The sequence below is a fragment of the Salvelinus fontinalis genome, chromosome 14 (genome assembly GCF_029448725.1).
Source record: "Salvelinus fontinalis isolate EN_2023a chromosome 14, ASM2944872v1, whole genome shotgun sequence".
NCBI lineage: Eukaryota > Metazoa > Chordata > Actinopteri > Salmoniformes > Salmonidae > Salvelinus > Salvelinus fontinalis.
The window spans coordinates 11,225,064-11,297,152 of NC_074678.1; positions in this window are offsets into that span (position 1 = coordinate 11,225,064).

The following is a 72,089-nucleotide window of genomic DNA, read 5'->3' on the forward strand; positions in this document are numbered from 1 at the left end:
CTATACAGACCAGGGACTGACCATCCATTATAACTCTAACCTATACAGACCAGGGCCTGATCATCCATTTAAACTCTAACCTATACAGACCAGGGTCTGATCATCTATTATAACTCTAACCTATACAGACCATGGCCTGATCATTCATTATAACTCTAACGTATACAGACCAGGGACTGATCATCCATTATAACTCTAACCTATACAGACCAGGGACTGACCATCCATTATACCTCCAACCTATACAGACCAGGGACTGATCCTCCATTATAACTCTAACCTATACAGACCAGGGCCTGATCATCCATTATAACTCTAACCTATACAAACATGGGTCTTATCATCCATTATAACTCTAACCTATACAGACCAGGGACTGACAATCCATTATAACTCTAACCTATACAGACCAGGGACTGATCATCCATCATAACTCTAACCTATACAGACCAGGGACTGATCATCCATTATAACTCTAACCTATACAGACCAGGGTCCGATCATCCAATATAACCCAAACCTGTACAGACCAGGGACTGACCATCCACTATAAAACTAACCTATACAGACCAGGGACTGACCATCCATTATAACTCTAACCTATACAGACCAGGGCCTGATCATCAGTCATAACTCTAACCTATACAGACCAGGGCATGATCATCCATTATAACTCTAACCTATACAGACCAGGGACTGACCATCCAGTTTAACTCAAACCTATAAAGACCAGGGACTCATAATGTATTATAACTCTAACCTATACATACCAGGGACTGATCATCCATTATAACTCTAAACTATACAGACCAGGGACTGACCATCCATTACAACTCTAACCTATACAGACCAGGGCCTGATCTTCCATTATAACTCTAACCTATACAGACCAGGGCCTGATAATCCATTGTAGCTCTAACCTATACAGACCAGGGACTGACCATCCATTATAACTCTAACCTATACAGACCAGGGACTGACCATCCATTATAACTCTAACCTATACAGACCAGGGCCGATTCATCCATTATAACTCTAACCTATACAGACCAGGGACTGACCATCCATTATAACTCTAACCTATACAGACCAGGGCCTGATCATCCATTTAAACTCTAACCTATACAGACCAGGGTCTGATCATCTATTATAACTCTAACCTATACAGACCATGGCCTGATCATTCATTATAACTCTAACGTATACAGACCAGGGACTGATCATCCATTATAACTGTAACCTATAGAGACCAGGGACTGATCATCCATTATAACTCTAACATATACAGACCAGGGCCTGATCATCCATTATAACTCAAACCTGTACAGACCAGGGACTGATCATCCACTATAACTCTAACCTATAAAGACCAAGGACTGATCATCCATTATAACTCTAACCTATACAGAACAGAGACTGACCATCCATATATAACTCTAACCTATACAGACCAGGGCCTGATCATCCATTATAACTCTAACCTATACAAACATGGGTCTGATCATCCATTATACCTCTAACCTATACAGACCAGGGACTGACAATCCATTATAACTCTAACGTATACAGACCAGGGCCTGATGATCCATTATAACTCTAACCTGTACAGACCAGGGCCTGATCATCCATTATAACTCTAACCTATACAGATCAGGGACTGACCATCCATTATAACTCTAACCTATATAGACCAGGGACTGATCATCCATTATAACTCTAACCTATACAGACCAGGGACTGATCATCCATTATAACTCTAACCTATACAGACCAGGGTCCGATCATCCAATATAACAAAAACCTATACAGACCAGGGACTGACCATCCATTATAAAAATAACCTATACAGACCAGGGACTGATCATCCATTATAACTCTAAGCTATACAGACCATTATAACTCTAACCTATACAGACCAGGGACTGACCATCCATTATAACTCTAACCTATACAGACCAGGGCCTGATCATCAGTTATAACTCTAACCTATACAGACCAGGGCATGATCATCCATTATAACTCTAACCTATACAGACCAGGGACTGACCATCCATTTTAACTCTAACCTATAAAGACCAGGGACTCATAATGTATTATAACTCTAACCTATACAGACCAGGGACTGACCATCCATTATAACTCTAACCTATACAGACCAGGGACTGACCATCCATTATAACTCTAACCTATACAGACCAGGGACTGACCATCCATTACAACTCTAATCTATACAGACCAGGGCCTGATCATCCATTATAACTCTAACCTATACAGACCAGGGCCTGATCATCCATTATAGCTCTAACCTATACAGACCAGGGACTGACCATCCATTATAACTCGAAACTATACAGACCAGGGACTGACCATCCATTATAACTCTAACCTATACAGACCAGGGACTGATCATCCATTATAACTCTAACCTTTACAGAACAGAGACTGACCATCCATATATAACTCTAACCTATACAGACCAGGGCCTGATCATCCATTATAAGTCTAACCTATACAGACCAGGATCTGATCATCCATTATAACTCTAACCTATACAGACCAGGGCCTGATCATCCATTATAGCTCTAACCTATACAGACCAGGGACTGATCATCCATTATAACTCTAACCTATACAGACCATTATAACTCTAACCTATACAGACCAGGAACTCATCATCAATTTTAACTCTAACCTATACAGACCAGGGACTGACCATCCATTATAACTCTAACCTATACAGACCAGGGACTGATCATCCATTATAACTCTAACCTATACAGACCAGGGATTGACCATCCATTATAACTCTAACCTATACAGACCAGGGACTGACCATCCATTATAACTCTAAACTATACAGACCAGGGCCTGATCATCCATTATAACTCTAACCTATACAGACCAGGGACTGACCATCCATTATAACTCGAACCTATACAGACTAGGGACTGACCATCCATTATAACTCTAACCTATACAGACCAGGGCCTGATCATTCATTATAACTCTAACGTATACAGACCAGGGACTGATCATCCATTATAACTCTAACCTATACAGACCAGGGACTGACCATCCATTATAACTCTAACCTATACAGACCAGGGACTGATCATCCATTATAACTCTAACCTATACAGACCAGGGTCTGATCATCCATTATAACTCTAACCTATACAGACCAGGGCCTGATCATCCATTATAACTCTAACCTATACAGACCAGGGACTGACCATCCATTTTACCTCCAACCTATACAGACCAGGGACTGATCATCCATTATAACTCTAACCTATACAGACCAGGGACTGATCATCCATTATAACTGTAACCTATACAGACCAGGGACTAATCATCCATTATAACTCTAACCTATACAGACCAGTGCCTGATCATCCATTATAACTCTAACCTATACAGAACAGGGCCTGATCTTCCATTATAACTCTAACCTATACAGACCAGGGCCTGATCATCCATTATAGCTCTAACCTATACAGACCAGGGACTGACCATCCATTATAACTCTAACCTATACAGACCAGGGACTGACCATCCATTATAACTCTAACCTATACAGACCAGGGCCTGATCATCAGTTATAACTCTAACCTATACAGACCAGGGCATGATCATCCATTATAACTCTAACCTATACAGACCAGGGACTCACCATCCATTATAACTCTAACCTATACAGACCAGGGACTGATCATCCATTATAACTCTTACCTATACAGACCAGGGACTGACCATCCATTATAACTCTAACCTGTACAGACCAGGGACTGACCATCCATTGTAACTCTAACCTATACAGACCAGGGACAGATCATCCATTATAACTCTAACCTATACAGACCAGGAACTGACCATCCATTATAACTCTAACCAATACAGCCTGATCATTCATTAGAACTCTAACGTATACAGACCAGGGACTGATCATCCATTATAACTCTAACCTATACAGACCAGGGACTGAACATCCATTATAATTCTAACCTATACAGACCAGGGCCTGATCATCCATTATAACTCTAACCTATACAGACCAGGGTCTGATCATCCATTATAACTCTAACCTATACAGACCAGGGCCTGATCATCCATTATAACTCTAACCTATATAGACCAGTGTCTGTTCATCCATTATAACTCTAACCTATACAGACCAGGGACTGACCATCGATTATAACTCTAACCTATACAGACCATTATAACTCTAGCCTATACAGACCAGGGACTGACCATCCATTATAACTCTAACCTATACAGACCAGGAACTGACGATCCATTATAACTCTAACCTATACAGACCAGGGACTGACCAACCATTATAACTCTAACCTATACAGACCAGGAACTGACCATCCATTATAACTCTAACCTATACAGACAAGGGCCTGATCATCCATTATAACTCTAACCTATACAGACCAGGGACTGACCATCCATTATAACTCTAACCTATACAGACCAGGGACTGACCATCCATTACAACTCTAATCTATACAGACCAGGGCCTGATCATCCATTATAACTCTAACCTATACAGACCAGGGCCTGACCATCCATTATAACTCTAACCTATACAGACCAGGGCCTGATAATCCATTATAACTCTAACCTATACAGACCAGGGACTCACCATCCATTATAACTCTAACCTATACAGACCAGTGCCTGATCATCCATTATAACTCTAACCTATACAGAACAGGGCCTGATCTTCCATTATAACTCTAACCTATACAGACCAGGGCCTGATCATCCATTATAGCTCTAACCTATACAGACCAGGGACTGACCATCCATTATAACTCTAACCTATACAGACCAGGGACTGACCATCCATTATAACTCTAACCTATACAGACCAGGGCCTGATCATCAGTTATAACTCTAACCTATACAGACCAGGGCATGATCATCCATTATAACTCTAACCTATACAGACCAGGGACTCACCATCCATTATAACTCTAACCTATACAGACCAGGGACTGATCATCCATTATAACTCTTACCTATACAGACCAGGGACTGACCATCCATTATAACTCTAACCTGTACAGACCAGGGACTGACCATCCATTGTAACTCTAACCTATACAGACCAGGGACAGATCATCCATTATAACTCTAACCTATACAGACCAGGAACTGACCATCCATTATAACTCTAACCAATACAGCCTGATCATTCATTAGAACTCTAACGTATACAGACCAGGGACTGATCATCCATTATAACTCTAACCTATACAGACCAGGGACTGAACATCCATTATAATTCTAACCTATACAGACCAGGGCCTGATCATCCATTATAACTCTAACCTATACAGACCAGGGTCTGATCATCCATTATAACTCTAACCTATACAGACCAGGGCCTGATCATCCATTATAACTCTAACCTATATAGACCAGTGTCTGTTCATCCATTATAACTCTAACCTATACAGACCAGGGACTGACCATCGATTATAACTCTAACCTATACAGACCATTATAACTCTAGCCTATACAGACCAGGGACTGACCATCCATTATAACTCTAACCTATACAGACCAGGAACTGACGATCCATTATAACTCTAACCTATACAGACCAGGGACTGACCAACCATTATAACTCTAACCTATACAGACCAGGAACTGACCATCCATTATAACTCTAACCTATACAGACCAGGGCCTGATCATCCATTATAACTCTAACCTATACAGACCAGGGACTGACCATCCATTATAACTCTAACCTATACAGACCAGGGACTGACCATCCTTTACAACTCTAATCTATACAGACCAGGGCCTGATCATCCATTATAACTCTAACCTATACAGACCAGGGCCTGACCATCCATTATAACTCTAACCTATACAGACCAGGGCCTGATAATCCATTATAACTCTAACCTATACAGACCAGGGACTCACCATCCATTATAACTCTAACCTATACAGACCAGGGCCTGATCATCCATTATAACTCTAACCTATACAGACCAGGGACTGACCATCCATTATAACTCGAAACTATACAGACCAGGGACTGACCATCCATTATAACTCTAACCTATACAGACCAGGGACTGATCATCCATTATAACTCTAACCTATACAGAACAGAGACTGACCATCCATATATAACTCTAACCTATACAGAACAGAGACTGACCATCCATATATAACTCTAACCTATACAGACCAGGGCCTGATCATCCATTATAACTCTAACCTATACAGACCAGGGCCTGATCATCCATTTTAGCTCTAACCTATACAGACCAGGGACTGATCATCCATTATAACTCTAACCTATACAGACCATTATAACTCTAACCTATACAGACCAGGAACTCATCATCAATTTTAACTCTAACCTATACAGACCAGGGACTGACCATCCATTATAACTCTAACCTATACAGACCAGGGACTGATCATCCATTATAACTCTAACCTATACAGACCAGGGACTGACCATCCATTATAACTCGAACCTATACAGACCAGGGACTGACCATCCATTATAACTCTAACCTATACAGACCAGGGCCTGATCATACATTATAACTCTAACGTATACAGACCAGGGACTGATCATCCATTATAACTCTAACCTATACAGACCAGGGACTGACCATCCATTATAACTCTAACCTATACAGACCAGGGCCAGATCATCCATTATAACTCTAAACTATACAGACCAGGGTCTGATCATCCATTATAACTCTAACCTATACAGACCAGGGCCTGATCATCCATTATAACTCTAACCTATACAGACCAGGGACTGACCATCCATTATACCTCCAACCTATACAGACCAGGGACTGATCATCCATTATAACTCTAACCTATACAGACCAGGGACTGATCATCCATTATAACTGTAACCTATACAGACCAGGGACTGATCATCCATTATAACTAACCTATACAGACCAGGGCCTGATCATCCATTATAACTCTAACCTGTACAAACCAGGGACTGATCATCCACTATAACTCTAACCTATAAAGACCAGGGACTGATCATCCATTATAACTCTAACCTATACAGAACAGAGACTGACCATCCATATATAACTCTAACCTATACAGACCAGGGACTGACCATCCATTATAACTCTAACCTATACAGACCAGGGACTGACCATCCATTACAACTCTAACCTATACAGACCAGGGCCTGATCTTCCATTATAACTCTAACCTATACAGACCAGGGCCTGATCATCCATTATAGCTCTAACCTATACAGACCAGGGACTGACCATCCATTATAACTCTAACCTATACAGACCAGGGACTGACCGTCCATTATAACTCTAACCTATACAGACCAGGGCCTGATCATCAGTTATAACTCTAACCTATACAGACCAGGGCATGATCATCCATTATAACTCTAACCTATACAGACCAGGGACTGACCATCCATTATACCTCCAACCTATACAGACCAGGAACTCATCATCAATTTTAACTCTAACCTATACAGACCAGGGACTGACCATCCATTATAACTCTAACCTATAAAGACCAGGGACTGATCATCCATTATAACTCTAACCTATACAGACCAGGGACTGACCATCCATTATAACTCTAACCTATACAGACCAGGGACTGACCATCCATTATAACTCTAACCTATACAGACCAGGGCCTGATCATCCATTATAACTCTAACCTATACAGACCAGGGACTGACCATCCATTATAACTCGAACCTATACAGACCAGGGACTGACCATCCATTATAACTCTAACCTATACAGACCAGGGACTGACCATCCATTATACCTCCAACCTATACAGACCAGGGACTGATCATCCATTATAACTCTAACCTATACAGACCCGGGACTGATCATCCATTATAACTGTAACCTATACAGACCAGGGACTGATCATCCATTATAATTCTAACCTATACAGACCAGGGCCTGATCATCCATTATAACTCTAACCTGTACAAACCAGGGACTGATCATCCACTATAACTCTAACCTATAAAGACCAGGGACTGATCATCCATTATAACTCTAACCTATACAGAACAGAGACTGACAATCCATATATAACTCTAACCTATACAGACCAGGGACTGACCATCCATTATAACTCTAACCTATACAGACCAGGGACTGACCATCCATTACAACTCTAACCTATACAGACCAGGGCCTGATCTTCCATTATAACTCTAACCTATACAGACCAGGGCCTGATCATCCATTATAGCTCTAACCTATACAGACCAGGGACTGACCATCCATTATAACTCTAACCTATACAGACCAGGGACTGACCATCCATTATAACTCTAACCTATACAGACCAGGGCCTGATCATCAGTTATAACTCTAACCTATACAGACCAGGGCATGATCATCCATTATAACTCTAACCTATACAGACCAGGGACTCACCATCCATTATAATTCTAACCTATACAGACCAGGGACTGACCATCCATTATAACTCTAACCTGTACAGACCAGGGACTGACCATCCATTGTAACTCTAACCTATACAGACCAGGGACAGATCATCCATTATAACTCTAACCTATACAGACCAGGAACTGACCATCCATTATAATTCTAACCTATACAGACCAGGGCCTGATCATCCATTATAACTCTAACGTATACAGACCAGGGACTGATCATCCATTATAACTCTAACCTATACAGACCAGGGACTGAACATCCATTATAATTCTAACCTATACAGACCAGGGCCTGATCATCCATTATAACTCTAACCTATACAGACCAGGGTCTGATCATCCATTATAACTCTAACCTATACAGACCAGGGCCTGATCATCCATTATAACTCTAACCTATATAGACCAGTGTCTGTTCATCCATTATAACTCTAACCTATACAGACCAGGGACTGACCATCGATTATAACTCTAACCTATACAGACCATTATAACTCTAACCTATACAGACCAGGGACTGATCATCCATTATAACTCTAACCTATACAGACCAGGGACTGATGATCCATTATAACTGTAACCTATACAGACCAGGGACTGATCATCCATTATAACTCTAACCTATACAGACCAGGGCCTGATCATCCATTATAACTCTAACCTGTACAAACCAGGGACTGATCATCCACTATAACTCTAACCTATAAAGACCAGGGACTGATCATCCATTATAACTCTAACCTATACAGACCAGGGACTGACCATCCATTATAACTCTAACCTATACAGACCAGGGCCTGATCATCCATTATAACTCTAACCTATACAGACCAGGGTCTGATCATCCATTATAACTCTAACCTATACAGACCAGGGCCTGATCATCCATTATAACTCTAACCTATACAGACCAGGGACTGACCATCCATTATACCTCCAACCTAGACAGACCAGGGACTGATCATCCATTATAACTATAACCTATACAGACCAGGGACTGATCATCCATTATAACTGTAACCTATACAGACCAGGGACTGATCATCCATTATAACTCTAACCTATACAGACCAGGGCCTGATCATCCATTATAACTCTAACCTGTACAAACCAGGGACTGATCATCCACTATAACTCTAACCTATAAAGACCAGGGACTGATCATTCATTAAAACTCTAACCTATACAGAACAGAGACTGACCATCCATATATAACTCTAACCTATACAGACCAGGGACTGACCATCCATTATAACTCTAACCTATACAGACCAGGGACTGACCATCCATTACAACTCTAACCTATACAGACCAGGGCCTGATCTTCCATTATAACTCTAACCTATACAGACCAGGGCCTGATCATCCATTATAGCTTAACCTATACAGACCAGGGACTGACCATCCATTATAACTCTAACCTATACAGACCAGGGACTGACCATCCATTATAACTCTAACCTATACAGACCAGGGCCTGATCATCAGTTATAACTCTAACCTATACAGACCAGGGCATGATCATCCATTATAACTCTAACCTATACAGACCAGGGACTCACCATCCATTATAACTCTAACCTATACAGACCAGGGACTGACCATCCATTATAACTCTAACCTGTACAGACCAGGGACTGACCATCCATTGTAACTCTAACCTATACAGACCAGGGCCTGATCATCAGTTATAAATCTAACCTATACAGACCAGGGCATGATCATCCATTATAACTCTAACCTATACAGACCAGGGACTCACCATCCATTATAACTCTAACCTATACAGACCAGGGACTGACCATCCATTATAACTCTAACCTGTACAGACCAGGGACTGACCATCCATTGTAACTCTAACCTATACAGACCAGGGACAGATCATCCATTATAACGCTAACCTATACAGACCAGGAACTGACCATCCATTATAATTCTAACCTATACAGACCAGGGTCTGATCATCCATTATAACTCTAACCTATACAGACCAGGGCCTGATCATCCATTATAACTCTAACCTATATAGACCAGTGTCTGTTCATCCATTATAACTCTAACCTATACAGACCAGGGACTGACCATCCATTATAACTCTAACCTATACAGACCATTATAACTCTAACCTATACAGACCAGGGACTGATCATCCATTATAACTCTAACCTATACAGACCAGGGACTGATCATCCATTATAACTGTAACCTATACAGACCAGGGACTGATCATCCATTATAACTCTAACCTATACAGACCAGGGCCTGATCATCCATTATAACTCTAACCAGTACAAACCAGGGACTGATCATCCACTATAACTCTAACCTATAAAGACCAGGGACTGATCATCCATTATAACTCTAACCTATACAGACCAGGGACTGACCATCCATTATAACTCTAACCTATACAGACCAGGGACTGATCATCCATTATAACTCTAACCTATACAGACCAGGGTCTGATCATCCATTATAACTCTAACCTATACAGACCAGGGCCTGATCATCCATTATAACTCTAACCTATACAGACCAGGGACTGACCATCCATTATACCTCCAACCTATACAGACCAGGGACTGATCATCCATTATAACTCTAACCTATACAGACCAGGGACTGATCATCCATTATAACTGTAACCTATACAGCCCAGGGACTGATCATCCATTATAACTCTAACCTGTACAGACCAGGGACTGACCATCCATTGTAACTCTAACCTATACAGACCAGGGACAGATCATCCATTATAACTCTAACCTATACAGACCAGGAACTGACCATCCATTATAATTCTAACCTATACAGACCAGGGCCTGATCATCCATTATAACTCTAACGTATACAGACCAGGGACTGATCATCCATTATAACTCTAACCTATACAGACCAGGGACTGAACATCCATTATAATTCTAACCTATACAGACCAGGGCCTGATCATCCATTATAACTCTAACCTATACAGACCAGGGTCTGATCATCCATTATAACTCTAACCTATACAGACCAGGGCCTGATCATCCATTATAACTCTAACCTATATAGACCAGTGTCTGTTCATCCATTATAACTCTAACCTATACAGACCAGGGACTGACCATCCATTATAACTCTAACCTATACAGACCATTATAACTCTAACCTATACAGACCAGGGACTGATCATCCATTATAACTCTAACCTATACAGACCAGGGACTGATCATCCATTATAACTGTAACCTATACAGACCAGGGACTGATCATCCATTATAACTCTAACCTATACAGACCAGGGCCTGATCATCCATTATAACTCTAACCAGTACAAACCAGGGACTGATCATCCACTATAACTCTAACCTATAAAGACCAGGGACTGATCATCCATTATAACTCTAACCTATACAGACCAGGGACTGACCATCCATTATAACTCTAACCTATACAGACCAGGGACTGATCATCCATTATAACTCTAACCTATACAGACCAGGGTCTGATCATCCATTATAACTCTAACCTATACAGACCAGGGCCTGATCATCCATTATAACTCTAACCTATACAGACCAGGGACTGACCATCCATTATACCTCCAACCTATACAGACCAGGGACTGATCATCCATTATAACTCTAACCTATACAGACCAGGGACTGATCATCCATTATAACTGTAACCTATACAGCCCAGGGACTGATCATCCATTATAACTCTAACCTATACAGACCAGGGCCTGATCATCCATTATAACTCTAACCTGTACAAATCAGGGACTGATCATCCACTATAACTGTAACCTATAAAGACCAGGGACTGATCATCCATTATAACTCTAACCTATACAGAACAGAGACTGACCATCCATATATAACTCTAACCTATACAGACCAGGGACTGACCATCCATTATAACTCTAACCTATACAGACCAGGGACTGACCATCCATTACAACTCTAACCTATACAGACCAGGGCCTGATCTTCCATTATAACTCTAACCTATACAGACCAGGGCCTGATCATCCATTATAGCTCTAACCTATACAGACCAGGGACTGACCATCCATTATACCTCTAACCTATACAGACCAGGGACTGACCATCCATTATAACTCTAACCTATACAGACCAGGGCCTGATCATCAGTTATAACTCTAACCTATACAGACCAGGGCATGATCATCCATTATAACTCTAACCTATACAGACCAGGGACTCACCATCCATTATAACTCTAACCTATACAGACCAGGGACTGACCATCCATTATAACTCTAACCTGTACAGACCAGGGACTGACCATCCATTGTAACTCTAACCTATACAGACCAGGGACAGATCATCCATTATAACTCTAACCTATACAGACCAGGAACTGACCATCCATTATAACTCTAACCTATACAGCCTGATCATTCTTTAGAACTCTAACGATACAGACCAGGGACTGATCATCCATTATAACTCTAACCTATACAGACCAGGGACTGAACATCCATTATAATTCTAACCTATACAGACCAGGGCCTGATCATCCATTATAACTCTAACCTATACAGACCAGTGTCTGATCATCCATCATAACTCTAACCTATACAGACCAGGGCCTGATCATCCATTATAACTCTAACCTATATAGACCAGTGTCTGTTCATCCATTTTAACTCTAACCGATACAGACCAGGGACTGACCATCCATTATAACTCTAACCTATACAGACCATTATAACTCTAACCTATACAGATCAGGGACTGATCATCCATTATAACTCTAACTTATACAGACCAGGGACTGATCATCCATTATAACTGTAACCTATACAGACCAGGGACTGATCATCCATTATAACTCTAACCTATACAGACCAGGGCCTGATCATCCATTATAACTCTAACCTGTACAAACTAGGGACTGATCATCCACTATAACTCTAACCTATAAAGACCAGGGACTGATCATCCATTATAACTCTAACCTATACAGACCAGGGACTGACCATCCATTATAACTCTAACCTATACAGACCAGGGACTGACCATCCATTATAACTCTACCTATACAGACCAGGGCCTGATAATCCATTATAACTCTAACCTATACAGACCAGGGACTCACCATCCATTATAACTCTAACCTATACAGACCAGTGACTGATCATCCATTATAACTCTTACCTATACAGACCAGGGACTGACCATCCATTATAACTCTAACCTGTACAGACCAGGGACTGACCATCCATTGTAACTCTAACCTATACAGACCAGGGACAGATCATCCATTATAACTCTAACCTATACAGACCAGGAACTGACCATCCATTATAACTCTAACCTATACAGCCTGATCATTCATTAGAACTCTAACGTATACAGACCAGGGACTGATCATCCATTATAACTCTAACCTATACAGACCATTATAACTCTAACCTATACAGACCAGGGACTGACCATCCATTATAACTCTAACCTATACGGACCAGGGACTGATCATCCATTATAACTCTAACCTATACAGACCAGGGACTGACCATCCATTATAACTCTAACCTATACAGACCAGGGACTGACCGTCCCTTATAACTCTAACCTATACAGACCAGGGCCTGATCATCCATTATAACTTTAACCTATCAAGACCAGGGACTGACCATCCATTATAACTCTAACCTATAAAGACCAGGAACTGACCATCCATTATAAATCTACCCTATACAGACCAGGGCCTGATCATTCATTAGAAATCTAACGTATACAGACCAGGGTCTGATCATCCATTATAACTCTAACCTATACAGACCAGGGCCTGATCATCCATTATAACTCTAACCTATACAGACCAGGGACTGACCATCCATTATACCTCCAACCTATACAGACCAGGGACTGATCATCCATTATAACTCTAACCTATACAGACCAGGGACTGATCATCCATTATAACTGTAACCTATACAGACCAGGGACTGATCATCCATTATAACTCTAACCTATACAGACCAGGGCCTGATCATCCATTATAACTCCAACCTGTACAAACCAGGGACTGATCATCCACTATAACTCTAACCTATAAAGACCAGGGACTGATCATCCATTATAACTCTAACCTATACAGAACAGAGACTGACCATCCATATATAACTCTAACCTATACAGACCAGTGACTGATCATCCATTATAACTCTTACCTATACAGACCAGGGACTGACCATCCATTATAACTCTAACCTGTACAGACCAGGGACTGACCATCCATTGTAACTCTAACCTATACAGACCAGGGACAGATCATCCATTATAACTCTAACCTATACAGACCAGGAACTGACCATCCATTATAACTCTAACCTATACAGCCTGATCATTCATTAGAACTCTAACGTATACAGACCAGGGACTGATCATCCATTATAACTCTAACCTATACAGACCATTATAACTCTAACCTATACAGACCAGGGACTCATCATCAATTATAACTCTAACCTATACAGACCAGGGACTGACCATCCATTATAACTCTAACCTATACGGACCAGGGACTGATCATCCATTATAACTCTAACCTATACAGACCAGGGACTGACCATCCATTATAACTCTAACCTATACAGACCAGGGACTGACCGTCCCTTATAACTCTAACCTATACAGACCAGGGCCTGATCATCCATTATAACTTTAACCTATCAAGACCAGGGACTGACCATCCATTATAACTCTAACCTATAAAGACCAGGAACTGACCATCCATTATAAATCTACCCTATACAGACCAGGGCCTGATCATTCATTAGAAATCTAACGTATACAGACCAGGGTCTGATCATCCATTATAACTCTAACCTATACAGACCAGGGCCTGATCATCCATTATAACTCTAACCTATACAGACCAGGGACTGACCATCCATTATACCTCCAACCTATACAGACCAGGGACTGATCATCCATTATAACTCTAACCTATACAGACCAGGGACTGATCATCCATTATAACTGTAACCTATACAGACCAGGGACTGATCATCCATTATAACTCTAACCTATACAGACCAGGGCCTGATCATCCATTATAACTCCAACCTGTACAAACCAGGGACTGATCATCCACTATAACTCTAACCTATAAAGACCAGGGACTGATCATCCATTATAACTCTAACCTATACAGAACAGAGACTGACCATCCATATATAACTCTAACCTATACAGACCAGGGACTGACCATCCATTATAACTCTAACCTATACAGACCTGGGACTGACCATCCATTACAACTCTAACCTATACAGACCAGGGCCTGATCTTCCATTATAACTCTAACCTATACAGACCAGGGCCTGATCATCCATTATAGCTCTAACCTATACAGACCAGGGACTGACCATCCATTATAACTCTAACCTATACAGACCAGGGACTGACCATCCATTATAACTCTAACCTATACAGACCAGGGCCTGATCATCAGTTATAACTCTAACCTATACAGACCAGGGCATGATCATCCATTATAACTCTAACCTATACAGACCAGGGACTCACCATCCATTATAACTCTAACCTATACAGACCAGGGACTGACCATCCATTATAACTCTAACCTGTACAGACCAGGGACTGACCATCCATTGTAACTCTAACCTATACAGACCAGGGACAGATCATTCATTATAACTCTAACCTATACAGACCAGGAACTGACCATCCATTATAACTCTAACCTATACAGCCTGATCATTCATTAGAAATATAACGTATACAGACCAGGGACTGATCATCCATTATAACTCTAACCTATACAGACCATTATAACTCTAACCTATACAGACCAGGGACTCATCATCAATTATAACTCTAACCTATACAGACCAGGGACTGACCATCCATTATAACTCTAACCTATACAGACCAGGGACTGACCATCCATTATAACTCTAACCTGTACAGACCAGGGACTGATCATCCATTATAACTCTAACCTATACAGACCAGGGACTGACCATCCATTATAACTCTAACCTATACAGACCAGGGACTGACCGTCCATTATAACTCTAACCTATACAGACCAGGGCCTGATCATCCATTATAACTCTAACCTATACAGACCAGGGACTGACCATCCATTATAACTCTAACCTATAAAGACCAGGAACTGACCATCCATTATAACTCTAACCTATACAGACCAGGGCCTGATCATTCATTAGAACTCTAACGTATACAGACCAGGGACTCATCATCCATTATAACTCTAACCTATACAGACCAGGGCCTGATCATCCATTATAACTCTAACCTATACAGACCAGGGTCTGATCATCCATTATAACTCTAACCTATACAGACCAGGGCCTGATCATCCATTATAACTCTAACCTATACAGACCAGGGTCTGTTCATCCATTATAACTCTAACATATACAGACCAGGGACTGACCATCCATTATAACTTTAACCTATACAGACCATTATAACTCTAACCTATACAGACCAGGGACTCATCATCAATTATAACTCTAACCTATACAGACCAGGGACTGATCATCCATTATAACTCTAACCTATACAGACCAGGGCCTGATCATCCATTATAACTCTAACCTGTACAAACCAGGGACTGATCATCCACTATAACTCTAACCTATAAAGACCAGGGACTGATCATCCATTATAACTCTAACCTATACAGAACAGAGACTGACCATCCATATATAACTCTAACCTATACAGACCAGGGACTGACCATCCATTATAACTCTAACCTATACAGACCTGGGACTGACCATCCATTACAACTCTAACCTATACAGACCAGGGCCTGATCTTCCATTATAACTCTAACCTATACAGACCAGGGCCTGATCATCCATTATAGCTCTAACCTATACAGACCAGGGACTGACCATCCATTATAACTCTAACCTATACAGACCAGGGACTGACCATCCATTATATCTCTAACCTATACAGACCAGGGCCTGATCATCAGTTATAACTCTAACCTATACAGACCAGGGCATGATCATCCATTATAACTCTAAAATATACAGACCAGGGACTCACCATCCATTATAACTCTAACCTATACAGACCAGGGACTGACCATCCATTATAACTCTAACCTGTACAGACCAGGGACTGACCATCCATTGTAACTCTAACCTATACAGACCAGGGACAGATCATTCATTATAACTCTAACCTATACAGACCAGGAACTGACCATCCATTATAACTCTAACCTATACAGCCTGATCATTCATTAGAAATATAACGTATACAGACCAGGGACTGATCATCCATTATAACTCTAACCTATACAGACCAGGGACTGACCATCCATTATAACTCTAACCTATACAGACCAGGGACTGACCATCCATTATAACTCTAACCTATACAGACCAGGGACTGATCATCCATTATAACTCTAACCTATACAGACCAGGGACTGACCATCCATTATAACTCTAACCTATACAGACCAGGGACTGACCGTCCATTATAACTCTAACCTATACAGACCAGGGCCTGATCATCCATTATAACTCTAACCTATACAGACCAGGGACTGACCATCCATTATAACTCTAACCTATAAAGACCAGGAACTGACCATCCATTATAACTCTAACCTATACAGACCAGGGCCTGATCATTCATTAGAACTCTAACGTATACAGACCAGGGACTGATCATCCATTATAACTCTAACCTATACAGACCAGGGCCTGATCATCCATTATAACTCTAACCTATACAGACCAGGGTCTGATCATCCATTATAACTCTAACCTATACAGACCAGGGCCTGATCATCCATTATAACTCTAACCTATACAGACCAGGGTCTGTTCATCCATTATAACTCTAACATATACAGACCAGGGACTGACCATCCATTATAACTTTAACCTATACAGACCATTATAACTCTAACCTATACAGACCAGGGACTCATCATCAATTATAACTCTAACCTATACAGACCAGGGACTGACCATCCATTATAACTCGAAACTATACAGACCAGGGACTGACCATCCATTATAACTCTAACCTATACAGACCAGGGCCTGATCATTCATTATAACTGTAACGTATACAGACCAGGGACTGATCATCCATTATAACTCTATCCTTATACAGACCAGGGACTGACCATCCATTATAACTCTAACCTATACAGACCAGGGCCTGATCATCCATTATAACTCTAACCTATACAGACCAGGTTCTGTTCATCCATTATAACTCTAACCTATACAGACCAGGGCCTGATCATCCATTATAACTCTATCCTATACAGACCAGGGACTGACCATCCATTATAACTCGAACCTATACAGACCAGGGACTGACCATCCATTATAACTCTAACCTATACAGACCAGGGCCTGATCATTCATTATAACTCTAACGTATACAGACCAGGGACTGATCATCCATTATAACTCTAACCTATACAGACCAGGGACTGACCATCCATTATAACTCTAACCTATACAGACCAGGGCCTGATCATCCATTATAACTCTAACCTATACAGACCAGGGTCTGATCATCCATATATAACTCTAACCTATACAGACCAGGGCCTGATCATCCATTATAACTCTAACCTATACAGACCAGGGACTGACCATCCATTATACCTCCAACCTATACAGACCAGGGACTGATCATCCATTATAACTCTAAACTATACACACCAGGGACTGATCATCCATTATAACTGTAACCTATACAGACCAGGGACTGATCATCCATTATAACTCTAACCTATACAGACCAGGGCCTGATCATCCATTATAACTCTAACCTGTACAAACCAGGGACTGATCATCCACTATAACTAACCTATAAAGACCAGGACTGATCATCCATTATAACTGTAATCTATACAGAACAGATACTGACCATCCATATATAACTCTAACCTATACAGACCAGGGACTGACCATCCATTATAACTCTAACCTATACAGACCAGGGACTGACCATCCATTATAACTCTAACCTATACAGACCATTATAACTCTAACCTATACAGACCAGGGACTCATCATCAATTATAACTCTAACCTATACAGACCAGGGACTGACCATCAATTATAACTCTAACCTATACAGACCAGGGACTGACCATCCATTATAACTCTAACCTATACAGACCAGGGACTGATCATCCATTATAACTCTAACCTATACAGGCATGGATCTGATCATCCATTATAACTCTAACCTATACAGACCAGGGACTGATCATCCATTATAGCCCTAACCTATAAAGACCAGGGCCTGATCATCCATTATAACTCTAAACTATACAGACCAGGGACTGACCATCCATTATAACTCTAACCTATACAGACCAGGGCCTGATCATCCATTATAGCTCTAACCTATACAGACCAGGGACTGATCATCCATTATAACTCTAACCTATACAGACCATTATAACTCCAACCTATACAGACCAGGGACTCATCATCAATTTTAACTCTAACCTATACAGAACAGGGCCTGATCATCCATTATAACTCTAACCTATACAGACCAGGGACTGACCATCCATTATAACTCGAACCTATACAGACCAGGGACTGACCATCCATTATAACTCTAACCTATACAGACCATTATAACTCTAACCTATACAGACCAGGGACTCATCATCAATTATAACTCTAACCTATACAGACCAGGGACTGACCATCAATTATAACTCTAACCTATACAGACCAGGGACTGACCATCCATTATAACTCTAACCTATACAGACCAGGGACTGATCATCCATTATAACTCTAACCTATACAGGCATGGATCTGATCATCCATTATAACTCTAACCTATACAGACCAGGGCCTGATCACCCATTATAGCCCTAACCTATACAGACCAGGGCCTGATCATCCATTATAACTCCAAACTATACAGACCAGGGCCTGACCATCCATTATAACTCTAACCTATACAGACCAGGGACTGACCATCCATTATAACTCTAACCTATACAGACCAGGGACTGATCATCCATTATAACTCTAACCTATACAGGCTTGGATCTAATCATCCATTATAACTCTAACCTATACAGACCAGGGCCTGATCATCCATTATAGCCCTAACCTATACAGACCAGGGCCTGATCATCCATTATAACTCTAACCTATACAGACAAGGGCCTGACCATCCATTATAACTCTAATCTATACAGACCAGGGCCTGATCATCCATTATAGCTCTAACCTATACAGACCAGGGACTGATCATCCATTATAACTCTAACCTATACAGACCATTATAACTCTAACCTATACAGACCAGGGACTCATCATCAATTTTAACTCTAACCTATACAGAACAGGGCCTGATCATTCATTAGAACTCTAACGTTTACAGACCAGGGACTGAACATCCATTATAATTCTAACCTATACAGACCAGGGCCTGATCATCCATTATAACTCTAACCTATACAGGCCAGGGTCTGATCATCCATTATAACTCTAACCTATACAGACCAGGGCCTGATCATCCATTATAACTCTAACCTATATAGACCAGTGTCTGTTCATCCATTATAACTCTAACGTATACAGACCAGGGACTGACCATCCATTATAACTCTAACCTATACAGACCATTATAACTCTAACCTATACAGAACAGGGACTGATCATCCATTATAACTCTAACCTATACAGACCAGGGACTGATCATCCATTATAACTGTAACCTATACAGACCAGGGACTGATCATCCATTATAACTCTAACCTATACAGACCAGGGCCTGATCATCCATTATAACTCTAACCTGTACAAACCAGGGACTGATCATCCACTATAACTCTAACCTATAAAGACCAGGGACTGATCATCCATTATAACTCTAACCTATACAGACCAGGGACTGACCATCCATTATAACTCTAACCTATACAGACCAGGGACTGACCATCCATTATAACTCTAACCTATACAGACCGGGGCCTGATAATCCATTATAACTCTAACCTATACAGACCAGGTACTCACCATCCATTATAACTCTAACCTATACAGACCAGGGACTGATCATCCATTATAACTCTTACCTATACAGACCAGGGACTGACCATCCATTATAACTCTAACCTGTACAGACCAGGGACTGACCATCCATTGTAACTCTAACCTATTCAGACCAGGGACAGATCATCCATTATAACTCTAACCTATACAGACCAGGAACTGACCATCCATTATAACTCTAACCTATACAGCCTGATCATTCATTAGAACTCTAACGTATACAGACCAGGGACTGATCATCCATTATAACTCTAACCTATACAGACCATTATAACTCTAACCTATACAGACCAGAGACTCATCATCAATTATAACTCTAACCTATACAGACCAGGGACTGACCATCCATTATAACTCTAACCTATACAGACCAGGGACTGACCATCCATTATAACTCTAACCTATACAGACCAGGGACTGATCATCCATTATAACTCTAACCTATACAGACCAGGGACTGACCATCCATTATAACTCTAACCTATACAGACCAGGGACTGACCGTCCATTATAACTCTAACCTATACAGACCAGGGCCTGATCATCCATTATAACTCTAACCTATACAGACCAGGGACTGACCATCCATTATAACTCTAACCTATACAGACCAGGAACTGACCATCCATTATAACTCTAACCTATACAGACCAGGGCCTGATCATTCATTAGAACTCTAACGTATACAGACCAGGGACTGATCATCCATTATAACTCTAACCTATACAGACCAGGGACTGACTATCCATTATAATTCTAACCTATACAGACCAGGGCCTGATCATCCATTATAACTCTAACCTATACAGACCAGGGTCTGATCATCCATTATAACTCTAACCTATACAGACCAGGGCCTGATCATCCATTATAACTCTAACCTATACAGACCAGGGTCTGTTCATCCATTATAACTCTAACATATACAGACCAGGGACTGACCATCCATTATAACTTTAACCTATACAGACCATTATAACTCTAACCTATACAGACCAGGGACTCATCATCAATTATAACTCTAACCTATACAGACCAGGGACTGACCATCCATTATAACTCTAACCTATACAGACCAGGGACTGATCATCCATAACAACTCTAACCTATACAGACCAGGCACTGACCATCCATTATAACTCGAAACTATACAGACCAGGGACTGACCATCCATTATAACTCTAACCTATACAGACCAGGGACTGACCATCCATTATAACTCTAACCTATACAGACCAGGGACTGATCATCCATTATAACTCTAAACTATACAGACCAGGGACTGACCATCCATTATAACTCTAACCTATACAGACCAGGGACTGACCGTCCATTATAACTCTAACCTATACAGACCAGGGCCTGATCATCCATTATAACTCTAACCTATACAGACCAGGGACTGACCATCCATTATAACTCTAACCTATACAGACCAGGAACTGACCATCCATTATAACTCTAACCTATACAGACCAGGGCCTGATCATTCATTAGAACTCTAACGTATACAGACCAGGGACTGATCATCCATTATAACTCTAACCTATACAGACCAGGGACTGACTATCCATTATAATTCTAACCTATACAGACCAGGGCCTGATCATCCATTATAACTCTAACCTATACAGACCAGGGTCTGATCATCCATTATAACTCTAACCTATACAGACCAGGGCCTGATCATCCATTATAACTCTAACCTATACAGACCAGGGTCTGTTCATCCATTATAACTCTAACATATACAGACCAGGGACTGACCATCCATTATAACTTTAACCTATACAGACCATTATAACTCTAACCTATACAGACCAGGGACTCATCATCAATTATAACTCTAACCTATACAGACCAGGGACTGACCATCCATTATAACTCTAACCTATACAGACCAGGGACTGATCATCCATTATAACTCGAAACTATACAGACCAGGGACTGACCATCCATTATAACTCTAACCTATACAGACCAGGGCCTGATCATTCATTATAAGTGTAACGTATACAGACCAGGGACTGATCATCCATTATAACTCTATTCTATACAGACCAGGGACTGACCATCCATTATAACTCTAACCTATACAGACCAGGGCCTGATCATCCATTATAACTCTAACCTATACAGACCAGGTTCTGATCATCCATTATAACTCTAACCTATACAGACCAGGGCCTGATCATCCATTTACATTTACATTTACATTACATTACATTTAAGTCATTTAGCAGACGCTCTTATCCAGAGCGACTTACAAATTGGAAAGTTCATACATATTCATCCTGGTCCCCACGTGGGAATTGAACCCTGGTCCCCCGTGGGAATTGAACCCACAACCCTGGCGTTGCAAGCGCCATGCTCTACCAACTGAGCCACACGGGACCACATCCATTATAACTCTAACCTATACAGACCAGGGACTGACCATCCATTATAACTCGAACCTATACAGACCAGGGACTGACCATCCATTATAACTCTAACCTATACAGACCAGGGCCTGATCATTCATTATAACTCTAACATATATAGACCAGGGACTGATCATCCATTATAACTCTAACCTATACAGACCAGGGACTGACCATCCATTATAACTCTAACCTATACAGACCAGGGCCTGATCATCCATTATAACTCTAACCTATACAGACCAGGGTCTGATCATCCATTATAACTCTAAACTATACAGACCAGGGCCTGATCATCCATTATAACTCTAACCTATACAGACCAGGGACTGACCATCCATTATACCTCCAACCTATACAGACCAGGGACTGATTATCCATTATAACTCTAACCTATACAGACCAGGGACTGATCATCCATTATAATTGTAACCTATACAGACCAGGGACTGATCATCCATTATAACTCTAACCTGTACAAACCAGGGACTGATCATCCACTATAACTCTAACCTATAAAGACCAGGGACTGATCATCCATTATTACTCTAATCTATACAGAACAGAGACTGACCATCCATATATAACTCTAACCTATACAGACCAGGGACTGACCATCCATTATAACTCTAACCTATACAGACCAGGGACTGACCATCCATTATAACTCTAACCTATACAGACCATTATAACTCTAACCTATACAGACCAGGGACTCATCATCAATTATAACTCTAACCTATACAGACCAGGGACTCATCATCAATTATAACTCTAACCTATACAGACCAGGGACTGACCATCAATTATAACTCTAACCTATACAGACCAGGGCCTGACCGTCCATTATAACTCTAACCTATACAGACCAGGGCCTGATCATCCATTATAGCCCTAACCTATACAGACCAGGGCCTGATCATCCATTATAACTCTAACCTATACAGACCAGGGCCTGACCATCCATTATAACTCTAACCTATACAGACCAGGGCCTGATCATCCATTATAGCTCTAACCTATACAGACCAGGGACTGATCATCCATTATAACTCTAACCTATACAGACCATTATAACTCTAACCTATACAGACCAGGGACTCATCATCAATTTTAACTCTAACCTATACAGAACAGGGCCTGATCATTCATTAGAACTCTAACGTTTACAGACCAGGGACTGAACATCCATTATAATTCTAACCTATACAGACCAGGGCCTGATCATCCATTATAACTCTAACCTATACAGGCCAGGGTCTGATCATCCATTATAACTCTAACCTATACAGACCAGGGCCTGATCATCCATTATAACTCTAACCTATATAGACCAGTGTCTGTTCATCCATTATAACTCTAACCTATACAGACCAGGGACTGACCATCCATTATAACTCTAACCTATACAGACCATTATAACTCTAACCTATACAGACCAGGGACTGATCATCCATTATAACTCTAACCTATACAGACCAGGGACTGATCATCCATTATAACTGTAACCTATACAGACCAGGGACTGATCATCCATTATAACTCTAACCTATACAGACCAGGGCCTGATCATCCATTATAACTCTAACCTGTACAAACCAGGGACTGATCATCCACTATAACTCTAACCTATAAAGACCAGGGACTGATCATCCATTATAACTCTAACCTATACAGACCAGGGACTGACCATCCATTATAACTCTAACCTATACAGACCAGGGACTGACCATCCATTATAACTCTAACCTATACAGACCGGGGCCTGATAATCCATTATAACTCTAACCTATACAGACCAGGGACTCACCATCCATTATAACTCTAACCTATACAGACCAGGGACTGATCATCCATTATAACTCTTACCTATACAGACCAGGGACTGACCATCCATTATAACTCTAACCTGTACAGACCAGGGACTGACCATCCATTGTAACTCTAACCTATTCAGACCAGGGACAGATCATCCATTATAACTCTAACCTATACAGACCAGGAACTGACCATCCATTATAACTCTAACCTATACAGCCTGATCATTCATTAGAACTCTAACCTATACAGACCAGGAACTGACCATCCATTGTAACTCTAACCTATACAGACCAGGGACTGATCATCCATTATAACTCTAACCTATACAGACCATTATAACTCTAACCTATACAGACCAGAGACTCATCATCAATTATAACTCTAACCTATACAGACCAGGGACTGACCATCCATTATAACTCTAACCTATACAGACCAGGGACTGACCATCCATTATAACTCTAACCTATACAGACCAGGGACTGATCATCCATTATAACTCTAACCTATTCAGACCAGGGACTGACCATCCATTATAACTCTAAACTATACAGACCAGGGCCTGATCATCCATTATAACTCTAACCTATACAGACCAGGGACTGACCGTCCATTATAACTCTAACCTATACAGACCAGGGCCTGATCATCCATTATAACTCTAACCTATACAGACCAGGGACTGACCATCCATTATAACTCTAACCTATACAGACCAGGAACTGACCATCCATTATAACTCTAACCTATACAGACCAGGGCCTGATCATTCTTTAGAACTCTAACGTATACAGACCAGGGACTGATTATCCATTATAACTCTAACCTATACAGACCAGGGACTGACTATCCATTATAATTCTAACCTATACAGACCAGGGCCTGATCATCCATTATAACTCTAACCTATACAGACCAGGGTCTGATCATCCATTATAACTCTAACCTATACAGACCAGGGCCTGATCATCCATTATAACTCTAACCTATACAGACCAGGGTCTGTTCATCCATTATAACTCTAACATATACAGACCAGGGACTGACCATCCATTATAACTTTAACCTATACAGACCATTATAACTCTAACCTATACAGACCAGGGACTCATCATCAATTATAACTCTAACCTATACAGACCAGGGACTGACCATCCATTATAACTCTAACCTATACAGACCAGGGACTGATCATCCATTATAACTCTATTCTATACAGACCAGGGACTGACCATCCATTATAACTCTAACCTATACAGACCAGGGCCTGATCATCCATTATAACTCTAACCTATACAGACCAGGTTCTGATCATCCATTATAACTCTAACCTATACAGACCAGGGCCTGATCATCCATTATAACTCTAACCTATACAGACCAGGGACTGACCATCCATTATAACTCGAACCTATACAGACCAGGGACTGACCATCCATTATAACTCTAACCTATACAGACCAGGGCCTGATCATTCATTATAACTCTAACATATATAGACCAGGGACTGATCATCCATTATAACTCTAACCTATACAGACCAGGGACTGACCATCCATTATAACTCTAACCTATACAGACCAGGGCCTGATCATCCATTATAACTCTAACCTATACAGACCATGGTCTGATCATCCATTATAACTCTAACCTATACAGACCAGGGCCTGATCATCCATTATAACTCTAACCTATACAGACCAGGGACTGATCATCCATTATAACTGTAACCTATACAGACCAGGGACTGATCATCCATTATAACTCTAACCTGTACAAACCAGGGACTGATCATCCACTATAACTCTAACCTATAAAGACCAGGGACTGATCATCCATCATTACTCTAATCTATACAGAACAGAGACTGACCATCCATATATAACTCTAACCTATACAGACCAGGGACTGACCATCCATTATAACTCTAACCTATACAGACCAGGGACTGACCATCCATTATAACTCTAACCTATACAGACCATTATAACTCTAACCTATACAGACCAGGGACTCATCATCAATTATAACTCTAACCTATACAGACCAGGGACTGACCATCAATTATAACTCTAACCTATACAGACCAGGGACTGACCATCCATTATAACTCTAACCTATACAGACCAGGGCCTTATCATCCATTATAACTCTAACCTATACAGACCAGGGCCTGATCATCCATTATAACTCTAACCATTACAGACCAGGGACTGACCATCCATTATAACTCTAACCTATACAGAACAGGAACTGACCATCCATTATAACTCTAACCTATACAGACCAGGGCCTGATCATTCATTAGAACTCTAACGTATACAGACCAGGGACTGATCATCCATTATAACTCTAACCTATACAGACCAGGGACTGACTATCCATTATAATTCTAACCTATACAGACCAGGGCCTGATCATCCATTATAACTCTAACCTATACAGACCAGGGTCTGATCATCCATTATAACTCTAACCTATACAGACCAGGGCCTGATCATCCATTATAACTCTAACCTATACAGACCAGGGTCTGTTCATCCATTATAACTCTAACATATACAGACCAGGGACTGACCATCCATTATAACTTTAACCTATACAGACCATTATAACTCTAACCTATACAGACCAGGGACTCATCATCAATTATAACTCTAACCTATACAGACCAGGGACTGACCATCCATTATAACTCTAAACTATACAGACCAGGGACTGATCATCCATAATAACTCTAACCTATACAGACCAGGCACTGACCATCCATTATAACTCGAAACTATACAGACCAGGGACTGACCATCCATTATAACTCTAACCTATACAGACCAGGGACTGATCATCCATAATAACTCTAACCTATACAGACCAGGCACTGACCATCCATTATAACTCGAAACTATACAGACCAGGGACTGACCATCCATTATAACTCTAACCTATACAGACCAGGGCCTGATCATTCATTATAAGTGTAACGTATACAGACCAGGGACTGATCATCCATTATAACTCTATTCTATACAGACCAGGGACTGACCATCCATTATAACTCTAACCTATACAGACCAGGGCCTGAACATCCATTATAACTCTAACCTATACAGACCAGGTTCTGATCATCCATTATAACTCTAACCTATACAGACCAGGGCCTGATCATCCATTATAACTCTAACCTATACAGACCAGGGACTGACCATCCATTATAACTCGAACCTATACAGACCAGGGACTGACCATCCATTATAACTCTAACCTATACAGACCAGGGCCTGATCATTCATTATAACTCTAACATATATAGACCAGGGACTGATCATCCATTATAACTCTAACCTATACAGACCAGGGACTGACCATCCATTATAACTCTAACCTATACAGACCAGGGCCTGATCATCCATTATAACTCTAACCTATACAGACCAGGGTCTGATCATCCATTATAACTCTAACCTATACAGACCAGGGCCTGATCATCCATTATAACTCTAACCTATACAGACCAGGGACTGACCATCCATTATACCTCCAACCTATACAGACCAGGGACTGATTATCCATTATAACTCTAACCTATACAGACCAGGGACTGATCATCCATTATAACTGTAACCTATACAGACCAGGGACTGATCATCCATTATAACTCTAACCTGTACAAACCAGGGACTGATCATCCACTATAACTCTAACCTATAAAGACCAGGGACTGATCATCCATCATTACTCTAATCTATACAGAACAGAGACTGACCATCCATATATAACTCTAACCTATACAGACCAGGGACTGACCATCCATTATAACTCTAACCTATACAGACCAGGGACTGACCATCCATTATAACTCTAACCTATACAGACCATTATAACTCTAACCTATACAGACCAGGGACTCATCATCAATTATAACTCTAACCTATACAGACCAGGGACTGACCATCAATTATAACTCTAACCTATACAGACCAGGGACTGACCATCCATTATAACTCTAACCTATACAGACCAGGGCCTTATCATCCATTATAACTCTAACCTATACAGACCAGGGCCTGATCATCCATTATAACTCTAACCTATACAGACCAGGGTCTGATCATCCATTATAACTCTAACCTATACAGACCAGGGCCTTATCATCCATTATAACTCTAACCTATACAGACCAGGGCCTGATCATCCATTATAACTCTAACCTATACAGACCAGGGACTGATCATCCATTATAACTCTAACCTATACAGGCATGGATCTGATCATCCATTATAACTCTAACCTATACAGACCAGGGCCTGATCATCCATTATAGCCCTAACCTATACAGACCAGGGCCTGATCATTCATTATAACTATAACGTATACACCCAAGGGACTGATCATCCATTATAACTCTAACCTATACAGACCAGGGACTGACCATCCATTATAACTCTAACCTATACAGACCAGGGCCTGATCATCCATTATAACTCTAACCTATACAGACCAGGGTCTGATCATCCATTATAACTCTAACCTATACAGACCAGGGCCTTATCATCCATTATAACTCTAACCTATACAGACCAGGGACTGACCATCCATTATAACTCTAACCTATACAGACCAGGGTCTGATCATCCATTATAACTCTAACCTATACAGACCAGGGCCTTATCATCCATTATAACTCTAACCTATACAGACCAGGGACTGACCATCCATTATACCTCCAACCTATACAGACCAGGGACTGATCATCCATTATAACTCTAACCTATACAGACCAGGGTCTGATCATCCATTATAACTCTAACCTATACAGACCAGGGCCTTATCATCCATTATAACTCTAACCTATACAGACCAGGGCCTGATCATCCATTATAACTCTAACCTATACAGACCAGGGTCTGATCATCCATTATAACTCTAACCTATACAGACCAGGGCCTTATCATCCATTATAACTCTAACCTATACAGACCAGGGACTGACCATCCATTATACCTCCAACCTATACAGACCAGGGACTGATCATCCATTATAACTCTAACCTATACAGACCAGGGACTGATCATCCATTACAACTGTAACCTGTACAGACCAGGGACTGATCATCCATTATAACTCTAACCTATACAGACCAGGGCCTGATCATCCATTATAACTCTAACCTGTGCAAACCAGGGACTGATCATCCACTATAACTCCAACCTATAAAGACCAGGGACTGATCATCCATTATAACTCTAACCTATACAGAACAGAGACTGACCATCCATATATAACTCTAACCTATACAGACCAGGGCCTGATCATCCATTATAACTCTAACCTATACAGACATGGGTCTGATCATCCATTATAACTCTAACCTATACAGACCAGGGCCTGATCATCCATTATAACTCTAACCTATACAGATCAGGGACTGACCATCCATTATAACTCTAACTTATACAGACCAGGGACTGATCATCCATTATAACTCTAACCTATACAGACCAGGGTCCGATCATCCAATATAACCCAAACCTATACAGACCAGGATCTGACCATCCATTATAAAACTTACCTATACAGACCATGGACTGACCATCCATTATAACTCTAACCTATACAGACAAGGGCCTGATCATTCATTATAACTCTAAAGTATACAGACCAGGGACTGATCATCCATTATAACTCTAACGTATGCAGACCAGGGACTGATCATACATTATAACTCTAACCTATACAGACCAGGGACTGACCATCCATTATAACTCTAACCTATACAGACCAGGGCCTGATCATCCATTATAACTCTAACCTATACAGACCAGGTACTGACCATCCATTATAACTCTAACCTATACAGACCAGGGCCTGATCATCCATTATAACTCTAACCTGTACAGACCAGGGCCTGATCATCCATTATAACTCTAACCTATACAGACCAGGGTCTGATCATCCATTATAACTCAAACCTTTACAGACCAGGGACTGATCATCGATTATAACTCTAACCTATACAGACCAGGGCCTGATCATCCATTATAACTCTAACCTATACAGAACAGAGACTGACCATCCATATATAACTCTAACCTATACAGACCAGGGCCTGATCATCCATTATAACTCCAACCTATACAGACATGGGTTTGATCATCAATTATAACTCTAGCCTATACAAACCAGGGCCTGATCATCCATTATAACTCTAACCTATACAGACCAGGGCCTGATCATCCTTTATAACTCTAACCTATACAGACCAGGGACTGATCATCCATTATAACTCTAACCTATACAGACCAGGGACTGATCATCCATTATAACTCTAACCTATACAGACCAGGGTCCGATCATCCAATATAACCCAAACCTATACAGACCAGGGACTGACCATACATTATAACTCTAACCTATACAGACCAGGGACTGACCATCCATTATAACTCTAACCTATACAGACCAGGGCCTGATCAGCCATTATAACTCTAACCTATACAGACCAGGGACTGACCATCTATCATAACTGTAACCTATACAGACCAGGGACTGACCATCCATTATAACTCTAACGTATACAGACCAGGGCCTGATCATCCATTATAACTCTAACCTATACTGACCAGAGCCTGATCATCCATTATAACTCTAACCTATACAGATCATTGACTGACCATCCATTATAACTCTAACTTATACAGACCAGGGACTGATCATCCATTATAACTCTAACCTATACAGACCAGGGTCCGATCATCCATTATAACTCTAACCTATACAGACCAGGGCCTGATCATCCATTATAACTCTAACCTATATAGACCAGTGTCTGTTCATCCATTATAACTCTAACCTATACAGACCAGGGACTGACCATCCATTATAACTCTAACCTATACAGACCATTATAACTCTAACCTATACAGACCAGGGACTGATCATTCATTATAACTGTAACCTATACAGACCAGGGACTGATCATCCATTATAACTGTAACCTATACAGACCAGGGACTGACCATCCATTTTAACTATAACCTATATAGACCAGGGACTCATAATCTATTATAACTCTAACCTATACAGACCAGGGACTGACCATCCATTATAACTCTAACCTTTACAGACCAGGGACTGATCATCCATTATAAATCTAACCTATAGAGACCATTATAACTCTAACCTATACAGACCAGGGACTGACCATCCATTATAACTCTAACCTATACAGACCAGGGACTGATCATCCATTATAACTCTAACCTATACAGACCAGGGTCTGACCATCCATTATAACTCGAACCTATACAGACCAGGGACTGACTATCCATTATAACTCTAACCTATACAGACCAGGGCCTGATCATTCATTATAACTCTAACGTATACAGACCAGGGACTGATCATCCATTATAACTCTAACCTATACAGACCAGGGACTGACCATCCATTATAACTCTAACCTATACAGACCAGGGCCTGATCATCAGTTATAACTCTAACCTATACAGCCCAGGGTCATGATCATCCATTATAACTCTAACCTATACAGACCAGGGACTGACCATCCATTATAACTCAAACCTATATAGACCAGGGACTCATAATCTATTATAACTCTAACCTATACAGACCAGGGACTTACCATCCATTATAACTCTAACCTCTACAGACCAGGGCCTGATCAGCCATTATAACTCTAACCTATACAGACCAGGGACTGACCATCTATCATAACTGTAACCTATACAGACCAGGGACTGACCATCCATTATAACTCTAACGTATACAGACCAGGGCCTGATCATCCATTATAACTCTAACCTATACAGACCAGGGCCTGATCATCCATTATAACTCTAACCTATACAGACCAGGGCCTGACCATCCATTATAACTCTAACTTATACAGACCAGGGACTGATCATCCATTATAACTCTAACCTATACAGACCAGGGTCCGATCATCCAATATAACCCAAACCTATACAGACCAGGATCTGACCATCCATTATAAAACTTACCTATACAGACCATGGACTGACCATCCATTATAACTCTAACCTATACAGACAAGGGCCTGATCATTCATTATAACTCTAAAGTATACAGACCAGGGACTGATCATCCATTATAACTCTAACGTATACAGACCAGGGACTGATCATACATTATAACTCTAACCTATACACACCAGGGACTGACCATCCATTATAACTCTAACCTATACAGACATGGGCCTGATCATCCATTATAACTCTAACCTATACAGACCAGGTACTGACCATCCATTATAACTCTAACCTATACAGACCAGGGCCTGATCATCCATTATAACTCTAACCTGTACAGACCAGGGCCTGATCATCCATTATAACTCTAACCTATACAGACCAGGGTCTGATCATCCATTATAACTCAAACCTTTACAGACCAGGGACTGATCATCGATTATAACTCTAACCTATACAGACCAGGGCCTGATCATCCATTATAACTCTAACCTATACAGAACAGAGACTGACCATCCATATATAACTCTAACCTATACAGACCAGGGCCTGATCATCCATTATAACTCTAACCTATACAGACATGGGTTTGATCATCAATTATAACTCTAGCCTATACAAACCAGGGCCTGATCATCCATTATAACTCTAACCTATACAGACCAGGGCCTGATCATCCTTTATAACTCTAACCTATACAGACCAGGGACTGATCATCCATTATAACTCTAACCTATACAGACCAGGGACTGATCATCCATTATAACTCTAACCTATACAGACCAGGGTCCGATCATCCAATATAACCCAAACCTATACAGACCAGGGACTGACCATACATTATAACTCTAACCTATACAGACCAGGGACTGACCATCCATTATAACTCTAACCTATACAGACCAGGGCCTGATCAGCCATTATAACTCTAACCTATACAGACCAGGGACTGACCATCTATCATAACTGTAACCTATACAGACCAGGGACTGACCATCCATTATAACTCTAACGTATACAGACCAGGGCCTGATCATCCATTATAACTCTAACCTATACAGACCAGGGCCTGATCATCCATTATAACTCTAACCTATACAGATCATTGACTGACCATCCATTATAACTCTAACTTATACAGACCAGGAACTGATCATCCATTATAACTCTAACCTATACAGACCAGGGTCCGATCATCCATTATAACTCTAACCTATACAGACCAGGGCCTGATCATCCATTATGACTCTAACCTATATAGACCAGTGTCTGTTCATCCATTATAACTCTAACCTATACAGACCAGGGACTGACCATCCATTATAACTCTAACCTATACAGACCATTATAACTCTAACCTATACAGACCAGGGACTGATCATCCATTATAACTGTAACCTATACAGACCAGGGACTGATCATCCATTATAACTGTAACCTATACAGACCAGGGACTGATCATCCATTATAACTCTAACCTATACAGACCAGGGCCTGATCATCCATTATAACTCTAACCTGTACAAACCAGGGACTGATCATCCACTATAACTCTAACCTTTAAAGACCAGGGACTGATCATCCATTATAACTCTAACCTATACAGACCAGGGACTGACCATCCATTATAACTCTAACCTATACAGACCAGGGACTGACCATCCATTATAACTCTAACCTATACAGACCAGGGCCTGATAATCCATTATAACTCTAACCTATACAGACCAGGGACTCACCATCCATTATAACTCTAACCTATACAGACCAGGGACTGATCATCCATTATAACTCTTACCTATACAGACCAGGGACTGACCATCCATTATAACTCTAACCTGTACAGACCAGGGACTGACCATCCATTGTAACTCTAATCTATACAGACCAGGGACAGATCATCCATTATAACTCTAACCTATACAGACCAGGAACTGACCATACATTATAACTCTAACCTATACTGCCTGATCATTCATTAGAACTCTAACGTATACAGACCAGGGACTGATCATCCATTATAACTCTAACCTATACAGACCATTATAACTCTAACCTATACAGACCAGGGACTCATCATCAATTATAACTCTAACCTATACAGACCAGGGACTGACCATCCATTATAACTCTAACCTATACAGACCAGGGACTGACCATCCATTATAACTCTAACCTATACAGACGAGGGACTGATCATCCATTATAACTCTAACCTATACAGACCAGGGACTGACCATCCATTATAACTCTAACCTATACAGACCAGGGACTGACCGTCCATTATAACTCTAACCTATACAGACCAGGGCCTGATCATCCATTATAACTCTAACCTATACAGACCAGGGACAGACCATCCATTATAACTCTAACCTATACAGACCAGGAACTGACCATCCATTATAACTCTAACCTATACAGACCAGGGCCTGATCATTCATTAGAACTCTAACGTATACAGACCAGGGACTGACCATCCATTATAACTCTAACTTATACAGACCAGGGACTGATCATCCATTATAACTCTAACCTATACAGACCAGGGACTGACTATCCATTATAATTCTAACCTATACAGACCAGGGCCTGATCATCCATTATAACTCTAACCTATACAGACCAGGGTCTGTTCATCCATTATAACTCTAACATATACAGACCAGGGACTGACCATCCATTATAACTTTAACCTATACAGACCATTATAACTCTAACCTATACAGACCAGGGACTCATCATCAATTATAACTCTAACCTATACAGACCAGGGACTGATCATCCATAATAACTCTAACCTATACAGACCAGGGACTGACCATCCATTATAACTCGAAACTATACAGACCAGGGACTGACCATCCATTATAACTCTAACCTATACAGACCAGGGCCTGATCATTCATTATAACTGTAACGTATACAGACCAGGGACTGATCATCCATTATAACTCTATCCTATACAGACCAGGGACTGACCATCCATTATAACTCTAACCTATACAGACCAGGGCCTGATCATCAATTATAACTCTAACCTATACAGACCAGGCTCTGATCATCCATTATAACTCTAACCTATACAGACCAGGGCCTGATCATCCATTATAACTCTAACCTATACAGACCAGGGACTGACCATCCATTATAACTCGAACCTATACAGACCAGGGACTGACCATCCATTATAACTCTAACCTATACAGACCAGGGCCTGATCATTCATTATAACTCTAACGTATACAGACCAGGGACTGATCATCCATTATAACTCTAACCTATACAGACCAGGGACTGACCATCCATTATAACTCTAACCTATACAGACCAGGGCCTGATCATCCATTATAACTCTAACCTATACAGACCAGGGTCTGATCATCCATTATAACTCTAACCTATACAGACCAGGGCCTGATCATCCATTATAACTCTAACCTATACAGACCAGGGACTGACCATCCATTATACCTCCAACCTATACAGACCAGGGACTGATCATCCATTATAACTCTAACCTATACAGACCAGGGACTGATCATCCATTATAACTGTAACCTATACAGACCAGGGACTGATCATCCATTATAACTCTAACCTATACAGACCAGGGCCTGATCATCCATTATAACTCTAACCTGTACAAACCAGGGACTGATCATCCACTATAACTCTAACCTATAAAGACTAGGGACTGATCATCCATTATAACTCTAATCTATACAGAACAGAGACTGACCATCCATATATAACTCTAACCTATACAGACCAAGGACTGACCATCCATTATAACTCTAACCTATACAGACCAGGGACTGACCATCCATTATAACTCTAACCTATACAGACCATTATAACTCTAACCTGTACAAACCAGGGACTGATCATCCACTATAACTCTAACCTATACAGAACAGAGACTGACCATCCATATATAACTCTAACCTATACAGACCAGGGCCTGATCATCCATTATAACTCTAACCTATACAGACATGGGTCTGATCATCCATTATAACTCTAACCTATACAGACCAGGGCCTGATCATCCATTATAACTCTAACCTATACAGATCAGGGACTGACCATCCATTAGAACTCTAACCTATACAGACCAGGGACTGATCATCCATTATAACTCTAACCTATACAGACCAGGGACTGATCATCCATTATAACTCTAACCTATACAGACCAGGGTCCGATCATCCATTATAACTCTAACCTATACAGACCAGGGCCTGATCATCAGTTATAACTCTAACCTATACAGACCAGGGTCATGATCATCCATTATAACTCTAACCTATACAGACCAGGGACTGACCATCCATTTTAACTCTAACCTATATAGACCAGGGACTCATAATCTATTATAACTCTAACCTATACAGACCAGGGACTGACCATCCATTATAACTCTAACCTATACAGACCAGGGCCTGATCATCCATTATAACTCTAACCTATACAGACCAGGGACTGACCATCCATTATAACTCAAACCTATATAGACCAGGGACTCATAATCTATTATAACTCTAACCTATACAGACCAGGGACTTACCATCCATTATAACTCTAACCTCTACAGACCAGGGCCTGATCAGCCATTATAACTCTAACCTATACAGACCAGGGACTGACCATCTATCATAACTGTAACCTATACAGACCAGGGCCTGATCATCCATTATAACTCTAACCTATACAGATCAGGGACTGACCATCCATTATAACTCTAACTTATACAGACCAGGGACTGATCATCCATTATAACTCTAACCTATACAGACCAGGGTCCGATCATCCAATATAACCCAAACCTATACAGACCAGGATCTGACCATCCATTATAAAACTTACCTATACAGACCATGGACTGACCATCCATTATAACTCTAACCTATACAGACAAGGGCCTGATCATTCATTATAACTCTAAAGTATACAGACCAGGGACTGATCATCCATTATAACTCTAACGTATACAGACCAGGGACTGATCATACATTATAATTCTAACCTATACAGACCAGGGACTGACCATCCATTATAACTCTAACCTATACAGACATGGGCCTGATCATCCATTATAACTCTAACCTATACAGACCAGGTACTGACCATCCATTATAACTCTAACCTATACAGACCAGGGCCTGATCATCCATTATAACTCTAACCTGTACAGACCAGGGCCTGATCATCCATTATAAATCTAACCTATACAGACCAGGGTCTGATCATCCATTATAACTCAAACCTTTACAGACCAGGGACTGATCATCGATTATAACTCTAACCTATACAGACCAGGGCCTGATCATCCATTATAACTCTAACCTATACAGAACAGAGACTGACCATCCATATATAACTCTAACCTATACAGACCAGGGCCTGATCATCCATTATAACTCTAACCTATACAGACATGGGTTTGATCATCAATTATAACTCTAGCCTATACAAACCAGGGCCTGATCATCCATTATAACTCTAACCTATACAGACCAGGGCCTGATCATCCTTTATAACTCTAACCTATACAGACCAGGGACTGATCATCCATTATAACTCTAACCTATACAGACCAGGGACTGATCATCCATTATAACTCTAACCTATACAGACCAGGGTCCGATCATCCAATATAACCCAAACCTATACAGACCAGGGACTGACCATACATTATAACTCTAACCTATACAGACCAGGGACTGACCATCCATTATAACTCTAACCTATACAGACCAGGGCCTGATCAGCCATTATAACTCTAACCTATACAGACCAGGGACTGACCATCTATCATAACTGTAACCTATACAGACCAGGGACTGACCATCCATTATAACTCTAACGTATACAGACCAGGGCCTGATCATCCATTATAACTCTAACCTATACAGACCAGGGCCTGATCATCCATTATAACTCTAACCTATACAGATCATTGACTGACCATCCATTATAACTCTAACTTATACAGACCAGGAACTGATCATCCATTATAACTCTAACCTATACAGACCAGGGTCCGATCATCCATTATAACTCTAACCTATACAGACCAGGGCCTGATCATCCATTATGACTCTAACCTATATAGACCAGTGTCTGTTCATCCATTATAACTCTAACCTATACAGACCAGGGACTGACCATCCATTATAACTCTAACCTATACAGACCATTATAACTCTAACCTATACAGACCAGGGACTGATCATCCATTATAACTGTAACCTATACAGACCAGGGACTGATCATCCATTATAACTGTAACCTATACAGACCAGGGACTGATCATCCATTATAACTCTAACCTATACAGACCAGGGCCTGATCATCCATTATAACTCTAACCTGTACAAACCAGGGACTGATCATCCACTATAACTCTAACCTTTAAAGACCAGGGACTGATCATCCATTATAACTCTAACCTATACAGACCAGGGACTGACCATCCATTATAACTCTAACCTATACAGACCAGGGACTGACCATCCATTATAACTCTAACCTATACAGACCAGGGCCTGATAATCCATTATAACTCTAACCTATACAGACCAGGGACTCACCATCCATTATAACTCTAACCTATACAGACCAGGGACTGATCATCCATTATAACTCTTACCTATACAGACCAGGGACTGACCATCCATTATAACTCTAACCTGTACAGACCAGGGACTGACCATCCATTGTAACTCTAATCTATACAGACCAGGGACAGATCATCCATTATAACTCTAACCTATACAGACCAGGAACTGACCATACATTATAACTCTAACCTATACAGCCTGATCATTCATTAGAACTCTAACGTATACAGACCAGGGACTGATCATCCATTATAACTCTAACCTATACAGACCATTATAACTCTAACCTATACAGACCAGGGACTCATCATCAATTATAACTCTAACCTATACAGACCAGGGACTGACCATCCATTATAACTCTAACCTATACAGACCAGGGACTGACCATCCATTATAACTCTAACCTATACAGACGAGGGACTGATCATCCATTATAACTCTAACCTATACAGACCAGGGACTGACCATCCATTATAACTCTAACCTATACAGACCAGGGACTGACCGTCCATTATAACTCTAACCTATACAGACCAGGGCCTGATCATCCATTATAACTCTAACCTATACAGACCAGGGACAGACCATCCATTATAACTCTAACCTATACAGACCAGGAACTGACCATCCATTATAACTCTAACCTATACAGACCAGGGCCTGATCATTCATTAGAACTCTAACGTATACAGACCAGGGACTGACCATCCATTATAACTCTAACTTATACAGACCAGGGACTGATCATCCATTATAACTCTAACCTATACAGACCAGGGACTGACTATCCATTATAATTCTAACCTATACAGACCAGGGCCTGATCATCCATTATAACTCTAACCTATACAGACCAGGGTCTGTTCATCCATTATAACTCTAACATATACAGACCAGGGACTGACCATCCATTATAACTTTAACCTATACAGACCATTATAACTCTAACCTATACAGACCAGGGACTCATCATCAATTATAACTCTAACCTATACAGACCAGGGACTGATCATCCATAATAACTCTAACCTATACAGACCAGGGACTGACCATCCATTATAACTCGAAACTATACAGACCAGGGACTGACCATCCATTATAACTCTAACCTATACAGACCAGGGCCTGATCATTCATTATAACTGTAACGTATACAGACCAGGGACTGATCATCCATTATAACTCTATCCTATACAGACCAGGGACTGACCATCCATTATAACTCTAACCTATACAGACCAGGGCCTGATCATCAATTATAACTCTAACCTATACAGACCAGGCTCTGATCATCCATTATAACTCTAACCTATACAGACCAGGGCCTGATCATCCATTATAACTCTAACCTATACAGACCAGGGACTGACCATCCATTATAACTCGAACCTATACAGACCAGGGACTGACCATCCATTATAACTCTAACCTATACAGACCAGGGCCTGATCATTCATTATAACTCTAACGTATACAGACCAGGGACTGATCATCCATTATAACTCTAACCTATACAGACCAGGGACTGACCATCCATTATAACTCTAACCTATACAGACCAGGGCCTGATCATCCATTATAACTCTAACCTATACAGACCAGGGTCTGATCATCCATTATAACTCTAACCTATACAGACCAGGGCCTGATCATCCATTATAACTCTAACCTATACAGACCAGGGACTGACCATCCATTATACCTCCAACCTATACAGACCAGGGACTGATCATCCATTATAACTCTAACCTATACAGACCAGGGACTGATCATCCATTATAACTGTAACCTATACAGACCAGGGACTGATCATCCATTATAACTCTAACCTATACAGACCAGGGCCTGATCATCCATTATAACTCTAACCTGTACAAACCAGGGACTGATCATCCACTATAACTCTAACCTATAAAGACTAGGGACTGATCATCCATTATAACTCTAATCTATACAGAACAGAGACTGACCATCCATATATAACTCTAACCTATACAGACCAAGGACTGACCATCCATTATAACTCTAACCTATACAGACCAGGGACTGACCATCCATTATAACTCTAACCTATACAGACCATTATAACTCTAACCTGTACAAACCAGGGACTGATCATCCACTATAACTCTAACCTATACAGAACAGAGACTGACCATCCATATATAACTCTAACCTATACAGACCAGGGCCTGATCATCCATTATAACTCTAACCTATACAGACATGGGTCTGATCATCCATTTAAACTCTAACCTATACAGACCAGGGCCTGATCATCCATTATAACTCTAACCTATACAGATCAGGGACTGACCATCCATTAGAACTCTAACCTATACAGACCAGGGACTGATCATCCATTATAACTCTAACCTATACAGACCAGGGACTGATCATCCATTATAACTCTAACCTATACAGACCAGGGTCCGATCATCCATTATAACTCTAACCTATACAGACCAGGGCCTGATCATCCATTATAACTCTAACCTATACAGACATGGGTCTGATCATCCATTATAACTCTAACCTATACAGACCAGGGCCTGATCATCCATTATAACTCTAACCTATACAGATCAGGGACTGACCATCCATTAGAACTCTAACCTATACAGACCAGGGACTGATCATCCATTATAACTCTAACCTATACAGACCAGGGACTGATCATCCATTATAACTCTAACCTATACAGACCAGGGTCCGATCATCCATTATAACTCTAACCTATACAGACCAGGGCCTGATCATCAGTTATAACTCTAACCTATACAGACCAGGGTCATGATCATCCATTATAACTCTAACCTATACAGACCAGGGACTGACCATCCATTTTAACTCTAACCTATATAGACCAGGGACTCATAATCTATTATAACTCTAACCTATACAGACCAGGGACTGACCATCCATTATAACTCTAACCTATACAGACCAGGGCCTGATCATCCATTATAACTCTAAACTATACACACCAGGGACTGACAATCCATTATAACTCTAACCTATACAGACAAGGGCCTGATCATTTATTATAACTCTATCGTATACAGACCAGGGACTGATCATCCATTATAACTCTAAAGTATACAGACCAGGGACTGATCATCCATTATAACTCTAACCTATACAGACCAGGGTCCGACCATCCATTATAACTCTAACCTATACAGACCAGGGTCTGATCATCCATTATAACTCTAACCTATACACACCTGGGACTGACCATCCATTATAACTCTAACCTATACAGACCAGGGCCTGGTCATTCATTATAACTCTAACGTATACAGACCAGGGACTGATCATCCATTTTAACTCTAACGTATACAGACCAGGGACTGATCATCCATTATAACTCTAACCTATACAGACCAGGGACTGACCATCCATTATAACTCTAACCTATACAGACCAGGGCCTGATCATCCATTATAACTCTAACCTGTACAGACCAGGGCCTGATCATCCATTATAACTCTAACCTATACAGACCAGGGTCTGATCATCCATTATAACTCAAACCTTTACAGACCAGGGACTGATCATCGATTATAACTCTAATCTATACAGACCAGGGACTGACCATCCATTTTAACTATAACCTATATAGCCCAGGGACTCATAATCTATTATAACTCTAACCTATACAGACCAGGGACTGACCATCCATTATAACTCTAACCTATACAGACCAGGGACTGATCATCCATTATAAATCTAACCTATACAGACCATTATAACTCTAACCTATACAGACCAGGGACTGACCATCCATTATAACTCTAACCTATACAGACCAGGGACTGATCATCCATTATACCTCTAACCTATACAGACCAGGGTCTGACCATCCATTATAACTCGAACCTATACAGACAAGGGACTGACTATCCATTATAACTCTAACCTATACAGACCAGGGACTGATCATCCATTAGAACTCTAACGTATACAGACCAGGGACTGATCATCCATTATAACTCTAACCTATACAGACCAGGGACTGACCATCCATTATAACTCTAACCTATACAGACCAGGGCCTGATCATCCATTATAACTCTAACCTATACAGACCAGGGTCTGATCATCCATTATAACTCTAACCTATACAGACCAGGGCCTGATCATCCATTATAACTCTAACCTATACAGACCAGGGACTGACCATCCATTATACCTCCAACCTATACAGACCAGGGACCGATCATCCATTATAACTCTAACCTATACAGAACAGAGACTGACCATCCATATATAACTCTAACCTATACAGACCAGGGCCTGATCATCCATTATAACTCTAACCTATACAGACATGGGTTTGATCATCCATTATAACTCTAGCCTATACAAACCAGGGCCTGATCATCAGTTATAACTCTAACCTATACAGACCAGGGTCATGATCATCCATTATAACTCTAACCTATACAGACCAGGGACTGACCATCCATTATAACTCAAACCTATATAGACCAGGGACTCATAATCTATTATAACTCTAACCTATACAGACCAGGGACTGACCATCCATTATAACCCAAACCTATACAGACCAGGGACTGACCATCCATTATAAAACTAACCTATACAGACCATGGACTGACCATCCATTATAACTCTAACCTATACAGACAAGGGCCTGATCATTCATTATAACTCTAACGTATACAGACCAGGGACTGACCATCCATTATAACTCTAACCTATACAGACCAGGGCCTGATCATCAGTTATAACTCTAACCTATACAGACCAGGGCCTGATCATCAGTTATAACTCTAACCTATACAGACCAGGGTCCGATCATCCAATATAACCCAAACCTATACAGACCAGGGACTGACCATCCATTATAACTCTAACCTATACAGACCAGGGACTGACCATCCATTATAACTCTAACCTATACAGACCAGGGACTGACCATCCATTATAACTCTAACCTATACAGACCAGGGACTGACCATCCATTTTAACTCTAACCTATACAGACCAGGGACTCATAATCTATTATAACTCTAACCTATACAGACCAGGGACTGACCATCCATTATAACTCTAACCTATACAGACCAGGGTCTGATCATCCATTATAACTCTAAACTATACACACCAGGGACTGACCATCCATTATAACTCTAACCTATACAGACAAGGGCCTGATCATTTATTATAACTCTATCGTATAAAGACCAGGGACTGATCATCCATTATAAATCTAAAGTATACAGACCAGGGACTGATCATCCATTATAACTCTAACCTATACAGACCAGGGTCCGACCATCCATTATAACTCTAACCTATACAGACCAGGGCCTGATCATCCATTATAACTCTAACCTGTACAGACCAGGGCCTGATCATCCATTATAACTCTAACCTATACACACCTGGGACTGACCATCCATTATAACTCTAACCTATACAGACCAGGGCCTGATCATTCATTATAACTCTAACGTATACAGACCAGGGACTGATCATCCATTATAACTCTAACGTATACAGACCAGGGACTGATCATCCATTATAACTCTAACCTATACAGACCAGGGACTGATCATCCATTATAACTCTAACCTGTACAGACCAGGGCCTGATCATCCATTATAACTCTAACCTATACAGACCAGGGTCTGATCATCCATTATAACTCAAACCTTTACAGACCAGGGACTGATCATCGATTATAACTCTAATCTATACAGACCAGGGACTGACCATCCATTTTAACTATAACCTATATAGACCAGGGACTCATAATCTATTATAACTCTAACCTATACAGACCAGGGACTGACCATCCATTATAACTCTAACCTATACAGACCAGGGACTGATCATCCATTATAAATCTAACCTATACAGACCATTATAACTCTAACCTATACAGACCAGGGACTGACCATCCATTATAACTCTAACCTATACAGACCAGGGACTGATCATCCATTATACCTCTAACCTATACAGACCAGGGTCTGACCATCCATTATAACTCGAACCTATACAGACAAGGGACTGACTATCCATTATAACTCTAACCTATACAGACCAGGGACTGATAATCCATTAGAACTCTAACGTATACAGACCAGGGACTGATCATCCATTATAACTCTAACCTATACAGACCAGGGACTGACCATCCATTATAACTCTAACCTATACAGACCAGGGCCTGATCATCCATTATAACTCTAACCTATACAGACCAGGGTCTGATCATCCATTATAACTCTAACCTATACAGACCAGGGCCTGATCATCCATTATAACTCTAACCTATACACACCAGGGACTGACCATCCATTATAACTCTAACCTATACAGACAAGGGCCTGATCATTTATTATAACTCTATCGTATAAAGACCAGGGACTGATCATCCATTATAAATCTAAAGTATACAGACCAGGGACTGATCATCCATTATAACTCTAACCTATACAGACCAGGGTCCGACCATCCATTATAACTCTAACCTATACAGACCAGGGCCTGATCATCCATTATAACTCTAACCTGTACAGACCAGGGCCTGATCATCCATTATAACTCTAACCTATACACACCTGGGACTGACCATCCATTATAACTCTAACCTATACAGACCAGGGCCTGATCATTCATTATAACTCTAACGTATACAGACCAGGGACTGATCATCCATTATAACTCTAACGTATACAGACCAGGGACTGATCATCCATTATAACTCTAACCTATACAGACCAGGGACTGATCATCCATTATAACTCTAACCTGTACAGACCAGGGCCTGATCATCCATTATAACTCTAACCTATACAGACCAGGGTCTGATCATCCATTATAACTCAAACCTTTACAGACCAGGGACTGATCATCGATTATAACTCTAATCTATACAGACCAGGGACTGACCATCCATTTTAACTATAACCTATATAGACCAGGGACTCATAATCTATTATAACTCTAACCTATACAGACCAGGGACTGACCATCCATTATAACTCTAACCTATACAGACCAGGGACTGATCATCCATTATAAATCTAACCTATACAGACCATTATAACTCTAACCTATACAGACCAGGGACTGACCATCCATTATAACTCTAACCTATACAGACCAGGGACTGATCATCCATTATACCTCTAACCTATACAGACCAGGGTCTGACCATCCATTATAACTCGAACCTATACAGACAAGGGACTGACTATCCATTATAACTCTAACCTATACAGACCAGGGACTGATAATCCATTAGAACTCTAACGTATACAGACCAGGGACTGATCATCCATTATAACTCTAACCTATACAGACCAGGGACTGACCATCCATTATAACTCTAACCTATACAGACCAGGGCCTGATCATCCATTATAACTCTAACCTATACAGACCAGGGTCTGATCATCCATTATAACTCTAACCTATACAGACCAGGGCCTGATCATCCATTATAACTCTAACCTATACAGACCAGGGACTGACCATCCATTATAACTCTAACCTATACAGACCAGGGCCTGATCATCCATTATAACTCTAAACTATACACACCAGGGACTGACCATCCATTATAACTCTAACCTATACAGACAAGGGCCTGATCATTTATTATAACTCTATCGTATACAGACCAGGGACTGATCATCCATTATAACTCTAAAGTATACAGACCAGGGACTGATCATCCATTATAACTCTAACCTATACAGACCAGGGTCCGACCATCCATTATAACTCTAACCTATACAGACCAGGGCCTGATCATCCATTATAACTCTAACCTGTACAGACCAGGGCCTGATCATCCATTATAACTGTAACCTATACAGACCAGGGTCTGATCATCCATTATAACTCTAACCTATACACACCTGGGACTGACCATCCATTATAACTCTAACCTATACAGACCAGGGCCTGGTCATTCATTATAACTCTAACGTATACAGACCAGGGACTGATCATCCATTATAACTCTAACGTATACAGACCAGGGACTGATCATCCATTATAACTCTAACATATACAGACCAGGGACTGACCATCCATTATAACTCTAACCTATACAGACCAGGGCCTGATCATCCATTATAACTCTAACCTGTACAGACCAGGGCCTGATCATCCATTATAACTCTAACCTATACAGACCAGGGTCTGATCATCCATTATAACTCAAACCTTTACAGACCAGGGACTGATCATCGATTATAACTCTAATCTATACAGACCAGGGACTGACCATCCATTTTAACTATAACCTATATAGACCAGGGACTCATAATCTATTATAACTCTAACCTATACAGACCAGGGACTGACCATCCATTATAACTCTAACCTATACAGACCAGGGACTGATCATCCATTATAAATCTAACCTATACAGACCATTATAACTCTAACCTATACAGACCAGGGACTGACCATCCATTATAACTCTAACCTATACAGACCAGGGACTGATCATCCATTATACCTCTAACCTATACAGACCAGGGTCTGACCATCCATTATAACTCGAACCTATACAGACAAGGGACTGACTATCCATTATAACTCTAACCTATACAGACCAGGGACTGACCATCCATTAGAACTCTAACCTGTACAAACCAGGGACTGATCATCCACTATAACTCTAACCTATACAGAACAGAGACTGACCATCCATATATAACTCTAACCTATACAGACCAGGGCCTGATCATCCATTATAACTCTAACCTATACAGACATGGGTTTGATCATCCATTATAACTCTAACCTATACAGACCAGGGCCTGATCATCCATTATAACTCTAACCTATACAGATCAGGGACTGACCATCCATTAGAACTCTAACCTATACAGACCAGGGACTGATCATCCATTATAACTCTAACCTATACAGACCAGGGACTGATCATCCATTATAACTCTAACCTATACAGACCAGGGTCCGATCATCCATTATAACTCTAACCTATACAGACTAGGGCCTGATCTTTAGTTATAACTCAAACCTATACAGACCAGCGTCATGATCATCCATTATAACTCTAACCTATACAGACCAGGGACTGACCATCCATTTTAACTCTAACCTATATAGACCAGGGACTCATAATCTATTATAACTCTAACCTATACAGACCAGGGACTGACCATCCATTATAACTCTAACCTATACAGACCAGGGCCTGATCATCCATTATAACTCTAAACTATACACACCAGGGACTGACCATCCATTATAACTCTAACCTATACAGACAAGGGCCTGATCATTTATTATAACTCTATCGTATACAGACCAGGGACTGATCATCCATTATAACTCTAAAGTATACAGACCAGGGACTGATCATCCATTATAACTCTAACCTATACAGACCAGGGTCCGACCATCCATTATAACTCTAACCTATACAGACCAGGGCCTGATCATCCATTATAACTCTAACCTGTACAGACCAGGGCCTGATCATCCATTATAACTCTAACCTATACAGACCAGGGTCTGATCATCCATTATAACTCTAACCTATACACACCTGGGACTGACCATCCATTATAACTCTAACCTATACAGACCAGGGCCTGGTCATTCATTATAACTCTAACGTATACAGACCAGGGACTGATCATCCATTATAACTCTAACGTATACAGACCAGGGACTGATCATCCATTATAACTCTAACCTATACAGACCAGGGACTGACCATCCATTATAACTCTAATCTATACAGACCAGGGCCTGATCATCCATTATAACTCTAACCTGTACAGACCAGGGCCTGATCATCCATTATAACTCTAACCTATACAGACCAGGGTCTGATCATCCATTATAACTCAAACCTTTACAGACCAGGGACTGATCATCGATTATAACTCTAATCTATACAGACCAGGGACTGACCATCCATTTTAACTATAACCTATATAGACCAGGGACTCATAATCTATTATAACTCTAACCTATACAGACCAGGGACTGACCATCCATTATAACTCTAACCTATACAGACCAGGGACTGATCATCCATTATAAATCTAACCTATACAGACCATTATAACTCTAACCTATACAGACCAGGGACTGACCATCCATTATAACTCTAACCTATACAGACCAGGGACTGATCATCCATTATACCTCTAACCTATACAGACCAGGGTCTGACCATCCATTATAACTCGAACCTATACAGACAAGGGACTGACTATCCATTATAACTCTAACCTATACAGACCAGGGACTGATCATCCATTAGAACTCTAACCTGTACAAACCAGGGACTGATCATCCACTATAACTCTAACCTATACAGAACAGAGACTGACCATCCATATATAACTCTAACCTATACAGACCAGGGCCTGATCATCCATTATAACTCTAACCTATACAGACATGGGTCTGATCATCCATTATAACTCTAACCTATACAGACCAGGGCCTGATCATCCATTATAACTCTAACCTATACAGATCAGGGACTGACCATCCATTAGAACTCTAACCTATACAGACCAGGGACTGATCATCCATTATAACTCTAACCTATACAGACCAGGGACTGATCATCCATTATAACTCTAACCTATACAGACCAGGGTCCGATCATCCATTATAACTCTAACCTATACAGACCAGGGCCTGATCATCAGTTATAACTCTAACCTATACAGACCAGGGTCATGATCATCCATTATAACTCTAACCTATACAGACCAGGGACTGACCATCCATTTTAACTCTAACCTATATAGACCAGGGACTCATAATCTATTATAACTCTAACCTATACAGACCAGGGACTGACCATCCATTATAACTCTAACCTATACAGACCAGGGCCTGATCATCCATTATAACTCTAAACTATACACACCAGGGACTGACCATCCATTATAACTCTAACCTATACAGACAAGGGCCTGATCATTTATTATAACTCTATCGTATACAGACCAGGGACTGATCATCCATTATAACTCTAAAGTATACAGACCAGGGACTGATCATCCATTATAACTCTAACCTATACAGACCAGGGTCCGACCATCCATTATAACTCTAACCTATACAGACCGGGGCCTGATCATCCATTATAACTCTAACCTGTACAGACCAGGGCCTGATCATCCATTATAACTCTAACCTATACAGACCAGGGTCTGATCATCCATTATAACTCTAACCTATACACACCTGGGACTGACCATCCATTATAACTCTAACCTATACAGACCAGGGCCTGGTCATTCATTATAACTCTAACGTATACAGACCAGGGACTGATCATCCATTATAACTCTAACGTATACAGACCAGGGACTGATCATCCATTATAAGTCTAACCTATACAGACCAGGGACTGACCATCCATTATAACTCTAACCTATACAGACCAGGGCCTGATCATCCATTATAACTCTAACCTGTACAGACCAGGGCCTGATCATCCATTATAACTCTAACCTATACAGACCAGGGTCTGATCATCCATTATAACTCAAACCTTTACAGACCAGGGACTGATCATCGATTATAACTCTAATCTATACAGACCAGGGACTGACCATCCATTTTAACTATAACCTATATAGACCAGGGACTCATAATCTATTATAACTCTAACCTATACAGACCAGGGACTGACCATCCATTATAACTCTAACCTATACAGACCAGGGACTGATCATCCATTATAAATCTAACCTATACAGACCATTATAACTCTAACCTATACAGACCAGGGACTGACCATCCATTATAACTCTAACCTATACAGACCAGGGACTGATCATCCATTATACCTCTAACCTATACAGAACAGAGACTGACCATCCATATATAACTCTAACCTATACAGACCAGGGCCTGATCATCCATTATAACTCTAACCTATACAGACATGGGTTTGATCATCCATTATAACTCTAGCCTATACAAACCAGGGCCTGATCATCCATTATAACTCTAACCTATACAGACCAGGGACTGATCATCCATTATAACTCTAACCTATACAGACCAGGGACTGACCATCCATTATAACTCTAACCTATACAGACCAGGGCCTGATCATCCATTATAACTCTAACCTATACAGACCAGGGTCTGATCATCCATTATAACTCTAACCTATACAGACCAGGGCCTGATCATCCATTATAACTCTAACCTATACAGACCAGGGACTGACCATCCATTATACCTCCAACCTATACAGACCAGGGACCGATCATCCATTATAACTCTAACCTATACAGAACAGAGACTGACCATCCATATATAACTCTAACCTATACAGACCAGGGCCTGATCATCCATTATAACTCTAACCTATACAGACATGGGTTTGATCATCCATTATAACTCTAGCCTATACAGACCAGGGCCTGATCATCCATTATAACTCTAACCTATACAGACCAGGGCCTGATCATCCATTATAACTCTAACCTATACAGATCAGGGACTGACCATCCATTATAACTCTAACCTATACAGACCAGGGACTCATCATCCATTATAACTCTAACCTATACAGACCAGGGTCCGATCATCCAATATAACCCAAACCTATACAGACCAGGGACTGACCATACATTATAACTCTAACCTATACAGACCAGGGACTGACCATCCATTATAACTCTAACCTATACAGACCAGGGCCTGATCATCAGTTATAACTCTAACCTATACAGACCAGGGTCATGATCATCCATTATAACTCTAACCTATACAGACCAGGGACTGACCATCCATTATAACTCAAACCTATATAGACCAGGGACTCATAATCTATTATAACTCTAACCTATACAGACCAGGGACTGGTCATCCATTATAACCCAAACCTATACAGACCAGGGACTGACCATCCATTATAAAACTAACCTATACAGACCATGGACTGACCATCCATTATAACTCTAACCTATACAGACAAGGGCCTGATCATTCATTATAACTCTAACGTATACAGACCAGGGACTGACCATCCATTATAACTCTAACCTATACAGACCAGGGCCTGATCATCAGTTATAACTCTAACCTATACAGACCAGGGCCTGATCATCAGTTATAACTCTAACCTATACAGACCAGGGTCCGATCATCCAATATAACCCAAACCTATACAGACCAGGGACTGACCATCCATTATAACTCTAACCTATACAGACCAGGGACTGACCATCCATTATAACTCTAACCTATACAGACCAGGGACTGACCATCCATTATAACTCTAACCTATACAGACCAGGGCCTGATCATCAGTTATAACTCTAACCTATACAGACCAGGGTCATGATCATCCATTATAACTCTAACCTATACAGACCAGGGACTGACCATCCATTATAACTCTAACCTATACAGACCAGGGCCTGATCATCCATTATAACTCTAAACTATACACACCAGGGACTGACCATCCATTATAACTCTAACCTATACAGACAAGGGCCTGATCATTTATTATAACTCTATCGTATAAAGACCAGGGACTGATAATCCATTATAACTCTAAAGTATACAGACCAGGGACTGATCATCCATTATAACTCTAACCTATACAGACCAGGGTCCGACCATCCATTATAACTCTGACCTATACAGACCAGGGCCTGATCATCCATTATAACTCTAACCTGTACAGACCAGGGCCTGATCATCCATTATAACTCTAACCTATACACACCTGGGACTGACCATCCATTATAACTCTAACCTATACAGACCAGGGCCTGATCATTCATTATAACTCTAACGTATACAGACCAGGGACTGATCATCCATTATAACTCTAACGTATACAGACCAGGGACTGATCATCCATTATAACTCTAACCTATACAGACCAGGGACTGACCATCCATTATAACTCTAACCTATACAGACCAGTGCCTGATCATCCATTATAACTCTAACCTGTACAGACCAGGGCCTAATCATCCATTATAACTCTAACCTATACAGACCAGGGTCTGATCATCCATTATAACTCAAACCTTTACAGACCAGGGACTGATCATCGATTATAACTCTAATCTATACAGACCAGGGACTGACCATCCATTTTAACTATAACCTATATAGACCAGGGACTCATAATCTATTATAACTCTAACCTATACAGACCAGGGACTGACCATCCATTATAACTCTAACCTATACAGACCAGGGACTGATAATCCATTAGAACTCTAACGTATACAGACCAGGGACTGATCATCCATTATAACTCTAACCTATACAGACCAGGGACTGACCATCCATTATAACTCTAACCTATACAGACCAGGGCCTGATCATCCATTATAACTCTAACCTATACAGACCAGGGTCTGATCATCCATTATAACTCTAACCTATACAGACCAGGGCCTGATCATCCATTATAACTCTAACCTATACAGACATGGGTTTGATCATCCATTATAACTCTAGCCTATACAAACCAGGGCCTGATCATCCATTATAACTCTAACCTATACAGACCAGGGACTGACCATCCATTATAACTCTAACCTATACAGACCAGGGACTGACCATCCATTATAACTCTAACCTATACAGACCAGGGCCTGATCATCAGTTATAACTCTAACCTATACAGACCAGGGTCATGATCATCCATTATAACTCTAACCTATACAGACCAGGGACTGACCATCCATTATAACTCAAACCTATATAGACCAGGGACTCATAATCTATTATAACTCTAACCTATACAGACCAGGGACTGACCATCCATTATAACCCAAACCTATACAGACCAGGGACTGACCATCCATTATAAAACTAACCTATACAGACCATGGACTGACCATCCATTATAACTCTAACCTATACAGACAAGGGCCTGATCATTCATTATAACTCTAACGTATACAGACCAGGGACTGATCATCCATTATAACTCTAACGTATACAGACCAGAGACTGATCATCCATTATAACTCTAACCTATACAGTCCAGGGACTGACCATCCATTATAACTCTAACCTATACAGACCAGGGCCTGATCATCCATTATAACTCTAACCTGTACAGACCAGGGCCTGATCATCCATTCTAACTCTAACCTATACAGACCAGGGTCTGATCATCCATTATAACTCTAACCTATACACACCAGGGACTGACCATCCATTATAACTCTAACCTATACAGACCAGGGCCTGATCATTCATTATAACTCTAATGTATACAGACCAGGGACTGATCATCCATTATAACTCTAACGTATACAGACCAGGGACTGATCATCCATTATAACTCTAACCTATACAGACCAGGGACTGACCATCCATTATAACTCTAACCTATACAGACCAGGGCCTGATCATCCATTATAACTCTAACCTGTACAGACCAGGGCCTGATCATCCATTATAACTCTAACCTATACAGACCAGGGTCTGATCATCCATTATAACTCAAACCTTTACAGACCAGGGACTGATCATCGATTATAACTCTAACCTATACAGACCAGGGCCTGATCATCCATTATAACTCTAACCTATACAGACATGGGTTTGATCATCCATTATAACTCTAGCCTATACAAACCAGGGCCTGATCATCCATTATAACTCTAACCTATACAGACCAGGGCCTGATCATCCTTTATAACTCTAACCTATACAGATCAGGGACTGACCATCCATTATAACTCTAACCTATACAAACCAGGGACTGATCATCCATTATAACTCTAACCTATACAGACCAGGGACTGATCATCCATTATAACTCTAACCTATACAGACCAGGGTCCGATCATCCAATATAACCCAAACCTATACAGACCAGGGACTGACCATACATTATAACTCTAACCTATACAGACCAGGGACTGACCATCCATTATAACTCTAACCTATACAGACCAGGGCCTGATCAGCCATTATAACTCTAACCTATACAGACCAGGGACTGACCATCTATCATAACTGTAACCTATACAGACCAGGGACTGACCATCCATTATAACTCTAACGTATACAGACCAGGGCCTGATCATCCATTATAACTCTAACCTATACAGACCAGGGCCTGATCATCCATTATAACTCTAAACTATACAGACCAGGGCCTGATCATCCATTATAACTCTAACCTATACAGACCAGGGTCCGATCATCCAATATAACCCAAACCTATACAGACCAGGGACTGACCATCCATTATAAAACTAACCTATACAGACCATGGACTGACCATCCATTATAACTCTAACCTATACAGACCAGGGCCTGATCATCCATTATAACTCTAACCTATACAGATCAGGGACTGACCATCCATTATAACTCTAACTTATACAGACCAGGGACTGATCATCCATTATAACTCTAACCTATACAGACCAGGGTCCGATCATCCAATATAACCCAAACCTATACAGACCAGGGACTGACCATCCATTATAAAACTAACCTATACAGACCATGGACTGACCATCCATTATAACTCTAACCTATACAGACAAGGGCCTGATCATTCATTATAACTCTAACGTATACAGACCAGGGACTGATCATCCATTATAACTCTAACGTATACAGACCAGGGACTGATCATCCATTATAACTCTAACCTATACAGACCAGGGACTGACCATCCATTATAACTCTAACCTATACAGACCAGGGCCTGATCATTCATTATAACTCTAACCTGTACAGACCAGGGCCTGATCATCCATTATAACTCTAACCTATACAGACCAGGGTCTGATCATCCATTATAACTCTAACCTATACACACCAGGGACTGACCATCCATTATAACTCTAACCTATACAGACCAGGGCCTGATCATTCATTATAACTCTAACGTATACAGACCAGGGACTGATCATCCATTATAACTCTAACGTATACAGACCAGGGACTGATCATCCATTATAACTCTAACCTATACAGACCAGGGACTGACCATCCATTATAACTCTAACCTATACAGACCAGGGCCTGATCATCCATTATAACTCTAACCTGTACAGACCAGGGCCTGATCATCCATTATAACTCTAACCTATACAGACCAGGGTCTGATCATCCATTATAACTCAAACCTTTACAGACCAGGGACTGATCATCGATTATAACTCTAACCTATACAGACCAGGGCCTGATCATCCATTATAACTCTAACCTATACAGAACAGAGACTGACCATCCATATATAACTCTAACCTATACAGACCAGGGCCTGATCATCCATTATAACTCTAACCTATACAGACAAGGGCCTGATCATTCATTATAACTCTAACGTATACAGACCAGGGACTGATCATCCATTATAACTCTAACGTACACAGACCAGGGACTGATCATCCATTATAACTCTAACCTATACAGACCAGGGACTGACCATCCATTATAACTCTAACCTATACAGACCAGGGCCTGATCATCCATTATAACTCTAACCTGTACAGACCAGGGCCTGATCATCCATTATAACTCTAACCTATACAGACCAGGGTCTGATCATCCATTATAACTCTAACCTATACACACCAGGGACTGACCATCCATTATAACTCTAACCTATACAGACCAGGGCCTGATCATTCATTATAACTCTAACGTATACAGACCAGGGACTGATCATCCATTATAACTCTAACGTATACAGACCAGGGACTGATCATCCATTATAACTCTAACCTATACAGACCAGGGACTGACCATCCATTATAACTCTAACCTATACAGACCAGGGCCTGATCATCCATTATAACTCTAACCTGTACAGACCAGGGCCTGATCATCCATTATAACTCTAACCTATACAGACCAGGGTCTGATCATCCATTATAACTCAAACCTTTACAGACCAGGGACTGATCATCGATTATAACTCTAACATATACAGACCAGGGACTGACCATCCATTATAACCCAAACCTATACAGACCAGGGACTGACCATCCATTATAAAACTAACCTATACAGACCATGGACTGACCATCCATTATAACTCTAACCTATACAGACAAGGGCCTGATCATTCATTATAACTCTAACGTATACAGACCAGGGACTGATCATCCATTATAACTCTAACGTATACAGACCAGGGACTGATCATCCATTATAACTCTAACCTATACAGACCAGGGACTGACCATCCATTATAACTCTAACCTATACAGACCAGGGCCTGATCATCCATTATAACTCTAACCTGTACAGACCAGGGCCTGATCATCCATTCTAACTCTAACCTATACAGACCAGGGTCTGATCATCCATTATAACTCTAACCTATACACACCAGGGACTGACCATCCATTATAACTCTAACCTATACAGACCAGGGCCTGATCGTTCATTATAACTCTAACGTATACAGACCAGGGACTGATCATCCATTATAACTCTATCGTATACAGACCAGGGACTGATCATCCATTATAACTCTAACCTATACAGACCAGGGCCTGATCATCCATTATAACTCTAACCTGTACAGACCAGGGCCTGATCATCCATTATAACTCTAACCTAAACAGACATGGGTTTGATCATCCATTATAACTCTAGCCTATACAAACCAGGGTCTGATCATCCATTATAACTCTAACCTATACAGACCAGGGCCTGATCATCCTTTATAACTCTAACCTATACAGATCAGGGACTGACCATCCATTATAACTCTAACCTATACAGACCAGGGACTGATCATCCATTATAACTCTAACCTATACAGACCAGGGACTGATCATCCATTATAACTCTAACCTATACAGACCAGGGTCCGATCATCCAATATAACCCAAACCTATACAGACCAGGGACTGACCATACATTATAACTCTAACCTATACAGACCAGGGACTGACCATCCATTATAACTCTAACCTATACAGACGAGGGCCTGATCAGCCATTATAACTCTAACCTATACAGACCAGGGACTGACCATCTATCATAACTGTAACCTATACAGACCAGGGACTGACCATCCATTATAACTCTAACGTATACAGACCAGGGCCTGATCATCCATTATAACTCTAACCTATACAGACCAGGGCCTGATCATCCATTATAACTCTAAACTATACAGACCAGGGCCTGATCATCCATTATAACTCTAACCTATACAGACCAGGGTCCGATCATCCAATATAACCCAAACCTATACAGACCAGGAACTGACCATCCATTATAAAACTAACCTATACAGACCATGGACTGACCATCCATTATAACTCTAACCTATACAGACCAGGGCCTGATCATCCATTATAACTCTAACCTATACAGATCAGGGACTGACCATCCATTATAACTCTAACTTATACAGACCAGGGACTGATCATCCATTATAACTCTAACCTATACAGACCAGGGTCCGATCATCCAATATAACCCAAACCTATACAGACCAGGGACTGACCATCCATTATAAAACTAACCTATACAGACCATGGACTGACCATCCATTATAACTCTAACCTATACAGACAAGGGCCTGATCATTCATTATAACTCTAACCTGTACAGACCAGGGCCTGATCATCCATTATAACTCTAACCTATACAGACCAGGGTCTGATCATCCATTATAACTCTAACCTATACACACCAGGGACTGACCATCCATTATAACTCTAACCTATACAGACCAGGGCCTGATCATTCATTATAACTCTAACGTATACAGACCAGGGACTGATCATCCATTATAACTCTAACGTATACAGACCAGGGACTGATCATCCATTATAACTCTAACCTATACAGACCAGGGACTGACCATCCATTATAACTCTAACCTATACAGACCAGGGCCTGATCATCCATTATAACTCTAACCTGTACAGACCAGGGCCTGATCATCCATTATAACTCTAACCTATACAGACCAGGGTCTGATCATCCATTATAACTCAAACCTTTACAGACCAGGGACTGATCATCGATTATAACTCTAACCTATACAGACCAGGGCCTGATCATCCATTATAACTCTAACCTATACAGACCAGGGACTGACCATCCATTATAACTCTAACCTATACAGACCAGGGCCTGATCATCCATTATAACTCTAACCTGTACAGACCAGGGCCTGATCATCCATTATAACTCTAACCTATACAGACCAGGGACTGACCATCCATTATAACTCTAACCTATACAGACCAGGGCCTGATCATCCATTATAACTCTAACCTGTACAGACCAGGGCCTGATCATCCATTATAACTCTAACCTATACAGACCAGGGTCTGATCATCCATTATAACTCTAACCTATACACACCAGGGACTGACCATCCATTATAACTCTAACCTATACAGACCAGGGCCTGATCATTCATTATAACTCTAACGTATACAGACCAGGGACTGATCATCCATTATAACTCTAACGTATACAGACCAGGGACTGATCATCCATTATAACTCTAACCTATACAGACCAGGGACTGACCATCCATTATAACTCTAACCTATACAGACCAGGGCCTGATCATCCATTATAACTCTAACCTGTACAGACCAGGGCCTGATCATCCATTATAACTCTAACCTATACAGACCAGGGTCTGATCATCCATTATAACTCAAACCTTTACAGACCAGGGACTGATCATCGATTATAACTCTAACATATACAGACCAGGGACTGACTATCCATTATAACTCTAACCTATACAGACCAGGGCCTGATCATCCATTATAACTCTAACCTATACAGAACAGAGACTGACCATCCATATATAACTCTAACCTATACAGACCAGGGCCTGATCATCCATTATAACTAACCTATACAGACATGGGTTTGATCATCCATTATAACTCTAGCCTATACAAACCAGGGCCTGATCATCCATTATAACTCTAACCTATACAGACCAGGGCCTGATCATCCATTATAACTCTAACCTATACAGATCAGGGACTGACCATCCATTATAACTCTAACCTATACAGACCAGGGACTGACCATCCATTATAACTCTAACCTATACAGACACGGGTTTGATCATCCATTATAACTCTAACCTATACAGACCAGGGCCTGATCATCCATTATAACTATAACCTATACAGACCAGGGACTGACCATCCATTATAACTCTAACCGATACAGACCAGGGCCTGATCATCAGTTATAACTCTAACCTATACAGACCAGGGTCATGATCATCCATTATAACTCTAACCTATACAGACCAGGGACTGACCATCCATTATAACTCAAACCTTTACAGACCAGGGACTGATCATCGATTATAACTCTAACCTATACAGACCAGGGACTGACCATCCATTTTAAATTTAACCTATATAGACCAGGGACTCATAATCTATTATAACTCTAACCTATACAGACCAGGGACTGACCATCCATTATAACTCTAACCTATACAGACCAGGGCCTGATCAGCCATTTTAACTCTAACCTATACAGACCAGGGACTGACCATCTATCATAACTGTAACCTATACAGACCAGGGACTGACCATCCATTATAACTCTAACCTATACAGACCAGGGACTGACCATCCATTATAACTCTAACCTATACAGACCAGGGCCTGATCATCCATTATAACTCTAACCTGTACAGACCAGGGCCTGATCATCCATTATAACTCTAACCTATGCAGACCAGGGTCTGATCATCCATTATAACTCTAACCTATACACACCAGGGACTGACCATCCATTATAACTCTAACCTATACAGACCAGGGCCTGATCATTCATTATAACTCTAACGTATACAGACCAGGGACTGATCATCCATTATAATTCTAACGTATACAGACCAGGGACTGATCATCCATTATAACTCTAACCTATACAGACCAGGGACTGACCATCCATTATAACTCTAACCTATACAGACCAGGGCCTGATCATCCATTATAACTCTAACCTGTACAGACCAGGGCCTGATCATCCATTATAACTCTAACCTATACAGACCAGGGTCTGATCATCCATTATAACTCAAACCTTTACAGACCAGGGACTGATCATCGATTATAACTCTAACCTATACAGACCAGGGACTGACCATCCATTTTAACTATAACCTATGTAGACCAGGGACTCATAATCTATTATAACTCTAACCTATACAGACCAGGGACTGACCATCCATTATAACTCTAACCTATACAGATCAGGGCCTGATCATCCATTATAACTCTAACCTATACAGACCAGGGACTGACCATCCATTATAACTCTAACCTATACAGACCAGGAACTGATCATCCATTATAACTCTAACCTTTGCAGACCAGGGACTGACCATCCATTATAACTCTAACCTATACATACCAGGGACTGATCATCCATTATAACTCTAACCTATACAGACCAGGGTCTGATCATCCATTATAACTCTAAGCTATACAGACCAGGGACTGATCATCCATTATAACTCTAACCTATACAGACCAGGGACTGACCATACATTATAACTCTAACCTATACAGACCAAGGGCTGACCATCAATTATAACTCAAACCTATACAGACCAGGGCCTGATCATCCATCATAACTCTAACCTATACAGACCAGGGTCTGATCGTCCATTATAACTCTAACCTATACAGACCAGGGACTGACCATCCATTTTAACTCTAACCTATACAGACCAGGGCCTGACCATCCATTATAACTCTAACCTATACAGACCAGGGACTGATCCTCCATTATAACTCTAACCTATACAGACCAGGGACTGACCATCCATTATAATTCTAACCTATACAGACCAGGGACTGATCATCCATTATAACTCTAACCTATACAGACCAGGGACTGACCATCCACTGTAACTCTAACATATACAGACCAGGGCCTGATCATCCATTATAACTCTAACCTATACAGACCAGGGACTGACCATCCATTATTACTCTAACCTATACAGACCAGGGACTGGTCATCCATTATAACTTTAACCCATACAGACCAGGGACTGACCATCCATTATAACTCTAACCTATACAGACCAGGGACTGGTCATCCATTATAACTCTAACCTATACAGTCCAGGGACTGACCATCCATTATAACTCTAACCTATGCAGACCAGGGACTGACCATCCATTATAACTCTAACCTATGCAGACCAGGGACTGACCATCCATTATAACTCTAACCTATACAGACCAGGGACTGACCATCCATTATAACTCTAACCTATACAGACCAGGGACTGACCATCCATTATAACTCTAACCTATACAGACCAGGGACTGGTCATCCATTATAACTCTAACCTATACAGTCCAGGGACTGACCATCCATTATAACTCTAACCTATGCAGACCAGGGACTGACCATCCATTATAACTCTAAACTATGCAGACCAGGGACTGACCATCCATTATAACTCTAACCTATACAGACCAGGGACTGACCATCCATTATAACTCTAACCCATACAGACCAGGGACTGACCATTCATTATAACTCTAGCCTATACAGACAGTGGACTAATCATCCTTTATAACTCTATCCTATACAGACCAGGGACTGACCATCCATTATAACTCTATCCTGTACAGACCAGGGCCTTATAATTCATTATAACTCAAATGTATACAGACCAGGGCCTGATAATCCATTATAACTCTAACCTATAGAGAACAGGGACTGACCATCCATTATAACTCTAACCTATACAGACCAGGGACTGACCATCCATTATAACTCTAACCTATACAGACCAGGTACTGACCGTCCATTATAACTCTAATCTATACAGACCAAGGACTGACCATCCATTATAACTCTAACCTATGCAGACCAGGGACTGACCATCCATTATAACTCTAACCTATACAGACCATGGACTGACCATCCATTATAACTCTAACCTATACAGACCAGGGACTGACCATCCATTATAACTCTAACCTATACAGACCAAGGATTGACCATCCATTATAACTCTAACCTATACAGACCAGGGCCTGATCATCCATTATAACTCTAACCTACGCAGACCAGGGACTGACCATCCATTATAACTCTAACCTATACAGTCCAAGGACTGACCATCCATTATAACTCTAACCTATACAGACCAGGGCCTGATCATCCATTATAACTCTAACCTATACAAAAAAGGGACTGACCATCCATTATAACTCTAACCTATACATACCAGGGACTGATCATCCATTATAACTCTAACCTATACAGACCAGGGTCTGATCATCCATTATAACTCTAACCTATACAGACCAGGGACTGACCGTCCATTATAACTCTAATCTATACAGACCAAGGACTGACCATCCATTATAACTCTAAGCTATACAGACCAGGGCCTGATCATCCATTATAACTCTAACCTATACAGACCAGGGACTGACAATCCATTATAACTCTAACCTATATGCAGACCAGGGACTGACCATCCATTATAACTCTAACCTATACAGACCATGGACTGACCATCCATCATAACTCTAACCTATACAGACCAGGGACTGACCATCCATTATAACTCTAACCTATACATACCAGGGACTGATCATCCATTATAACTCTAACCTATACAGACCAGGGTCTGATCATCCATTATAACTCTAACCTATACAGACCAGGGACTGATCATCCATTATAACTCTAATCTATACAGACCAGGGACTGACCATACATTATAACTCTAACCTATACAGACCAAGGGCTGACCATCAATTATAACTCAAACCTTTTCAGACCAGGGCCTGATCATCCATTATAACTCTAACCTATACAGACCAGGGACTACCATCCATTTTAACTCTAACCTATACAGACCAGGGACTGATCATCCATTATAACTCTAACCTATACAGACCAGAGACTAATCATCCATTATAACTCTAACCTATACAGACCAGGGACTGGCCATCCATTATAACTCTAACCTATACAGGCCAAGGACTGACCATCCATTATAACTCTAACCTATACAGACCATGAACTGATCATCCATTATAACTCTAACCTATACAGACCAGGGACTGACCGTCCATTATAACTCTAATCTATACAGACCAAGGACTGACCATCCATTATAACTCTAAGCTATACAGACCAGGGCCTGATCATCCATTATAACTCTAACCTATACAGAACAGGGCCTGATCATCCATTATAACTCTAACCTATACAGACCAGGGACTGAACATCCATTATAACTCTAACCTATACACACCAGGGACTGTTCATCCATTATAACTCTAACCTATACAGACCAGGGACTACCATCCATTTTAACTCTAACCTATACAGACCAGGGACTGATCATCCATTATAACTCTAACCTATACAGACCAGAGACTAATCATCCATTATAACTCTAACCTATACAGACCAGGGACTGGCCATCCATTATAACTCTAACCTATACAGACCAAGGACTGACCATCCATTATAACTCTAACCTATACAGACCATGAACTGATCATCCATTATAACTCTAACCTATGCAGACCAGGGACTGACCATCCATTATAACTCTAACCTATACAGACCAGGGACTGACCGTCCATTATAACTCTAATCTATACAGACCAAGGACTGACCATCCATTATAACTCTAAGCTATACAGACCAGGGCCTGATCATCCATTATAACTGTAACCTATACAGACCAGGGACTGACCATCCATTATAACTCTAACCTATACAGACCAGGGACTGACCATCCATTATAACTCTAACCTATGCAGACCAGGGACTGACCATCCATTATAACTCTAACCTATACAGACCATGGACTGACCATCCATTATAACTCTAACCTATACAGACCAGGGACTGACCATCCATTATAACTCTAACCTATACAGACCAAGGACTGACCATCCATTATAACTCTAACCTATACAGACCAGGGCCTGATCATCCATTATAACTCTAACCTATGCAGACCAGGGCCTGACCATCCATTATGACTCTAACCTATACAGACCAGGGCCTGATCATCAATTATAACTCTAACCTATACAAAAAAGGGACTGACCATCCATTATAACTCTAACCTATACAGACCAGGGGCTGATCCTCCATTATAACTCTAACCTATACAGACCAGGGACTGACCATCCATTATAATTCTAACCTATACAGACCAGGGACTGATCATCCATTATAACTCTAACCTATACAGACCAGGGACTGACCATCCATTGTAACTCTAACATATACAGACCAGGGCCTGATCATCCATTATAACTCTAACCTATACAGACCAGGGACTGACCATCCATTATTACTCTAACCTATACAGACCAGGGACTGGTCATCCATTATAACTTTAACCTATACAGACCAGGGACTAACCATCCATTATAACTCTAACCTATACAGACCAGGGACTGGTCATCCATTATAACTCTAACCTATACAGTCCAGGGACTGACCATCCATTATAACTCTAACCTATGCACACCAGGGACTGACCATCCATTATAACTCTAACCTATGCAGACCAGGGACTGACCATCCATTATAACTCTAACCTATGCAGACCAGGGACTGACCATCCATTATAACTCTAACCTATACAGACCAGGGACTGACCATCCATTATAACTCTAACCTATACAGACCAGGGACTGACCATCCATTATAACTCTATCCTGTACAGACCAGGGCCTGATAATTCATTATAACTCAAATGTATACAGACCAGGGCCTGATAATCCATTATAACTCTAACCTATACAGAACAGGGACTGACCATCCATTATAACTCTAACCTATACAGACCAGGGAATGACCATCCATTATAACTCAAACCGATACAGACCAGGGACTGATCATCCATTATAACTCTAACCTTTACAGACAAGGGTCTGTTCATCCATTATAACTCTAACCTATACAGACCAGGGACTACCATCCATTTTAACTCTAACCTATACAGACCAGGGACTGATCATCCATTATAACTCTAACCTATACAGACCAGAGACTAATCATCCATTATAACTCTAACCTATACAGACCAGGGACTGGCCATCCATTATAACTCTAACCTATACAGACCAAGGACTGACCATCCATTATAACTCTAACCTATACAGACCAGGGACTGACCATCCATTATAACTCTAACCTATACAGACCAGTTACTGACCGTCCATTATAACTCTAATCTATACAGACCAAGGACTGACCATCCATTATAACTCTAAGCTATACAGACCAGGGCCTGATCATCCATTATAACTCTAACCTATACAGACCAGGGACTGACCATCCATTATAACTCTAACCTATACAGACCATGGACTGACCATCCATTATAACTCTAACCAATACAGACCAGGGACTGACCATCCATTATAACTCTAACCTATACAGACCAAGGATTGACCATCCATTATAACTCTAACCTATACAGACCAGGGCCTGATCATCCATTATAACTCTAACCTATGCAGACCAGGGACTGACCATCCATTATAACTCTAACCTATACAGACCAAGGACTGACCATCCATTATAACTCTAACCTATACAGACCAGGGCCTGATCATCCATTATAACTCTAACCTATACAAAAAAGGGACTGACCATCCATTATAACTCTAACCTATACATACCAGGGACTGATCATCCATTATAACTCTAACCTATACAGACCAGGGTCTGATCATCCATTATAACTCTAACCTATACAGACCAGGGACTGACCGTCCATTATAACTTTAATCTATATAGACCAAGGACTGACCATCCATTATAACTCTAAGCTATACAGACCAGGGCCTGATCATCCATTATAACTCTAACCTATACAGACCAGGGACTGACCATCCATTATAACTCTAACCTATACAGACCAGGGACTGACAATCCATTATAACTCTAACCTATGCAGACCAGGGACTGACCATCCATTATAACTCTAACCTATACAGACCATGGACTGACCATCCATTATAACTCTAACCTATACAGACCAGGGACTGACCATCCATTATAACTCTAACCTATACAGACCAAGGACTGACCATCCATTATAACTCTAACCTATACAGACCAGGGCCTGATCATCCATTATAACTCTAACCTATGCAGACCAGGGACTGACCATCCATTATAACTCTAACCTATACAGACCAAGGACTGACCATCCATTGTAACTCTAACCTATACAGACCAGGGCCTGATCATGCATTATAACTCTAACCTATACAAAAAAGGGACTGACCATCCATTATAACTCTAACCTATACATACCAGGGACTGATCATCCATTATAACTCTAACCTATACAGACCAGGGTCTGATCATCCATTATAACTCTAACCTATACAGACCAGGGACTGATCATCCATTATAACTCTAATCTATACAGACCAGGGACTGACCATACATTATAACTCTAACCTATACAGACCAAGGGCTGACCATCAATTATAACTCAAACCTATACAGACCAGGGACTGATCATCCATTATAACTCTAACCTATACAGACCAGGGTCTGATCGTCCATTATAACTCTAACCTATACAGACCAGGGACTGACCATCCATTATAACTCTAACCTATACAGACCAGGGCCTGACCATCCATTATAACTCTAACCTATACAGACCAGGGACTGATCCTCCATTATAACTCTAACCTATACAGACCAGGGACTGACATTCCATTATAATTCTAACCTATACAGACCAGGGACTCATCATCCATTATAACTCTAACCTATACAGACCAGGGACTGACCATCCATTGTAACTCTAACCTATACAGACCAGGGCCTGATCATCCATTATAACGCTAACCTATACAGACCAGGGACTGACCATCCATTATAACTCTAACCTATACAGACCAGGGACTGATCATCCATTATAACTCTAACCTATACAGACCAGGGACTGATCATCCATTATAACTTTAACCTATACAGACCAGGGACTGGTCATCCATTATAACTCTAACCTATACAGTCCAGGGACTGACCATCCATTATAACTCTAACCTATACAGAACAGGGCCTGATCATCCATTATAACTCTAACCTATACAGACCAGGGACTGACCATCCATTATAACTCTAACCTATACACACCAGGGACTGTTCATCCATTATAACTCTAACCTATACAGACCAGGGACTACCATCCATTTTAACTCTAACTTATACAGACCAGGGACTGATCATCCATTATAACTCTAACCTATACAGACCAGAGACTAATCATCCATTATAACTCTAACCTATACAGACCAGGGACTGGCCATCCATTATAACTCTAACCTATACAGGCCAAGGACTGACCATCCATTATAACTCTAACCTATACAGACCATGAACTGATCATCCATTATAACTCTAACCTATGCAGACCAGGTACTGACCATCCATTATAACTCTAACCTATACAGACCAGGGACTGACCGTCCATTATAACTCTAATCTATACAGACCAAGGACTGACCATCCATTATAACTCTAAGCTATACAGACCAGGGCCTGATCATCCATTATAACTGTAACCTATACAGACCAGGGCCTGATCATCCATTATAACGCTAACCTATACAGACCAGGGACTGACCATCCATTATAACTCTAACCTATAAAGACCAGGGACTGATCATCCATTATAACTCTAACCTATACAGACCAGGGACTGATCATCCATTATAACTTTAACCTATACAGACCAGGGACTGATCATCCATTATAACTCTAACCTATACAGACCAGGGACTGACCATCCATTGTAACTCTAACATATACAGACCAGGGCCTGATCATCCATTATAACTCTAACCTATACAGACCAGGGACTGACCATCCATTATAACTCTAACCTATACAGACCAGGGACTGGTCATCCATTATAACTCTATCCTATACAGTCCAGGGACTGACCATCCATTATAACTCTAACCTATGCACACCAGGGACTGACCATCCATTATAACTCTAACCTATGCAGACCAGGGACTGACCATCCATTATAACTCTAACCTATACAGACCAGGGACTGACCATCCATTATAACTCTAACCTATACAGACCAGGGACTGACCATCCATTATAACTCTAACCTATACAGACCAGGGACTGGTCATCCATTATAACTCTAACCTATACAGTCCAGGGACTGACCATCCATTATAACTCTAACCTATGCAGAGCAGGGACTGACCATCCATTATAACTCTAACCTATGCAGACCAGGGACTGACCATCCATTATAACTCTAACCTATACAGACCAGGGACTGACCATCCATTATAACTCTAACCTATACAGACGAGGGACTGACCATTCATTATAACTCTAGCCTATACAGACAGTGGACTAATCATCCTTTATAACTCTAACCTATACAGACCAGGGACTGACCATCCATTATAACTCTATCCTGTACAGACCAGGGCCTGATAATTCATTATAACTCAAATGTATACAGACCAGGGCCTGATAATCCATTATAACTCTAACCTATACAGAACAGGGACTGACCATCCATTATAACTCTAACCTATACAGACCAGGGAATGACCATCCATTATAACTCAAACCGATACAGACCAGGGACTGATCATCCATTATAACTCTAACCTTTACAGACAAGGGTCTGTTCATCCATTATAACTCTAACCTATACAGACCAGGACTACCATCCATTTTAACTCTAACCTATACAGACCAGGGACTGATCATCCATTATAACTCTAACCTATACAGACCAGAGACTAATCATCCATTATAACTCTAACCTATACAGACTGACCATCCATTATAACTCTAACCTATACATACCAGGGACTGATCATCCATTATAACTCTAACCTATACAGACCAGGGTCTGATCATCCATTATAACTCTAACCTATACAGACCAGGGACTGACCGTCCATTATAACTTTAATCTATATAGACCAAGGACTGACCATCCATTATAACTCTAAGCTATACAGACCAGGGCCTGATCATCCATTATAACTCTAACCTATACAGACCAGGGACTGACCATCCATTATAACTCTAACCTATACAGACCAAGGACTGACCATCCATTATAACTCTAAGCTATACAGACCAGGGCCTGATCATCCATTATAACTGTAACCTATACAGACCAGGGCCTGATCATCCATTATAACGCTAACCTATACAGACCAGGGACTGACCATCCATTATAACTCTAACCTATAAAGACCAGGGACTGATCATCCATTATAACTCTAACCTATACAGACCAGGGACTGATCATCCATTATAACTTTAACCTATACAGACCAGGGACTGATCATCCATTATAACTCTAACCTATACAGACCAGGGACTGACCATCCATTGTAACTCTAACATATACAGACCAGGGCCTGATCATCCATTATAACTCTAACCTATACAGACCAGGGACTGACCATCCATTATAACTCTAACCTATACAGACCAGGGACTGGTCATCCATTATAACTCTAACCTATACAGTCCAGGGACTGACCATCCATTATAACTCTAACCTATGCACACCAGGGACTGACCATCCATTATAACTCTAACCTATGCAGACCAGGGACTGACCATCCATTA